This window comes from Thermobia domestica, chromosome 1 (assembly GCF_964235325.1).
Source record: "Thermobia domestica chromosome 1, izTheDome1.hap1.1, whole genome shotgun sequence".
NCBI lineage: Eukaryota > Metazoa > Arthropoda > Insecta > Zygentoma > Lepismatidae > Thermobia > Thermobia domestica.
In genome coordinates this window covers 340,928,230-341,000,318 of record NC_137454.1, presented here as the reverse complement: position 1 = coordinate 341,000,318, position 72,089 = coordinate 340,928,230, and the positions used below count along the sequence as shown (strand labels likewise).

Sequence of the window (72,089 nt, the reverse complement as noted above, 5' to 3'; positions counted from 1 at the left end):
ATTGGATCTCTGTTTAGCTTTAATTTTAGCAATCAACTGACTCAAATATAGTAATATTATCAAACTTACTTTTTAATGATAATACTTTAAATCTAATTCACCGTTCACTTACTTCTTTCCAATTGAATCCTATATATTTCATTATTTGTAATTTCGACCAGAGTTTGGAAAGAATTTCTCCCCGAAGAAAAAACATTCTCAATAAGAATAAATAATCCTTACATTTAAGTACGGAATTATTACTGCCATTTACATTCATTAGCATTAGATATTACCATTACATTAGGGTTAATATTATTCACTTCCTGACCTTTTTATTAAATATTTCCAATTCTTAGGATAATTAAATTTAGTAATCCACTTGCGAAGCATCATGCATGCTATATGTCAATTTAAAATGATAAAATCAACAAAGATATTTTTACTCGCTTTGCACTTGTTTCACCATGCTTTATTTCATAAAGATACAGACCTTTCCATTTCCCGATATCTTAACCTAATATCCGTCAATTTGCAGTACCTCTGTTTTGTTTAAAAAAAAAAAATCTACGACATAGCAATACAAACTAAGAGATCGAAAATCCTACCACTTGTGCAACTTTTTGAAGAAAGTTGAAAGCGTTCACGAAGCTTAATTTCAATAAAATAACATATTATTTAACATATGATTCACTCATAATCTTGTTTTCCCTGCTACTGTTGTAGAAAGAAATGCATGTTTCAATATATAATGTACAACTAAAACTAAAAATTATTTGTTAGTAAACGAATTGAAAATGAGGTTAATAACAAATTTTACCAGTGTTTACAATAGCTCTAGACAGGCTTGAGATGTCAGATTTCTGTAAACGGCATTTTCATCTTTAAATCTACGGAAAATCATATATTTGATTGGATAAGGCACAATAAAGGATTTCGAGAAAAGTAAATATTTTATTCCCTCGTTACTTTGTTCCTATTCATTCGAAATACGTCACATCATGATCACAGTATTCGACATGCACTGTCATGTTCATCTCAGTTCCATTATTTCTGCCACAGAGGCCTCCAAAAATTTGAATCTTTGTCATACTGAAGGGTCCTTAGTTTGCAATTCTGAAAAATAAATTTAATATTGTAAATTTTCGGTTAAAATGTAGATTTCGAATATATAATAATTTGACTAGAGTCATTTGAAAAATATAACTTTATGTTGATATTACAACGCTGTTAGCCTGGTGGTATCGCAGAATGTGCTGTCAATGTTTGCATGGCACCAAAATTTTAGTGTTATTTTGTCTGTTAATTTAAAAGTTATCGTATCAAGATAAATGCTCCATCCTTGTATGCTATGTATGAAGTTTAATGGACTGAATTGTGATTTTGTTTTTAAATGTTGTAATGGTAAAGGTTGGAGTATGTAAGAGAAATCCAATTTAAGAACAGCAAAATACACAGGAAATAAACGAAAAATGAGACAGAAATAAGGGAAAACATGAAATGAAATGTTTCAGTTTAACGTCCCATGATTCTATCCTTTAGGCTAAGGGAGATAGAAATAAGGAATGCAAGTGTAGGGTTCGAATTATCGTTATTATTAGACTAAAGATCAGAAAAATAAACGAAATAAGTGATTTCAAAGAGAGACCATGAAAGAAGTGACAATACAAGAAATTGAAAATAAAAAAGCTACAAAGAAACAATAAAAATAAATAAGAAAATAAATTTACAATTCTAGAAATTGCAAAGAGAGAAGGCCAAAGAAATTAGGAGAACGAAATGATATTAAGGAAGCGAAAAATGAAAATTGAAAGCTATAAAAGATTCGATGGATACAATCAGTTAAGTAAAACACGAAATTCTTATGGTTGGTACAATATCTTCAAAGTTTGAGTTTTGGTTAAAATATATCGTGGTTTTGTGGTATTTTGTAGATGGAATGAAGAAGTTTTATGCAATCAGTTCTTGTAAGTACGGTACCGTATATAAATAAAGTGATATACTGAAGGTTTTATTTTCTACAACGTTCAGATGTTATTGTGAACAATTGGGATACTATTTGGGAAAACAGGAAATTAAATATTTCTTTAGAGATTTTGTTATATCGAATAGAGCTACTTGTGAATAAGATGGAAATGAAATCAATATTGACAAGGGGCTACTAAGGTGTTATGATTGAAAAGAAAGAAAGAAAGAAAATAAAAGAAAGAAAGAAAGAAAGCTCCCAGAATGATTTGTTCTGAACGAACGGAATTCAATATAAAATTCTGACTAAATTGTGCTGCTTAATTAGATGAATATTTTGCTCGATACTAACTACGTTCCATATAAATACCGGGTGTTGGAGATGAAAATGTGTAGTGCTTATAAATCAAAAACGGGTGGAGATAAAAGAATGAACCAAAACGTGATATAGGAAAATGCCATATGGGCTTTGCATTGAGTGCTCTATTTGAACCACAGAACATAGCAAAATTGTAAATGGTAAGGTACGAATTTTTAAACATCATTCAAAATATCATGGAAAAACAAATAGTTTTTGTAGAGCAAAGTTCTTCCTGTAAAGCACTCTTTATACGAATCCACCATTTCATTGTATGTTTAAATGGTCTCCGTTTCACAGACGGTGCCATTCACGAAAATCTTTTTTCTACAGAAACTGTTTATTTATCTATGATCTCTTCAACGATGTACCAAATTACGTATCTTACTATATGCAATCTTCAAGGAATCCTCTCCGATATTGGAAAGTGTTTTTCTGTATTAGTGAACGTCAGCAAGTATAGCTGTTGAGGAATGATGTTAGGGGTATTGGGTATTTTTTACAATGCACAGGAAGGGGTGATTTGTACGTGAAACTGAAACTTCATACATATGGATGAATGTGTGTATGCGTGTGTCTGTGTATATTCGTCTGGGTAAGCTTGTTGTGCGATAGTATTTATGTGCGTGTGTTCAGAGTTGGCTACTCCGACTGCATTATTGGCTGACCTATACGCTGTAAGACATCCCATCCACCCAGTTCAACGCCACCCAAAGAAAAAAAGTCAAGTATGTAAATCCAAGTAAAAAAAAAAAAAAAAAAAATGTAGCTACATCCGACCGTCTGCCCAGCGACCCCAACGCCCCTCCTTCTACTTCCTGCTCCCCTGTCTGTCAATCCTGTCACCACCAACCTCCATCCTTTGAAGTCTATGTAGATTGGTGGTAGATTAACCCCACCCACCCATTGATCCAACCACCCCTTTTAACCAAAGCTATCAACCTCAAGAATCCACGCGAAACCATCTGAAAATTAAAAACAATAATATTAACTTGCTGAACTTGAACATACGTATAAATTGTATATACGATAAATAAATAAATAAATAAAAAGACAAGTAAGACAATTTGTTAATTTAACCTATACACTATATTACTTTAGTATATGCTAATTCTTTAATAAGTACTTGTAAAAGTAAATGAACATTTGTATTCCTATTGAATTTGCTATAAGCCCTATAATACAAGAAACAGGACATTAAATCGTATCAATTAAACACAAAGGTTCTATGTTAAACATAGACGAAACGAAAGAATGTTCATCATGTACGGGAAATTCATTTGAACCAAATTTCGTTCTGATTTTCAGACTGTTTTCTCCGCTGTTTTTATGCTTTCTTAGTAGAAGGCGAAAAATACATTATACACATCATATATATGAAAAAGAAAGAAAGAAAGTGGACAATATGTTTAAAAGAAAGAAAAAAGATGTTACGAAATATGTCGTATTGAGAGTTCTGTAGTTTATTTATAGTATGCCCCTCGTATTTATAGTATATCCATCTGTTTGTCCAAGTGTATGTACGCCTGCCTAGAGGTCATTTTGTTCAGTGTATCTGAATCAAATTTTAAACTCAAGATTTCTATAGGACTCTTCTGAATTTTTTCTCGAGTTTTCTTTGTACCTCAAAACATAAAGATGGAGAGAAAAAATCAATAATTGTGATTTTCGCGAAAATATCTCTAATGATTTTGTTTGTATTTCATACAATATTTAATTAAAAACTTATAACATGGTACGCCGTGTACTGGAGAAGATCCGGAAGAAGTAATTTAATCTTGAGGTAAGTTCTTTCTGAAAGATTTTCGAATAATTTTCTGAAAAATGAGTCGCGCATTTTGTTCATATTTCATGAAAAATGTGTTATTAATAACTCGATAATAAAGCATAAATGACTTCTTATGAAAAGATCTAAAAGTAGTAGTTTCTTTTTGGAGATAAGTTTTTCTTTTCGGGTGATTTTATCAAAAACAACTCAGGCGATTTTAGCATATAACATGCAATTTCTCATTAAAAGGAGATTGCAGCTGGTGGTTTATTCTTGGAAGTGTTCATTTTGTACACTTTTTTTTTTTTTTTAATGTCAGGCGATTTGTTCATATTTCGTAAATAAATATTTCATTAATAGCCCTGCAATATGACATAACATATTCCTCTAGAAAGAAGAGAAAGAAAGGTCCACAAAATGTTGTTTATATTTGAGGATGACTTTTCTTCAGACGAAGTTTTCTGGAAACGTCTATTTTTTTCAAATTTTCATAAATAAATGTTTAAGTTACAACTGCGACATGACATGACTTAATTAAGAAATGAGATTGGTAAAGTTTACGTACTACGGTGGCCTGTATTTTTCCTTGTGCTAAGCACCAAGAAGGAGAAAATAAAAAGAAAATAAGGAAGATCATTCGTTTCTAACCATTACTACTCTTTCCCTATTGAAACTTGGGACATCATTTATTTTGCACACTTTTTAGCCCTTCTGTTATGTTCCCAGCTGAGTGCAAGATAAAACTCGATCGATACACTAATTAGGATGTAAACAATCAACTATTCCTTAAATTGACACCTCTCCCCCGAAAAAAGAACCCAAAGTCCAGTTCACATCACAAACAAAACTTTTAAATGTTTAATTAACACTTATGCTTAATGCATATTAATGCTTAATAAATAAATTTATGAACTAAACCATATAGTTGTACAACAATAACTTCAGGAGGTGCTCCAGTGACTGAATAATTGAATTCACATTTACTTACGACAAATTCAAATCTAGGAGGCTCAGATGGGCAGGTCATGTAGCCAGAACGGAAGAAAGTAGGAACACTTTCAAAGTTTTAACTGGAAGTCCAATCGGAAAACGACTATTAAAAAGACCTAGGTGCAGATGGGAGGATAATATTAAGATGGATCTCGCAGAAATAGAAATACAAAGTAGAAACTAGATTCATTTGGTGAAGGATAGAAGTCAGTGGAGAGGTTTTGAACCTCCGGATTCCATAGGCCATAGAGTTAGTTAGTTATTTAGTTAGCGTTTGAGTTCGAATTTTTGTGTTGTACAACATTCTTGTAACATTGAAGGACAAGACCTATCATTAAAGTAGGCTTCGAATCATGAAAGGGTCTTGAATTCGGAGCAGTTGGTGAGTACACAGGCCGTCATAGATTATCATATAAGATTAATTCTCACAGTATAGGCTATTTTCTATCACAGTTACTAAACCGCGTCCTTGAGCACATAGTTCAAAACTCAAAATCTTTTTATTAACAAGCAAGATAGATTTTGTATTTCCCACCATATTATCTCACTTTCAGGTCCATTACAGGACTGTGGTAGCAGTTCTGGCTAAAGAGAATTGCGTTCATAAATGTAGGAAGGTGATCATTAAAACAACGGGAGTTCTAGCTTCCCAAAATATTTATGATTTATTTACTTATTTGAACTTTATGTTCCATGTTAATTGTGTATATACCAAAGGAAACGACCAAAAATTGTTTATGATAATGGCAAAGTAAATAGTAATTATAACAAACCAACACCAAAGTAACATTTTAACGCCATAAAAAATAGTATCTCTCGATTTTCTCAAAAAGTAGCACGAATGAAATGATTTTTTTTTAGTTCAATGTCCCAAAATTATGTCCTTTAGGCTAAAGAGAACGGATGATTAATGAAAGTGATTGATTGTGAAATTATTATTATTATTATTATTATTATTATTATTATTATTATTATTATTATTATTATTATTATTATTATTATTATTATTATTATTATTATTATTATTATTTTAAGGTTACTGATTGTCATTTCGAGAGATGGAAGTTCATGCTGAGTGGATAATGGAAAAAATCTCCAAAAGAGGGTTAACGAAGAAATCTCCCCTCCAAACCAAAACTAGCGTTGTTCTTATTTGCTGCTATAAATGTAAAAGCTGGAAGATCAGTGTAGAGGAAGTCGGTTCCTCATAGTGTGCCCTAAGGCGCTATTAGTGCCAACACGCACAGTCCTGAAAAGAAAATTTTAAAATATAGAGTAGGAAAAGAAAATTAATATATAGTGTAGTTATGAAACCTATATATTAGAGTAGAGAATTAGAAAATACAGAGACTGTTCAGCCTACGTTTGGCCGATTTCGTTCCTTCCCCCTCCCGGCCAGAATGGACTCACACGACCTGGCTCGTGGCGTCCTGCAGTATTGTGCAGTGGCTTCCTGGGAACGGAGTTGTTTTTCGGCGCGGACGACAATAACGCACAAAACAGGACCATTGTTCTGAGTGTTGTGTTAAATTTGTTTCCAAGTGTGTGGGTTTCTGCTCTGTGATCAAAATGCCGCCCAAACTAAGCCGGTTTTGTGAAGGCTATGTTGCGGCTTTTTATGACGCCCACTTTAGTGTTTCTGTCATTAGAAAACAGTGCAAGAAGAATGGTTGCAACATCAGTTTAAGTGGAATAAAAATGTTATTAAAAAGTACAAGGACAACGAAGCTCCATCATTTGGATCACCAACGAAGTTGCCTAGGAAGCGTGAATGCACCAAGACCACCTCCATCATGCAGATGAAACTTCGCAAAATGGCAATGCAAGAAAATCCGCCAACACAAAGGTATATGGTTAATCGTCTTGACGTGTCTTTGGGGACTGTGAGCCGGACCTTGCATCATCAACTCAAGCTGGAAAAAGTCATGAAAGCTCGCGGTCATCTTCTCACGGATGCCTACCAAAAGGAACGAAAGTGTAACGCCCGGAAGTTGCACGAACGGCATCTGGCAAAAAAAAGGTGGATGTATGTACGTCATAACGCTCGAAGAAGCATGGATTTACCTTTCCGACTGCGGCAAACCAAGAGCCATCATGTACCGAAAGAAAGGCGTCAAGAACTTCAGAAGGTGGGCCCGTGTCTGTAAAAAGTCCTTTCCAAAAGGGTTCATGGTCGTTACTGGCTACTTTTACCAAGGTAAACTGAAGATTCGTAGAGTGGCGAAGAACTGCAAAATAAATTCGCAGTATTTTCAGGAGCAGATCATGCGGCCGATCTACAAGGATGAGATTCCAACAATGTACAGAAATGACGCCAATCTGGTGCACATTCACATGGACAAGGCCTCATCACATACCTCACGATCGTCCCTCGCATTCTACAGGGAGATGGAGGAGGCAAGTGCTATACAGGTGATATCTTTCAATGAGGTACATGCAGTGGCGTATTTACGATTTTGTTTCGGGAGGGGCTTTGCTAACTTTCGGGGGGGGGGCTTTGCCTGAAAATGTGAAAATTCTGCAAGATATTTTATATACTTTACTATAGTAAGTAAGATTTCGGGGGGCTTAAGCCCGGAAGCCCCCCTAAATACGCCACTGAGTACCTGTTAAATCTCCAGGTGCAAGTCCTATGGACTATTGTGGATTTGGATTGCTGAAGCGGGCTTTGGGAAAACGGCGTGTGACAACTGTGGAAGGACTTTGGAAAGCTGTGCAAAGGGAATGGGACAAGATTCCCCTCCCAGTTCTTCAGAGAAGCCTATTACAGTGGAAATTATGCTGTCGGGCTATTGTTAGGAACAAAGGGAAACACATCGAGCACTTAAGGACCTGGCGCCGTAGATTCTTCTAAATTTTTAGGTAAGTCGAAATTGGCCAAATGTAGACTGAACAACCTCTGTATGCTACAAATCGAGTTTTAGCAATCAAATGCAGTTTTGCAAACACATGATGAATTAATTATAGTAAAAGAAATTACTAACCCGTTTATAATTTTAAATTGTCAGAAATGTTTTTCTAACCCTTGAATAATAATTCAATACTAATAATTGGTGAATAATGCATTTATTTATTTAGAAGTAAGCGTGGAAATTACAGTATAAAATTGAAAATTATTTAGGATGCAAATTTTCTTCAGATGAAATAAATTTGATAAACACATTTATTTATGCGAGGCATGATTCTTTAGAGGTGTTATGAAGAGGTTAAAGAAAAGTAGAAGTTCATCTAGGAAATTAGTAAAATTAATTTTCAAAGTTCGTTTGAAGATTATCTATTTTGCTGTTTCGTAAATTGGAATTCAGGGCTAACAGATGTAATCTGTAAAATTTGCAACTAGTAAACTGATGCGTTGTAATACCTCTACTTATCTTATGACTATCATCAATCTTTTTGTTACACAAAACTAAAACTATCAACTTTCTTCTAAAACAATTTATTGAAAATTCTTCTCAGTTTAAGTTTTAAATAGAAGGAAGGGTATTTATTCTTGCGCTTCAACAGCTAAAACGAATTATTATTTCATGCTATAGTTTATAGAACTTTATACTATTTCGTTCAACAAATATATATATGAACAGTGAATAACTACGAAAAACTATTTCGTTGAACCAATATACGTATTAAGAGTGAATAATTACGAAAATTGGACAGAATAATTGGAACATCCTCGAACAGTTAGCTTATTTGTTCAGTATAAAGGGGTTCTTCACCTGGTACGCAAATCGAAGTTCACACGATGCATAGGAATTCTGACTGTCCTAAGAAGGATCCAGAGGAATTCTTCCTGCAAAGCACTCTGGTGCTCCTTCAGTGGCGATGATGGTGGAAAACAACTCCGTGTATGAGACTTTACAATATCCACAAGTGGATTAGTGGCCTTGAAGTTTGGTGACTAGGTGGACCATAGAAATTTCAAACTTCACTCTCATACTCTATAAATCATGATGTGATAGATGTGGGCGTGAGCACAGATAATTTATCATTCTGAAACACTGCGTCATCAATTGAACACAAAAGTTTGAATCATTGTCATATTTCATAGCAGGTTTTAAACAGAATTGTATTTCCGTGTGTGTTCTTCACAACCAAAATTTTGAATGATGGAAAATGTGCAGATCGACTCACTACAGAAATTACACTTCCATTTCTTAATCATCTACCGTCCATGTATTAACATCAGTGAAGATGGCACCACAAACTTTACGGTTGTGATCTATGAGTTGGGTATAGCTGCTCTACAGTTAATATTCATTTTATGCAAGTCCATGCACTTTGTACTCACAGACACTGCACTGGCAAGATAGGAATTAAAGTTTGCAATCTTTTTGTAGAAATTTTTGGATTTACTTTTCTCACAATAAGTTTCAGTGTCCTGTTATTCTTGTGTGAAGACGCGGCTTAGCTCTACAATAGTTCTTTGTTGATCTGGTTCTGTTCTCCTTCAGATATTCCGTTATAAATCTAGGTACTGTATACTGATTTAGGAAAAAAAAAAAAAAAGTTCGGACCACTAATGTACTAGCTAAACAGACCTCATCTCCTTTTGGCCTTTTCTGTACTCCGACGTAACTGACATTGCGGCATGTCCCTGCCACGCCATTAAGTACAGCCAGACAGAGTTTACAAAAGACCTAGGGATATTTTCCAAAGATTACCTTTAGCAAAAACATCCCCTGCAAGCCGCGCTTCTGGGTATGGTTTGCTTGAAATTAAACTCCTCTGAGATAAATTGTTCCAGAAATTTTGTTCTCTATTCTACTTGTACTTTTAAAATACACATACACATAACTTAATGGAAAATAATAAACACCCTATCACCACATACTAAACAAGGAAACTGTAATCTTTCGCTAAATACTTTATCAGATAGGAGAAAAAGTAGGAATAAAAGAAAAGTTAACACTTTCGATCCTGAGCTAATCTGACCTTGTTTATTCCAGTATCCTTGGTTTTTAGGCCTCTTTAAGAAATTTATAGCACATTGCTGAATAATGATAGACGCATTAAAAACATTGTAAACAAATATTTGGATTTTAGATTTTATTACGAATATATCATTTGATGATGTAACAAGGGGTAGTTAGCTACGCTGCTGTTTGAAATACTGTATATGCTTTTTGTAAAAAAAAAAAAAAAAAAAAAAAAAAAAAAAAAAAGTTACAATAGAAAAATAATACTAAAATTTACTGATAGTGTTTATATTCTGGATATTTTTGTACTATTTTCAAATATATATGCTTTTTTGATTAACACTAGAACGGCGGTGTTTTTGGTACACTCTAGAACGGCGGGAGTGGGTAAAAAATGACCCATTCCATTTTTATTGAATATTTGTATTCTAAACCACTAATATTTATTGCATAATAAAACGTGACTTTCATTCACTAAAATAATAAAAAAAAAAAAAACTTCTTTGAACTCTAGCTTAATATTTATTGATCAATGTGTTTTTTGCCAATAATACAAATTTAAGAAACATGCTATTTTTTATGAATATAATATTATTACAAAGATATTATTGAATGTATTATATACAATATCAGTTTATTATATAGTGATGTTATATATCACTCTAATTCCTAGATAGGTATTATTCTTACAAGTTAGATAGATTGTTCAAGCGCATGACCTAACTGAACTAAACTAACCTAATCTACACACATCTAAACTTGCAGTCTTACACAGAACAAAGTTCAGTCACTCCTCTACAAGGAGAAGGGTCATACAAAAACATTGTTCACAAATAAAAACGTGACTTATTATACAAAAAATATTTTACTAATATGGTTGTAATACGGATCTGTGCATTTCTATAACTTTCCTCTCCCTATTTAGAACTGATGGAAACACATAACCTGACATAACATAAAATAGCATACACAATCGTAAACTTGTAGTAGTTCAAACCAGAAAAGTCAGTATAGAGTGATTGTTTTATAAATAAGATTTGCTAGGTTCTAATCATGAAAGCTCTGACATGAAAAGAATTGTAAACTGTTCTTTGGAAAAACTCCTTTAGAGATTCTACTTCTTTGATTGAAATATAATTTATACAAACATAAGAGAAAGTAAGTTGTCTCCCATTTAGACCTCTAAACTTTTTGATCCGGTAGCTTTGAAATTTCTGGTTACGGCACAGGCTAGTAGTCAAAGAATTCTTGGTAGCGCCGGAAATTGAACTCGGGATTTCCTCAATCCGTACTCAGGCACATTCACCACTAGACAGCGTGGTGGTCATATAGTGGAGATCACAATGAGATCTTCGGATTTATTCTTCCAACCCGTCTGGTCAGTGTGGGAGCAGTAGACCAAGTCCTCCCTCCGGGTATAGGCCTCATCTCATATTGGATCGAATATAGCTGTGGTTTATTTATTATTATTTATTTGTGTTATAAACGTCTTCTCATGAAACATTTCAACATAGTGATACCAACACAAAAACACACTAGCTATATATTTTCACAATAGCATGCAAATTGTTTGCAAATTTTTTTGTTAAAATTATTGAAATTATTATGAATATTTTGTTACGATGTAAGACATATATTTGTGTTCAATAATAATAATAATAATAATAATAATAATAATAATAATAATAATAATAATAATAATAATAATAATAATAATTATTATTATTATTATTATTATTATTATTATTATTATTATTATTATTATTATTATTATTATTATTATTATTATTATTATTATTATTATTATTATTATTATTATATAGTCTTGCATATTTTACGACGCTTATTTGCAGAAGTATCGTTTTCTGTGCTTATCTCTTCCTCTTTCAATATTTCATCCGAATCATCATGTCCGTTGTTATTCGGCAGGTACTCTTCATCTGAAGAAATATCAAGGCATTCAGCGTCAGACTCGGCCTCACTTATGTCATTGAAATTTGCAAGTATTTCATCCAGTGTCATCAGTTTCTTGCTCAGAATGAGTGTTTGAAATAGCACACCAGTCCGAAAATAATGAGATTCTCCTAATCAACAGACTTTCTAAAGTGTTACTAACTCCAACTAAACTAACAAAATTGCTGAGAAGCTGCTCTTGAAAACGAGGTGGAATGGGAGATTGTTAGAAGAAAGAACGGTCGCAAGATAAAAACGCTAGCCAGCAGTGTTGCTACAATGCAACAAAATATCACTAACAAAAGAGTTGGGTCAAAATTGACCCACGCCGCCGTTCTAGTATAATTGTTTGTTATTTCAAAAAGCAAAGTGTGGATAAGACTGATACTTAGTACAAATATTTCTTCAAGAGAACGAGTAAAAGTCACAAAAATTCGATCCGATTCGTAAGAAAATAAAAAAGTTGTTAAAACGTAAAGTTTGAAATGGGTCAAAAATGACCCAGCCGCCGTTCTAGTGTTAATACGTGATTTACACGGGAATAGCGTGCGATACGGATACACTGTTTTTACAAATACATATATTTCCCAGCAGGAGTGAAAATGTTTACAACGTTCTTTACTTTTTTTCACCGGTACAGGTAGTTAGCTTTAGTATGGTGGAGTTTGAGACACTCTTGAACACAAACAACAACTCCATAGTCCTTGCACCGCCAAGAAGTTTCTTCCTTGTTTACCAATATCCTTCACCTTCTCACTGCACACCTTGCAGTTTTTTGTTGGGTGTGAATTCTTTACAATAGGTGGATTTTTTCTTTTTTTTTCTGGAGGTTGTCGTCCGTGTAACGTAGAGCCGGAAGTTATAGTTTGCTCAAGCGAAGCACCTCCTTTCTTTGCAAAATATTCAGTAAGATCGACGATAAAGTTCTTCAGCGTCCACTTCCTTTCGCTTTTAATACGTGTATACCTATACACGTGTATACCTATACCTACACACATTGCGGAAATGTGAATTACTCTTCGCTAGATGTCAGGCGAATAGAATTTCTTCAAGAACTGTCTCAATAAGTATTTAACACGACCGACAACCGACAGCAACCCATAATAAGTTACATAGAGGCTATTATGTACAAAACGAGTTAAACTCGGGCTCCGGCGTTTTGGAATAAACATACAATCCAAGTCTGACTCGGGCTTAGGATCGAAAGTGTTAACAAACGGGCAAGTAATGGAATCCAGTCATATGACAATGTTGTAAGGTTTTAAGTAAAGTGGAGAGATGCATAACTCGTCTGCAATTGCATGAACATTTCTCCAAAGGTACGATTTTAAGATGTTCCTGAGCTGCTCATCCAAAGATTCGCTATTGGTCAGTGGCCGCGGGGCTCATTTTTCAATATTGTGTCACCGGCATGAAATTTTACAAACGAACAGCGTATGATAGATTGATTCACGTTTCCTAGCCCAAATGCACTATTGATATTTTTAGCGATTATATGTGCAGTCTTCCAGTTTAAACATATATAGGAATCATAGTTGGTTGTATGTTCTTCATAGTGAACTTTCACATTACCATGTTCAACAAGTCACTGCATCGTGGCTGACTGGATCCCTTTTCTAAACATGTACGGAGTTTGTAACGTCCTAGGCGTTATCTCAGTTTATCGATTATTTACATTACAGAAAGTGGTTCCCAATTATTTACAGACATTTCAATCGCACTAAAATAATAATAAGTAGTAGAAATAATAACGAGATAATATAGAAATAAAATTATACAAAATAATAATAATAATAATAATAATAATGTTAAAACAATAAATAGAAAATAGCAATACAAAATTATAAAGTAAAAATTAAGACAGGATGCTCAAGTATATAGATCGTGTTTTCTAAGACAGTATAGGTAGACCAGTGGTGCCCAGCCCCCTCATGTCCATAACGCACCCCCCTCAACTGTCTATCCGTAGGTGTTCTTCCATGAAAAAAAATCTTTTCGATTAATTTTTACACCCCCTCAAACATATTTATATAGATTTTCAATGACGCAGTTTGTGTCATAGCCCCCCTTTGTAGGCACCCCTGGGTAGACAAGTGAATCAGCATAGATAGGTAGATATTAAATGGGATAAAACTGAGAAGCGTAAATAAGTAGCATTAAAGATATCTACCTAGGTATTTGTTGTACAATTGATACTTGTAACTCTATCCATCACGACTCTAGAACTCACTAAAGAAATAATTAACACTTCTGACCATTCCAGTGTTCTTCATATACACTTATTTATTAAAACTAAAATAAAGTGTAACGGTTTCAACAACTTAACGTTATTTTCATCAGACATTAACTGCCATAGGAATGTTGAACTTCACTCTCATACTCTATAAATCATGACGTGAAAGAAGAATGCAGTTAGTGTCTGCTGAAGGTAACGTTAAGTTGTCGAAACCGTCACACTGTATTTTTTAGTTTTAATAAATAAGTGTATATACTCTCGTTAGAAGTGTTAGTTATTACTTGATACTTATTAATGAGCAGTCCGTAATAGGGAAATAATTTGACGACTACGAGTTACATCTTACAAAAAGTTATATATAACAAATACGAAAGATATATAATAAAGAAGTACATTGAAAAGTAAATAATTAAGTGCTAAAGATCGCTGTCGTATAATGCTAAAGAAATAAATATAAGTCAAAAGATAATAATAAAATAATGAATAAGTAGCCTACGGTATAAATATTAAAAATGAGAAGCTATTAAAATGAAAATACGTCGGTCAATAATTACGTTACGATCTATATATTAAAATGCTAAGTTTATATGTTTGTGGCCAAGAAAAGTTTATATGTTTGTGGCCAATTATTTGACAATGATATCTCGGAAATCACAAGCTCTAGAAAGATGTCGTTTTCACTGATCGATTGGAAATTTTGTGAAAAACTGAAATGAAATCTTTGAGTTTTACGTCCCACGGTTATGCCGGCAAAGCTAAGGAAGACGGTGATGATGAGAAACGAATGAAATGGTGGAATGAAGAAAATGGGAGAATCCCGAGGAAACCCACGCACTGCAAATTTTGTGTAGATTGTTCTGTTCTAATTGAATATTTAAGAAACGTGGCCGTTATTTCTTTATTGCGTTTTTTAGGGGTACACTGGAAGTGTTGATATTTTTTTAAAAAGCATCATATTCTACGACTTATACATTCCAGCACCACACAGTTGTATACGCGGGTAGTATATCTCTCAGCCGTTTATTTCATAGCCAAATGATAATGAAAAACGAAGAATAATCATTTGTCCAGTCTAAGATGAATCTTTATTGTTTAGAGTGTTTTGCCCAATAAATACCATATGTCACTGACATTATAATTAATTGTCCTATAATGTATTTGCTTATTACATATTGCATGCAAGAAAGCACTGATCATACATGAATTAGAAACTCCAATCGGAAGTAGGCTCAAATCTTACAAACGGTGCGAGATATTGAAAAAAATAATAGAAAAAAATCTCTCCTTTATGATATCCCTTGCCGATTTTATCAAGACGTCTTTCACTTGTGTCTGTAAAGGGACATGTACAGATGTGAGGTATAACAAGGAGATTCATGCTCATGTGTGAATGACGCGCTGTGTAGAGAGAGCAGGTTCAGCTAGTACTATTATAATTAGCTACGAATAACTGTCTAATCGTCATACATCACATTTTGCTATCTATACGTATTATTGGATTACGTTTTGATCCCTTATGTTACGACCTACTGATATTTTAATTATTTATACATATTTGTAGCACTTCCACAATGACCGTAAAGAACTATGTTGCCTAATAAAATTAGATTATGTTAATAGGATATTTAAACAGAAAGTATACTTACCCCTATCAAATTCAAACATTACTAAATCTGACATGTCTGTTCATATATTCACGATCTTACCTGCATGATGTGCCAATACTTGTCTGAATTTTATAGTTAGAAACCTGAGTATTGTTATATTTAGTTACCTGCTTTCTGTTTTCCGTAGTTATCTATCTAAATTATGTATCTTATGTGTTTTTGTGTGTTATGTCTGAACGTCTTTATATTGTAATGTATAAAATGTACTTAACTGTTGCTTTGTTTTCAGCATTGGTTTAATTCAATTCAGATTCGAATATCATACTTCGCGTGATACTATATGTTCCGCTTGTTTGTTTGTTATTCCAGATTATAACGAATTCTCGAAATGATTCTCATGTGCCTTTCTTAAATTTAGCTCATTGAGTGTACCACATTTCTTGATGATCGAACTTGTTTATCAGAAATACTTCTGGGAATTGATTCCAATAGTGTCGGAGATAACCTGTGCCATATCATCTCTTCATTGTTGACGCCACTGGATGTCCTTCGAAGATCTGTAATAATCTAATGATCAACTCATTTTCTACCTGCTATCTTCACACCAAGAACGAAGCACGCATTTTGCGAAGGAACAGATAAGGCATTTCCAATTCCGAAGTCGGGATCGAAACAGATGTGACCGATGTCATAGATAGTAGGATGGAGGGGGGGGGGGGAATCATGCTAAGTCCCAATGGCAGCGTTCTTGACTTGTAGATAGTTGTTACTCATGGTTAGAACTAAATAGTGTAGTAGAATTAAAAATTATACTGAATTGAATTTACGGATTCAGGGCTTGTATTGATAGATTTTACAAGGCTGCTGACTTCAGAGACTATTCAGATATAATGGTCTTAATATCTATGGAAGAATATTTATTTTTTGGAGTTCGGTGATGGAGCAAGTAATGAATAAAGGGCGGTTTGTCTTTAACAGATGATGGGAGAGCCTGGATGTGAAATCATGTGATAATCAATTAGATCGTAAGTACTTTGGTGGGACTACCAATATTGAGAACATGGGTTTTCTTAGGTAATACCGGGTTTGTTGACTTAAAATAGAAGATAAACTTTAGAAGTTTCTATGTTTTTGGATTAAAGATTAGGATAGTAGTTTGACAAACAGTAGGTCCTCATGTAGACCACTTTTGGATCAAGATTAGACTTTAGTGAGAAGTTATAGCACCAAATTGACGCTTTACAGTTACATCTGTACATTTATGCAGCGTTTAACGAAAGCGCTTATAATTAATTTCTCTATGCTATGTAATCGTGTTGTTAATATTTTCTAGTAAGTAATATGCTTTCTGCACCCTCTTGTGGATTCTGCTGTTCCATTTGCAAATCCATAGTGGCTGGTGTAAGTATGCAGAGATCATTTTACTCTACTGTCTGAAATTTAAGGTTGAGGTTTTATTTCAGTGACGTAGATGCATTGTTGTAAGATTACAACAAGAAAACATGCAACATTTAAGAATAAGATACCACTCAAGTTCAGGAAAACAAATATTTCTTTGGTTATCTTGTACAATAATTTTACCCTTTTACATGTCAATGTTCCATATTTTGATTTTTTTTTTAAACTTTTCAATGTGTAGCTGCCATATTTTTTTCAAAGTGGAATAGGCATATGCTAAGTACACGGAATAGGTATATGTTAAGAACACACCAGTTAAGGCAACTATCTTTAAAATTATCGCTTGTCATCATTTGTGGACGGACTACGCAATTTGAAACTGAGGGAAATTTTAGTTTTCTATTCTTCTTCTTTTCTTTCATTTAAATGTACAGTTTCTGTTCTTTCAAAAAAAGCTGAAATTTACGTATTTGTGAAAACAAAGGAGAACATTTTTCTCGTTTTTAATTTACATCGTAACTAGCTGGGTTTCCTTTTCTCAGTGTTCCAGGTTTTGGAACATTGGCCTGTAACCATATATCTTCCAACGCGCGGTTTGTCAAAAGAATTTTCCCAATTGTCTGTTTTCTTCTGTCTTTTGTTGAACGTCACAATTTGTGTGTATCTTGATACAAGTTGGACATCATAATACTTTTATTTCATAATATTCATACTTGATGAAGCACTAAAATTTCTCTAAATGAAGTTGAGCATTTTAAATTTTCAGAGGACATTCGACGCATAGACTTAGTTTCACTTTCTTAATTATAGAAAATTCATGTTTTTGGAAGCTTTTGTTATTCTCACGTAATTGCACTTCATATTTTATCCAGGAATATAATACTTTAACCACCTTAATCTAAATTCAAAACAAATATGACACAAATATAATCCACTGATATTCATACATTATCAGTCTTATATGTAATAGTGATTTGTACGTAGATGTTTGCCAGATGTCGAAGTTCCTTAATTAAGTAGAAGGGACGGTTAGTTATTTGGGAACTCCTTTATGTGACAATCAGTGACGGTGCCAGCTTTCATTTCTTGGGAATGGGGAGCGGAATAGCAGAGAAATATTATGGGGTAGCTATTATTTTGAATACCGAAAATAATACTTTTACATTACTTGACCTCCAGTACAATACCTGTCTGAGAGGACATTTGGGGGGACAGGTGTATCTACTGGGGATTCTCGCTCTCTTGCCTCCATCTAGCGTTTTATTTAGTTAGAAACATTATCTATTTGTTTATATACTGTATATGTAAAAATAGACTGTTGACTAACAGATTGAACTTATTTTTTGGGTCCTAACGGTCACACGTACTTACAATTTACATACATAGCTTCAAATATTATTTTAACGGTTTAATATGTAGATATTATAGTGATAATTAGGGCCCGGAAGTTGAGGAAAAATCCTCTTTTTAACGAGTGCCCGAAGACGACGCGTAACATAATATTTGTTCATTTTGAATCATTGTAGGCCAAAAAATGGTGGATTTTATTTGTTCTTTTTTGTCGTTTTTTGTTTATTGGTCTTTTTTTTAAAGCTTTTCATGGGTCTTAACGTTTTTTTTTTTTTTTTTTTTTACTTTATCTTTCGACAATAAATTTACTGGCCATTAACTCGAATCACCACCACCTCTTAAACATCTTTAATTTAGTAAAGAAAATTCCAATTATAAGACATTCTTCAACGACTGGACTGATAAGACCAGATCTATAACAATCACAATCAGATAAAGAGGCGCAACAATATCCTGCAGCAAAGGGGTAGATGAGGAGGGAACTTTTCTTATTTTAGTTTGTATTTCAGTTTGTGGAAGAAGGACAGACTTTAACCTACCAGAAGCTTGCATTCCTTGAGCATTATATTCATTAAATACGTAATTCTAATTAAATTGGGTCTTATTTTTACGTTTTTTTATTTTTATTATATTTTTAAACACATTTTTAGGTCTTTTTATAGGTCATTTCTAGGCAATTTTTAGGTCTTCAACTTCCGAGCCCTGGTGATAATACTCAAATATAGTAGTAGTAGTAATTTTTGTTACTGTTGTATAATCAATGGTTATAATTTGTTTTAGATAATTTGTTACTACAAGTATTTAAAACTCAACAAACGAACATTTAATACCTGTACTACGAAATAGTCGTAAGTTGGACAAATATATATATATATATATATATATATATATATATATATATATATATATATATACCGTAATATTATAGGAATATTCACAGAAATCATAAAAACTCATTAATATGAAGTCCATAAGTATATAGGTTTTATTATTGAAACTATTTACAAATAACACTTTAAATAATCGAAACAAAAGATACAAAAAGTATACATAGTTTACGAAACTAATTTACAGAATAAAAAATACATCCATTGTAAAAAAAAAATGTTTACAACTATGAAGACTTCAAGTTTCGTAGTCAAGTCGTAAAATTAAGATTATTTCAAGCCTCTCAATATATTCTTCGTCATTACGATCTTCCTCTTCTTCTTCTATGGGAGTCCTAAAATGGTCTGATGTTCTCTATTAATAGTTTTTATCAAATCTTGAAAGTCGTTTAGGATTAATGTTAAGAATTCATGATTCACATATCTGTGTGTATATACTGGTATTATTTATATAAATTGTTGACCGTACTAGCTGCGAGGTATGCCATAGAGAGTTTTCTAATCGTTCTTGATTTTAAGGCTTTCACTTCATTTACAATAATCATGCTTCGTTCACATCTCTCACTCATCGTTCTGAAAAAATAATAATAATAATAATAATAATAATAATAAAATAAAAATAAATTTCAATTCCAATTAAACAGAATTTAAAGAGCTTTTCTACAGGTATACAGAAAAGTGCTAATTTTCCATAAGATATGAACGTTTACATAAGAACAAAATGCGCTCACGTCTCGTGACAGTATAAAATTCGATTTAAGATCATTGAAGTTCCTGCTAAAACATCTTATTTGTAATGTGGTTTTTAGCTTCCGTTTATTCTAATGAAACCTTTCCATAAACGGTTTTCACATTACGAAATCCGATCTTTTAAATACACGTAATATACAACTTTCAGTTTATCCAGTGGTAAAGCATTCAGCACCACAGTGTGTGTTTGTTGAGGGTGTCCATGGTTCAATCCCAGCGTGCGTGGGTTTTCTCAATTTCTAATTTGATCATCTCTGATGAGATTTATTCATTAATAATTAATCATGGATCTTATCCGTGCAACGTTAGTTAGTTACATTAAACTTCTAAGAATTCTGTGCTCATGCACCCAAGTTTTCTAATTAAAGCTAAAGTCTTTGACAATGATCAGTTATAGTTTAATACTTTAACCCTTCTGTGGTCCTTTAGGTCTGCACACACTCCCGTCCATGGGATCTATTTGACTCCAATTATTAGTTAACATCGAAAAAGATTACGAAAGTATAAAGGATAGGCCGTATTTTTAATAGTCTAATCCAGGAGTGTAGCCAGCAGGTTTGTGTAGGGGGGCCCGTCGTTTTTGAGGGGGGAGCCAGCTACAATGTACAAAGCCAAGAAAAAAGTGTTGCTGCTAGTGTTTTTGAGGCCTGAAAGAAAGAAAAATTTTGGTTTCCTTCTGAAAGACTAAAACACTATTTTAGCTTCTTCTTCTTCTTCTTTTTCTTCAGCTTCTTCTTCTTCTTCTTCTTCTTCTTATTATTATTATTATTAATGTTATTATTATTATTATCCATAAATTATATTCAAGATAGTTTTTATTATGCTTAATCAAGAACTACTGCCCGGGACCAAACGCTATACTTTTGTGCATAACTATAAAGGTAACCAAGAAAGTTCTGCCCCTTTTCGTGGAGGTCTGTGTTCAATTGGACCTCACACTGAGAGTTGAATGCGAGTGGAGATAAGGCGAACGTCAGTTGTTGGTGTGGGTATATCCAACATACTACCTGGTTGTGGCAATTCAGACACACCGTGAACTTGGTTAAAGACAGAGGGAACATGGGACATCCACAGAGCGTCATAAGAGCATGTATGCTGAACGAGTTCAAATGGAGGTCAAACGCCGCTGTAGGGGGACAGACGATATGCCAGGCCTTTGGTGAGGGTGTCATAATGACGCGGACATTGCAGCGATGGTTTAACAAGTTTAAGGACGATGACCAAACACCCGAAAACATCACGTGCCAGAAGACCAACACATGAACAAAGAGGAACTGGAACTACAATTCAGTGTGTGGAGAAACCATTCGGCAGCACATCCATCAACTTGTGAAGCACTACAAGTTGGGTCGATGGGTCTCTCATATTTTGACTCCGGGCCAGAAGGCAACGCGGCAGTCGCATGTGTTTATTTACTGTTTCGGAGCCATTTCTGGACAGGGCGTTGACATGTGATAAAAAGTGGGTCCTATACGAAGCTCCACGGTGCCGTCATCATTGGTTAGCATCCCATGAACCGATTTCAAAACAGCCGAAACCAGCACTGTACCAGAAGAAGGTCCTTATGTGTGTTTGGTGCACCGTGCATCGGGAACTGCTACCAGCTGGTCAGAGTATTAATGCAACTGTGTAGTGTCAGCAGTTGAGCTGTGCTCAACAAAAACTCAAACCTCTGGAGCCATCACTTCTGAATTGCAAATGGGTTCTCGTTTACGGGACAACGCTAAGTCCCACGTGGCTAGGATGACTCAGGACAACATTTTCCGCCTTGGATGGGAAACAATATTGCAACCACTATATTCCCCGGGTATTGCACCGTCCGATTATCACCTGTTCCATTCCTTGGGCAATCACCTTAGAGGACGCCAATTCAAATCCCCAGTAAAAGTCCAAAATGCACCTGATACTTTCTTCGTTTCACGGTCCACCAAGTTCTACCGCGATGAATTGCATGGCCTTCCAGAACGTTTTCAGAAGGTCGTCGATGCTGATGGGGACTATTTTTGATCTTCCAGGTTAGGTGACATATCGATGTTCGAAGGTGGTGGGTGAAAAAGCAAGAAAACTTTTCTTGGTTACCTTTATATTTAAATTTAAGACCTTGTATACAGAATCTATCTACACAAGATTGCTTTTCTTTGAAATTTCACTTAATTTCTTTATGGTTTCCTGACAAAAATATTTATTTATTATTCGTGACTTAAAAAAAAAAAATTATTACACTGAGTAGAAATAAAAGAGAGCGAATGAAATCCAAATTGAAAATGGTTTCTCACCAAATTTTCAATCCTCTGTATCTTTTAAAACACTTGTTAAAGCATATAAAATATACTGTACTTACAAATCAGTTTAGTACCTTTGTTTTATGGCTGTATTTGTAGTACTTTGTTAAAACATTTGTCTTCAAACTATCAAATATAAATCGCAGTAAATTGTGTAATCTGCTGTCACAAAAAAGTATCCTATTTTTTGATCGGTATAAGGAAGAGATAATATACTATTTTTCGATTGGTATGAAAAAACAATATTTCTCCATACTATTTTGTCAATAAACTTTGTTACTTTTAAATGAATGAAGCGAGATAATTTTACTATGATGTTTAAAAAGCTGGTCATTTGGTGGGGCTTGGCCCCGATGGGTCCCCCCCCTGGTCTAATCCCTTTTAAATTATTTTAATATATTATTATTATTATTAAATTATCTAAATGTTTGAAAAGCAATCGACAGCTCCATTTAATGTTATACCACAATGCGACCAGTAAAAAAGCTGTTGCAGGTTATGTTTTGTTCAGTTCCACGTACAAGCTTCCTCAACCTCAAAACAACATTGCGGGCCTGATTTACGTCTCTCTGGTCATCTTTCCCACATATACACCTTCCTATTCAGAATATAAGCATTCAGCAACTATCGTAGAAGTCGTATTCTGATCCTGTATTTTCCCATGGGCTTCATTAACATGAATTGCTGGAATGAGCATCGCTCTCTGAACTAATGAATTCCTCACCTACTGTAAAATCTGTATGGAACGGAACATTTTCATGCTTTATCAATATACATTTCTCAGACATCACGAAAAGCAGTCAGTTTGTCAACCTTTCTCCTCATTGGCCTGTTTGCCTGGTTATCGAATCTCAAGAATCTGCTGAGTTTCTTGAATTACTTGAGCGATTTTGTCGCACGGAAAATCGGATGTCCATCTTCTCTACTCCAGAGTTCTTACAAGGCCTCATCACTAGAGCAATAAATATCTTCACGGAACAGCACTCCAATGTTCGTTTTCATTTCCTTATATGCAATATTTGTCCATTCCTTTTTTTTTCTCTCTCTCTCTCTTTGTTTGATAAGAGAGAAACTGAAGCATTTCGTTTGTGAAACGTAATTAGAAAGCAGACAGCTTAGTATCATGCATTCGCTAGAAAGCAAAACGAACTAGTCCAGGACAAAATGATGCTTTGTCTTTTCTTGAGATGACAGCTCAATTTTCCACTCGATTCCATCCTTGCTACTACACTGATTTCCATTATTCTCATTAGTGCAATAATCACCTTCTTCTGAATATGTAACATTGAATTTCGACCCTGTTCTTATTCTTCTCACTGAATGAAATCTGCATATAAGGTTAGGTAGACCCCCAAAATCTGATATATTATCTTTTCATTTAAAAACTTTATTTACAATAATTAATTTCTCATTTATGGAACATATATTGTATTAAACTAAGGTAAAAAACACTAAAATAATCAATGAACGAACATATTCCAAAAATAAATTACTTATGGAAGTTATATTCAGTGGGGTGATATTGACCTCAAGGCCACAGGAGGGTTAACCTTAAAATCCATTTTCTACAAATATTTTCGGTTTCCCAATTAATTAATAATTTATCCCTCTCTGTTCGGGACACTTCAAGTCTTTTCATCACTATTCGTTACAATAATAATAATAATAATAATAATAATAATAATAATAATAATAATAATCTGTTATACACTGTTTGTAACAAATATTACGTACTCTAGAACTGCATACAAACAGTGTATCTAATAATAATAATATGACAGAGTTACATATCTTGTTTGTTTGTTAACAAACACTTTTCGAGTATAAACTCAAAGTTTATTTATGTATACTGCATATATTAATACTTTAAATATAAAGAAACCAAATGTAGATATATATTTAAACATCTTTTTCAAGCTGGACATAAGCAATATTTCAAGACGTTCATTAGAGTCGATCAATTCCCTTTTTTATTTTCATTAAATTTAACTATTGTCTACAGTAATGCAAGCTGTTTCTCTTTCCTTTTCCATCGTATATTAACAATGCGATAAAAATTCATCCATTGACAAGTCTTGTTTTCAGTGTTAATTCCTCTGAAACAGTTCAATATTTCGTACTAACAACAACAACAACAACAACAACAACAACAAAAAAAAAAAAAAAAAAATACCAGCACCATTATTATCTTCACTGCTTCTTCTTTCGTGCCCACTACTCAGTGTTTAAAAGAAAATGTGTGACAAAATCATCAATTTTTCCCCCCTCTGACAAAATACCATTTTTTTCCCTCTGACAAAATACTATCTCACTCGAAATTCGAAAAACCTGTCCCTGACCGGCCCTCTTCTTTCACCTCTGTTATAACATTTCCTTCCCTTTTCCAACCACATACATTCTAATATTAGGTTTGCTTTATAGAATATATATTCGTCCGCAAGAAATTAATTTTCTAAAGATTTCTGTCGTTTAAATATGTACAAATACAAGAAACAAAAAGAGAAAAAAATGCAGCTATATTACCTTGTTTTAATCTGCAATTTTCGCTTCTAGCGTTTTAACACGCTCCAGACAGGCGACTACATTTTTGTTTTATTGAGAGACTCTTCTTTTTTCCCCTCCTGCTTTAATTGTTTTACATCTCCACTTCTTCTCACTGTATTTACGTTTCCTTCTAGGTATCATTTCCATCTTCTCTTTGTCCTGTTTTTCGTCTTCCTTACATTTCTCTGCAGTTATTCGTCTAATGTGTCTACTTCATGTATCCATGGAACTGGGTTTTGTGAAGTATATAGATCATCCATATTAATCTGTAATAACAGTAAGTACCAAATCAGTGAAACAATAATTCGTTGTATTATACAACAACACTATTTCTCATGTTCGGTACAATTTTACATTTACTTTGTAAACAATTCAAACTCACATATTACGGGTTCTTTATTCGATCTCCTTTGTAGTAAATGTGTATTTTTTTCCTACTTCTGTTTGTAATGTATAATCTTGCCGGCCGGGACAATCCTTTTTCCATCCGTACGAATTCTTAATTACATTTGAACATTCTACTATTTGTTCCTACATACGTCCATCACAATAATAAAATATTTCATTAAACTTACAATTGTCCCTCTTATACGTACAATTGTGAAAATCATATTTTTAGACAATTTTATGGTTTCTACAAATGTTAAAAAACAGCTATCTACAATTGCTCAGCACGTTACCAAGTAACTTCAAAAATTCTTTTAACAATGACATGTTCCCAGTGTACAATCAATTTCCATAAAAACGAATAATCATACCTATTCCTCCTATTAGCTTAGTGACTAGCACAGCACATGGTTTCGTGCACGTAATACTGAGATCGATTCGCAGCGACGGTCCGAGTTTCATTTCTGGTGGAGGTTCATGTGGTTGTAATCCCATCTTAGTATGTAGGTTCACGTCTCATACGCCATCATTCCTCAAACGAGATAACCTCGATATAAAGAGGTAAGTAGTTGAGTAAGTAGTATAACCTCGAGATAACAAACGAGATAAGTATTATGAGTAGTATGATAAGGTAAGTATTATGAAGATGATGATGATGATGATAATAATAAAGCCTTTTTGTAACAAAATGATGAGGTGAGTACATTGAACTCAACTTGTTTTTCCTGACTATTTTGAATTTTAGGCATGTTTTTACGTAATAAACTTTCTACATGCATCAAAGATGCTTGTTTATTCTGCGATGATAGTAAACAAAGGGATCATATATTGATCATGGCATCTATAGTGTTTATAGTAAACTACTAAAATTGATGTATTTTCCGAGATGTGTCCAATGGACTCACCCTATCATTTTAAGGGTTAATAATAATAATCGTCGTTCGTTGTAGTTACCCTCTACCTGTTTTCCATAAGATATTATAATTTATGTCGCACTCACTTCAGTCTTCCGACAGTTGTATCCTAACAATACTATACAATATATCTTTTTAGATTTCGGTTAATAAACAAATAAAACATTGATTTATCGCAATTCTTTCACAACAGGGAGTGTGTGTATAACATAAATCAATATTGGGTTGTATAGATCTCTCACAAAATACATGATAATATCTCGGTGTTTACCGATTATACGGGTCCATACCTACATTATAGTTTTCATACTATACAATCTGGACTACAGTCTCTATATACATACTATAGTCTCTAGTGTCCATACACCCTTATACACGAATAAAAAAAAATGATGAAAATATAAATCTATTATTATAAAGTGAAATGTTTTACTCTATGTGTAACACTTCTAATACTTTAAAACTGTGTTAATAGATATCCGTACCTGCACTATGATTTCACAATTTATAAACGCTTTAATAGTTTCAAGAAGCTATTTTATCAAAATTACCACATAATAGCTATCGCTCTCATATGTATATAATGTTCCAATTTGCAATTATTCCTGTTGTAACATCCCAGTTGGATGTTCCAATCTGGAATATACATGGAGCATTTGGAATATTTCGAAAAAAAAATCCAACTGCTGAGAAAAAAGAAGTGGGTAATGTCAAGCATGGCGCATGAGAATATGCTCATGTAATAGATATTGATTACGCAGTTGATTTTATATCTTCATATTAGCATTTTTTAATTATTATTTGTCATTTCAATATTTTGTTTGTAGAGGAAAGGTAGTGTAGGATTTGTTGTAATAGTTTATTATTTCATACAGTTTGTAGTAAGGAAATTCGTTTCAAGGATGGTACTTTTTTTTATTATTATTTTATTTGCTAGGGTTTTCGAAATGACTAAGAGGGAAGTAGGAAATGGATTGAACTAGGTAATAACCGAATTTATTTTAATCTTCAAAATTTCTTGTTCGGTCATATTTAACATTTTACGTTCTTCGGAAACATATTTCTTTTCTAATCCAGGTATCCAATAATCAATTAGACTCTAGAGGGAGAAAAAAAAAGGTGTAGATTTAATTGGTTTTCAATTACGTCATCATGAAAACAATTCTATGATTCGCTTTTAATTACCCATAGTTCTGTTGTAAGAGGCTTCTAGACGCTTGTATGGCGGGATGCTGTATCATAGGAGGGACCCGTATTGAATGGTTCCTGGGAAACTTTCAAGAAAACAATGCAATCAGTGATTCAACCCTCAAGATAACTAAAATTATGCTTTCAAGATGTTAGGGGAATGTCTACATTTGAATGTAAACTGATTTGTCAGTGAGGGTTGTATAAAACAGTTCTGTCATCTGTTTGAACGTGGTGTTCGAGGTTCACGGCTTGGCGGATTCATGTTAATGTGGACAGTTGGAACAATCGCTATTGTTCATGATAACCTTGGAGTTTCTTTTGGAGAGGTAAAGAGTGGTAGACTACATCCAGATAAAACATGGCTTTTGAACAGTTCAGTTGGACTTGTTATTTATCTTGTAGCAACGAAGTAACCAGGAGGCTGGATTACTGTTTTCTTGGAGTGATGAAGTGTCAGTATCCTAGTTATTCCAACTAGGACAGCAAGTAAGTCTCATTTAGATTAATACGTGTCTTGTGAACTACGGAAACCTTCGTCAGTGGAAACTACAAGAATTAGTGGATTGTTTATGTGTTTTTTTTTTTTTTTTTTTTACGGAATCTTCAAAAGTAATAACCTTAACTAACTAAAATTTCGTATGTGCAAGAATCATAATGGCAATGATGGTGTAGTAAGCTAAAGTTCCCTCGGATACCTTCGATGATATATTCCACATGTAGTTCGGAAGTATACCTTTTGGGGTTAGGGGGAAATTTGTATCATAACTTCAAAATGTGATCATAGTTTGGCTATATTGATATAGATAGTCTTAATTCGGAAATAAGAACCTTCCAAATTAATATCTTAAATAATTGGCTCTTAAAATAACCGTTGACATTATTTTGTGGTATGATGTTTCGATATTTCAATATAAAGTAAAGAAAGAAATCAGAATCTTGTACAACAATGAAATTGGGTACTAGAAATTAACGAGGTTCGATCGTCATTTGTCTGCTTCCGTCTTCAGTATGAGCTTTCGCTATATAGTATTCATTTGTTTATGATGACATTTTCTTGAATTAAAAGAAAACAGTTTTGTTTACACTGATGGATTATTTGGAATGTTGATCAAAGAGTTCGTCGGAGGAATTCATACTTCATATTAGTTCCTATTGAAAGAAGGGTAAGTAAATTATTAAGTAGAACAAATATTTTCTCTCTGCCCGATATGAAGGATGTAACAGTTGCGTTGTATGTTTATGTGCTATTTGATCGTGTTGTTTGTGCTCGAGGCGCATATATATATATTTAATACGGGGTATATTTGGGAGAAGCGCTTGAGAACAGGGAATCTAGATTAAAATTTTGTGCATAATATTTACATTGAAGGTCAGTGCCTGTAATATTTTTTTCGTGTGTATCTTATATGTGTATTTAGAATAGGTCTTGTAGTAGTAGGTTAGATTAGGTACAGGTATTGAATAAAATAAATATTGTGTCCCTTGATATTGTTGAATAAAACGTAAGAATGCGGAAAGGGGCAGAAAGTAGCACTGACGTTTACCCTGATTCTCTATAAGCCAAGTAACCCATACTGTATAGAGCTGTTCCGAGAGCGTAGTATGCGATCCACAGGTTGTACAATGCAGAGCAGAGGTACTTAATGTTTTAAATTCTTAATGTGCATTTTACAAGCTTTGAATTCCTTCTACATTATTGTCAAGAAAATATGTAAACAAGTTCAGAATTATTTCGAAAGGAGGACATTCCAAATTAAATTCTGTTTTATTTGAAGTACATGAAACTATTTGGATAAACCTGTTTTGGAAGTTGAAAAAAAATGTAACGTTACTGTGTATATTATTATTATTATTATTTGGAGTTTATAATAAATAATTCAGTGGAAGAAACTTTTCATTTCACAAGCAGAACTGTATTCGTATTGCTAGGTAGAGATTTGCTGGTATTTTAATATATTTTCATTAAGAAGCGGAAGCTAGTGCAAGGGTTATTTCGAATGTAAACAAACCTCATATTTGCGTTGTATGAGAATGAAACCGTGCTTGGAAAAACAGTTTGTGGAATCTTCTTCATGTTAGACAACTTTTGGCTTCAAAATCAATATTTTATTGAATAATTAATTTTATTTTCGAGCTTACTTTTTTTTTTTCTTTCTTCCTGTGAGCGCTTGCTTAATCTGGAAAGTTGAAGTACTCGCGTTTTGTATCCATGCCTGGCAATTGATTGGGTTCTCAAATCACAGTCAAAGGTCGGAGGTATGCATACGAGCCGTGAGAGTCAACGACCAAGATTAAGTCAAGGCTTTGTCCCAAGTTCGAATCCAGGCTTGTATTTGAGTCTTCCATTCCATATTGCACTGAAGTAGCATACACACGAAGGGCTTGTTCTCTGAACGGGTGTAGGCCTAACCTAGTACAGAGGACTGACCCCTTCGGGTAACTGCTCGTCCATGGTAATGTGGAAAGGTGACATCATCATCCTTATTATCATCAAGTTGCGCAATACAGTAAACAAGTAGTAGTAGTAGTAACAAAAGTCAGAGCATAGACAGCCCATAGAGAGTAGTTCGTAATTCACTCGTTTACAAACGAGTGTCGATCTAAAAAGCTAATTATTAATAAGAACTCAATCAATCATTAATTATTTTTTTTATTTATTGTTCTTTTTATGAAAGTTAAACTGTTATTAGCTCTTCCCAATAATAACCGAAAATAATAATAATAGTTCGTAATTCATTATCCATTCCCAAGTATACTTAAACAAAATATTTGGTACTCACATTTCTCTCAACGATAGCACTCTGTTGATTTCTTAGTGCTGCCCTTAATCGTTTCTTTGTCGCCAAGACAAGGATAGTCTTCTCAAGGTTGTTTCTGCTTTTCCTGCAATGACAATTATCTACATCAATTGACAATTCTACACTTTTTTCCCCTCAATATTCTAATTAAAAGTGTTCTCATCTATCGTTAGAAGATACAAATTTTGATTCCTGTTGTGCTTTCCAACGTTACGTTACAATTTTCACCTGTTTCCCTATACATTTTTTTCTTCCTTCACACGCAAACTCGTAAACATGAACAAACAAACTGAATTCCAATTTCTCTAATATTTCTTTTACAAACAAATATTTATTCGTTAAATACAACTTTCTATACGTATCATCTTTAAACACTTCTGGACGATATATGTCACATTTTTCTTCTAACACATGTTTTATAATCTTGTAGATTCCAAAGTATTGTTTTAATAAATAGAAAAACCGAGAATACAAAACATATTTAAGAATCAGTAGATTCTAATAAACTGATTTCATGAAACAGAACAATATCATTACAAGCACTACTATATTATATATATATATATATATATATATATATATATATATATATATATATATATATATATATATATATATATATATATATAATCTTTCTCTATTTCACAGATGAATATGTTAAGTAAACAGGTGTGGGAGCGTCTAATGACACTGAAGAAAGCTACCTTGAAGACTGATCATGTAAAAGACTTTATAGACTAATTAATTTCTGATAAGATACTTCACAAATTAACTCTCAGCCATTCAGAATTTTAAAAATGAAACAAGTTTTTGAATTTTATTAAAATGATTTACCGCTAACAAGATACGAGTTAAGACCAGAAACAAAAGAAATACATTTGCATATTTTCCAATGTTTGACAAATAATTAAATGTTGTTTATCATTTTTAAACATTTTGTACAGAAAGTTGAATGATAACTCAATTGCACAGTCTTCAGCTACACAAAACTTTTATTTCTGGTCCTAGATGGGAACTGAATTTTCTCATATATATGTATTTACACTATATGTAATTAGAAACACATCTCTGAAACATAATATAAATACATCATCTGTAATTAGACACACATCTCAGAAACGTAAAAAAAATAAAACAGAAAAAGCATTTTCATTTGAGGAAATTTCATTTTCTTTTTTATTTGTATTGAAATTTCTTTTTCATTTGCATTACAGAACAATGTCATGAGAGTATATATCTCTTCTTTTCAACAGTTTTTTGAAAAGCCTGTGCTTTTAGTAGTCGTGTCTTTGTGCTTTTAGTAGTCCTTTTCTTTCAAAGATACTTTGTACCTCCATCAAGTCTCCCTTTTCAAGAGCCTTCGAAGTTGATTTGTGGCTTCACCAAGCAGAGAATCTGCAAGGTTTTATGTGTCACTGTACTTCCTTCTCTTTTCATTAAGCTTACTTTCTATCTCTTCTATATTCTTCTTAGCACTTTTAGCATTTCCCAAATCTCGTCTGCTTTTCTCAACTTCAATTCCTCTTCAATACTTTCTTACTGCGCTAGTCGCTGTTCCTCCAGAAACTGTTGGTAATGCTTGTAAGCACTATAACCCGAGGAAGTCATTTTCTTAGAAATTGGAACAAGATGAGGATACAAAACTTCAAAGAATTTATCACCATCAAGAATTTATCATCATAATTTACTGTTTAAGATTCTGCATCTGTCTTTTCCACTGTAAGAACATTTTTTTGATTGAAAATCTTCTTTCTATGTCAGTATTGCCATGAGACAGAGGACAGCTTTTATCACTTTAACGATCAAAGGATTCTTTGGTGAACCATTCTCCCTCTTCAATCTCATGAAAGTGCTCGTTTAATGTGAACAGAACGAGTCTTTGCATTTTGCACCAAAAGTTTACAACCTGAAATATAATGTGATTGTATATTCTTCAAGAATTGTAGAACATCTATTTGTGGTAACTTAGACAGTTCATATTTTGTTTGCTCTGAATTGATAACATTGAAAAGGAAGTAAATTATCAGATTCAAATAACTTGCTATTTGTCAAGTTATATGAAAATTACCTTAATTCACTAGCAACAGTACTTTTAGACACTCTGCCTGCGATAATTATACTGACTTCTAATAACTCTGCACATAAAACATGAATTAATGAAATTTCATTCTGGAAACGATGTGTGAATTTCTAAAAGAATTTGGCAGAAGACAGTGTGAAATGCAGATGAGCTAATGTCTCAGACTTATTAAGTAGATCTACAATTTTCCTCAGATTGCTTGTCCAAAACACCACTTTCTTCATAGATGGTATAGAGCTCCTTCGTGGCTAAGCGGTTAGCGTACGCGCCTTTGGCGTGGGAGACCCGGGTTCGATTCCCAGCGGGAGCTCATGTGGTTCGGATTCCACGTTAATCAGTAGGTTCACGTCTCATATAGCCTCGCTGCTGAACGGGACGTAAAACTCAAAATCAACTCAACTCAACTCATAGATGGTATACACTTCAAGAAGTACCGTCGTACACCAGTCCACTGTTCAAGCAATTTTTCATATATATGATAAACATTTGGTAGTGGTGAGTTTCAGAGACCTGTGCGACGGTAGTTCCTGCTCGTGTTGAATAGTCATGTATTCTTCCTAACGAGAAGGCCATCCACGGAAGTAATGATAAACGCCAATCACTAGTGTCATTACATCTTCTCCAAATGACTGAATATATTTTAGGAAAGGATTGTGGACTATTGAATAGGACATGTGTCAATATCTATCAAACTTTTTTGACCGAGTCCTCATTAAAACTTTTATTTTAACATTGAGGTCATCAGAGCCAATCATCGACATATTGGTCAAGGACGAACTGGCATTGTTGATAGCCTTGTTTATCAAACTATGGAAAGTAAATGCATCAGTTTTCCCAGTGAAGTCTCAAGATATCTTCTAACAATTTGGTCCCTGAGATCTGACGAATATGTAATGGTAACTTGTACCAACTCCTTGTCTCAACATTTGTATTAATCATAAGATATAGTGCATGGCGATGAGCCAAAATCTTCCAACATTTCTTCATAGAAATATATACCAAAAGTATCAGTGGTCAAATAGAGCATTTTTGGTGGCTAATGAAAAAGCCATCACGCAATCATCCTGAGAACATTCTTTCAACTGTATCTTTCATATCTACACACGAGTTGGCTGAATAATTGTTACAAATGCTTTTCTATGTCTATATCAATTCTGGTTCACTTCAAGTACAAAAAAAAAAAAAAAAAAGTCTCGTGGCTTTAACTATGTCTTCACTGCGCTTCAGTACAAGATTGAAACACCAGCACCATCTAGCGGATATAAGAGTCTGTTGAGATTACCGGAGGAAGGAGCGAGCAACCATCTACTCGTCAACATACATTTGACTAAGTAGCATGGTGCATGGAAAACAACACCCATACGCACGGGGCGCGAAGTTAACCGCTGAAATTTGCGAGAAACTAAGCTTCTGCTACAATCCTTGCAGAGGGGGAAGCGCTTTCCGTGATTGTCGCGACATCTCATGAAAACATTTGTACTCACCAGCAGACAACGAGAAATCTGTTCCTTCCTCCACAAAATAAATAATAATTATATGAGTATTTGGCACATTTTATTGTATTAATTAAAATTTGTTTTCTGTAATACCTATTTTGAAATCTGCGAAATACAAAATTAAAATGAAAAATAAATAATAAAAAAGGATAAGAAAACTACCAACTAAACTGTTTATTATACTAAAACTCACTCTCGTATTGTTTCTATACTCCTCTGGGTTTCTTCTTTGATATTGAGTTCCTCCAAAATACTCATAGAACAGCTGGGGGCGGAAGGGTCAAGGGGCGAAATGAAGAAAAAACAACAAACTACAGGAGAGTAATATTTGCGATTGTAAGCTTGTGTTATAACAGCGCGGTGAGGTACTGATTTTTTTTTTTTTTTTTTTTTTTTTTTTTTTTTTTTTTAACTTTGGTTTGTTTTCTCCGTGTAGAAGCAATAATGTTGAATTTAAGTAGGCCTGTTTGTCCTAAAGAAAAGTTATCTTCGAAGTGCATCACAGATTGTGATTGTGATTCACGACAGCCTTGGTAGAGCACTCCTTCTCCTCCCTAAAAAGAATCAAGACTTACTGTCGATCCGTAAAAGGAAGGGAAAGATTTAACTCTTTAGCTTTCATTTCTATCGAAAAACAAATACTGTGTGAAATGAGACAAAATGTACGCTTCGAATTTTATGATCGTGTTATATGAACTTAACAATGGGAGACTCGGGTTCGATTCATGGCAGGAGCTCATGTGGTTCGGATCCCACGTAAGCTGTACGTCTACGTCTCATATAACCTCGCTGCTGAAAGGGACACTAAAGGGACACACATTATATTTAATAACTTAGCATTGAGAATTCTCAAAGCCATGAAATATTCAAATTCATTACCTACTCTTAAGAAGAACATACAAGAAGCATATCACAAGACGAACATGATGAACCACACACACACAAACAACGCTGAGCGGAGCGTTAACTATTACGAGAGAAAACTAAAAGACTATTATGATAGAAGAGAGAATAGACTCAGAAGGGTTCTCAACCACACCTTGAGAGCTTAAGCATCCACCAACCATTCACTGTGCTTTAGAAAGAATAAAAGCTGAAGTGAGAATAAAGCTGACTGTTTTACATGTGGCAGCAAGTACTGAAGCTTTCAGAAGAGTAATGAGTAACAAGCTTCTGCCTTTTACCATTTATTTTAAATCACACGAAAAAGTCACCTTACCTCCTAAAAAAGTAACTTTTAGTTAAAAAAGTGACTCGCTATGAGCCCTGCAGTAAGAAAGTTGTGGCTTGATCCCAATGACAACTGTGTAAAACAATTAAAGCTATTGAATATTTTCAATAAAGAAAAGTTTTCCGATCCATCTTCATGTAGGTTTGGTTTTAATATTTGGTTAGGAGACACATGACCGTACAATATTTGATGCACATTCACATGTATCATGTATCACTTATAGAAATTCAGTTAAGTTTTTTTTTTATTTCGTTTTTTACTAAGCAAAATAATAATTTTCTCCTGGTAACTTAAAAAAAAAATATTTGATTAGCAGAGACTTTACGGAATACATTTCCTCCTTAATTAATAGAACTTCAATGCCAAAAATTCACTACTTCAGAAGGAATAATTTATAAGATTTCTCTTTCGGCGTTCGATCTCAAACATACGATGTATACAAAAAGGAATAATTTTACCAACTAGCATCATTAATTCATTAAAATTAAAAAAAAAAAAAGAAAAAAAAAAGACACTCTTAAGATGAGTCATGCCGTCCGGCAGATAGGTAATAAATATTGTTTGGTCTCAACATGTGATTTACGCACTCTTTCCCTCAACTTACAAAATACTGGATATTCTACATGAAATTTTAATTGATAAAGAACTATTTAAACTTTTGAATGAGATCATCATCTCGAAGTTCTACTTTCCAATTTTTTTTTTTTAAAAAAGGAAGCTAACTTAAGAATTTTATGTATTATGCATTTATATGCAATGTGGAGTAGAAATATGCACTAACCACTCAAACATGCATTATATGCATTATAGAACTTCATTATTTCAGCCACAAGTAATTTATGTGGATATGTATTAACACAACATATCGATATTACATTAGAGAGAGAATGAAAATATGCAAAAATCCGAAGTTTAATATGACATATGTTATGGGTACACCACTTACAATTAATATCGAAGTTACGCATCATATACTTAGCGATGTTTTGTCCTCCTCCTGACATTCTTGCCACTCTGTGATCCACATGTTCTCTATCCGCACATCCAGAGTTTACACCTATCATGATGCTGCATAGCATCCTTCATGCCTCATGCTTTCAAGGGTATTTGCGGTCTCGTCAATTCCTTAGCGGGTTAGTACATTCACTAAGTCCCTAGTGCTCATTCGCTACATTTTTGTCTGGATAATTGTTCGCCTAGGGAGGTTATGCCTCTGTCTGATGACAGGCATACGCCACTAATATCTAACAATCCATATAATTGTACCACGCAGAATAAATGGTCTCTATCCATGAGATTCGTTGTATGTCTACACTCTACAGTCACATCCCTGTGGTTATACAACCACACGTAACATTTAAAACTCTTTCGAAGTCACTTTCTCAGAGACGGTTTAATCTATAAATTTTGCACGCTGATACAGGTTCTTTACGAATAGTAGCCGAAAACTATTGCAAATATTATTACTGATTTCTCCAAGAATATTTAAGCCAGAGCACGGATAAAAATAGTCATGTATAGATGGTGTAGAGCAACAAAGATCATGTCCCTGACGAATAGTGACCGAAAACTGTTCAATACATTAGCACTAATTTCTTGAAGACTAGTTGAGGCAGAATTGCCAAACTTTGAAACTTTGCTCGGTTGATGGTGATCACAATATGCATGGTTGTGCTATGTCTTATTCTTGAGGCACGATAACAAAACTCTTCCATACACTTAGCTCTAGCAAAAGAAACATATTTCGATTCTTTCTGACTGTACTAAACAGGAACGAAACTGTGAACTATATTGACTTAACTTCAGACAGTGATAGCGGTAAGCAGGTTTCGGCCGAACAACTCAATCCTGGATTCCGAATGTGTTTGTTCCTTGTAATATAGAGTTAGTTATAGTAATAAGAGCAAAATCAAGAAAAAAATAAAAAGTAAAGTTAATTTCAGGAAATATGTGTTACTTTTCCAAACAAACTAATATTAAAGAAATTAAATTAAAAATCTATAAGAGTATAATTCTGCTAGTAGTACTGTATGAATGTCAAAGATACTCACTCGCGCTCACAAAAAAGTAAATAGTTTTCAGAAAATATTTATTGCAAGAAAAGATACAAAGAAAAGAAAAAAAAAACGGCTAACTGGCAGAAAACAGCATATTTACCAAAGTCCCTATGAAAATTGAGAATTTTGGCGTTTATTCTTCCAACAGGATCATGTCTATTTCCAAACTTCAAGCCAACAGTTGAGTTTCTACAGGCTGATTATTCCAAACAATTGGTCATCTATTATATTCAACTGATTTGGTTCTATGTGACTTATTTTCTAGCATTAAAAACCGCTCGAGAGAGGGAGAGTTTCATTCAGAAGACAAAACTGTAATTGCAATTATTTCATTTCCAATATAATTTTTTAGGGACGGGGAAGGGTAAGAAAATGGGTGTTGATTTTTGACCAGCGGGATATAACTTTGAAAATTACAGGATGTAAAGGTACTTTTATTTGGTGTCTGCAGTTTTCTTGCAACAAAAATATGAATAATGGATTCACACTCACAAATTTTTGAAATCCTACTCCGAATGGGGGAAGGAGCTTATTGTTTTAGAGAATACAAATCTATTAGTTAAACAAATTCAGTACGGTTAACGAATTAAGTAGAAGCGAAGGAGTGACGCTTTTTTTATTAATCTCCGAGAAACGCCTTTCGAACCGCCGATTCAACGGTACAGTTAGCATCTGAGATGCTTTTGTTTGAGATAATATCAGTTACAATAATTCAATAAGATCAACTGGCAGATACTTTAAGTTGATCATAGGTACGATTCTCGCTCATTTTGATTCGAAACAGTAAAGCCCTTCCTGAGAAATAAAAGTCCACAAGCAAGAAGTTTACAGACGGGCTGACATGATAAAAGACTTTAAAGGCTGGCCGCTGAAGACAATAATAGCACTATGAGAATAACTTCCTATATTCCGAATACAATGGATCTCTAATCAAATATAAAAACTAAACAAAACCAAAAGGAATATACTTAATCTTTTTTTTTTTTTTTTTTTTTTGTTTATTGAAAAAATTCTGTTGATATAGAATTTTATTACTAGATTTAGCAGTACGCAAATGATAAATAGAAAGAGCAAAGTAGTAATAAATAGAGCGAGAGACAACGGAAAGGCAAACGGAGAAACAGAGAAAAGAATCAATGCTCGGCATCAAGGATCATTGACAATTCTACAGCAATTCTTAAAAACTAACAGTCACAATTTTCTAGGCTTCCGACTACCCAAATAGTAGGCATTCAGCGACTGTTTCCGCGTTCACTACATCTGAGAATCAAACGCATAACCAAAGAAATGTACCTTCTTTGGGGGGGAACAATTATAAGAACGAAGGTTTAATTTAATTTAAGATATAAGCTTTCAACGTGCGTGGTATCTAATTCAATTCAGTAATGTGCTTCACGTATCACGCTAAATAATGAACTGTTTCATACAGCTTCGAAGCAGAATCATTATAATCAAATTAATATAACAGAAAGAAGTCCGCATCTTCAAGAAATATACATAGACCAGTACCAAACACAGGCGTTCATTTGTGTATCAATTTCCACCATGCAATCCTAACCTAAATACAACATACATATAATTGTGATTAAGTAGCTTTACAAAAGTGACATTGATAAGGAAAGAATTATATGTTAGAATAAAGGAAGTATTGACAAAATAAAAATAAGAATTACCTTTAAAGTTCAGTTGTACGTAAGTACTTCCTTTATCTTCTTCCAACACAGTAGCAGATGTCTCTTTAATTATATCATTTCCTAATTACTATTAAATGTCAAGGTTTCTTCCGTTACAGGTTCTGATTTTAACGCATGAACTTCTTTTTTGACGTCAGAGGAAGAAATGGTGATTTCACTCTCAGCCTGGTGTTTTTCTTCTAACATTAAGGATATAAATTCCTTATTGGCTGTTGTCGCGGGATATATCCACCCCTTTCCTTCCAGTGGATCTTCATCAGAATGACAATCCTCTTTTTCACAGATATCTTCTTCATACGTAACTTCAGATTTCACGAATACTTCATTTGATATTATGCATCCACCTATCAATACGAAATGCTATTAGCGTCATAGATAAGTATGTACTGTAAGTATCTAACATTATGGGCCCATTTACAACTTTTTAAAATATCTATTGTATTCGCATATACAATTTTATTCAAAAAAACTTGGACGTCCACTTCCTTGTAAACGCAGATATACTTAGAACCATGTGCACATTTTACAGTTTGATTCAATATAAAATTTTTAAATAACCAAAAATGATTTACGTTGATTGTACTTCGTTTATGAACAGAATTCAATGAATTATTAAACTAAAATGACTGGCAAGGATTTTTTTGAACAAGACTGTGTATGCGCAACATTGATTTTACTCTAGTCATATTAGTAGAGTGGCTTTCACATATTCAAAAGAAAATATTTAGTTCAGAAAAAGGAGGGTAAGAAAGAAACCACACATAACCTTATATCAAATTCAAAATTATTATCATCATCGGTATTATGCATGTAAACAAACAGCATGAACTGTTTCGCTGCATATCGCAATCATTCTCAGGATCTCATTTACCTTAGACTAGTGAAAAATACTTGTATACGCAAAATAAAAAAAAACCCGCAAAATCACTAAATTATATAAAACAGTTCTAAAATTTTTTATTGATTTTGTTCATTTATTTAAACGTAGGTATTTTTAGAAAACTAGTTACAAACATTAAGGATAGAAACAAAAAACAATTCCGGGCCAATTCCATTACTATAAACAGCCCAGTAAAAAAAAAAAAAAAAAAAAAAAAAAAAAAAAAAAAAAAAAAAAAAATTCAAGTTTTGAAAATTCGGATATTCGATACCATTTGATTAAGAGTTCATTAGTTTTATGTATGCCTGGTCCGTTAATTAATAATTAAAAAAATACACATAAAGCCTGTTACTTCCTATACGTTGTTGAAGTTCAATTTGCTGTGCGAGGTGCGTACCAAAAGTATCTGCCGTTTACGTATTACTCGGTTATGTTCAGTATTTGGGCGAGACCTTTCTGTCAGTTTGCAACGTATTATCCGTTTACTTTCAGTCTGCCGCAGTCTGGTATCCACCTTTCAAAACGATCTGCGAAGTCATTTCTGGATGTGTTTGAAACACTTTGAAACACTGGTATACGGTACTTTCACGAGAACTTCTGGATTAAAAAAAAAAGTTAGCCCCGCAAACAATCCTTGAGCTTAGATTAATTTCATTTGATTTTAATTAAGCGTCTCTTTCAGCAGCAAGGTTATATGAGACGTGGACTTACAGTTTAACGTGGGATCCAAACCGCATAAACTCCCGCCAGGAATCGGACCTGGGTCTCCCATACCAAAGGTGCGTACGCTAACCGCTTAGCCAAGAGGGAGCTTTCCCTGAGCTTAAAAGAAAAATCACTGGGAGGAAGATCTGGGGAATAGGATGAGTATTAGAGAGGTTTGATGTATTTGTGCTGTGATGATTGTGAATATGTAGGATACTCGATTGAATTGATGCTGCCCTTCAGATACCAGCTACACAGACAAAATAGCATGTGTTCACAATGAAATTCGTTCATAACGATAATCTCTAGAGTTAAAGCAAACAAAAGCTGTCAACTTTATTATGCGGTTGCAAAGTCTTTGAATTCTATCGTGCTGCTACAATATCTCTTAAGCAAAGAATTTAACAGTGTACAAATATATCTAGTCATGTTTTAATCACGTAAAATGAATTATTTGTTACTTAAAAAAAAAAAAAAAAAAAAAAAAACTTTTATCATTTACAGATTAGTCGCGGACATCAGTCAGACAGCGCAGGCTTTAGCGGATTCGTCACTAAACAAACGAAGTGTATGTATTCTATCTCTATTGCAGACTGGAAAGTTGGCTATAAAATTCACTTTTTACAACTGAATTTGATTTAAGCTCAGTATTCCTGAAAAATCGGTGACTTGCATAACCGATCTACATATGTTGTTTATGTTTATATACCATTAGTTCTTATATATTGCGACTTCACTTAAACCCATAATCCATGTTAATGCTCTAGTGTATTCCTAAAATGTACACAGTAGGTGTAACAAATTAAATATAGTTCAGCATTACATATTCATAAATTTCAGTTTATTATAATTGTACTAGCTGAACCTGCGCTGTCTAGTCAGCGCATCGTTCTGTTATAACCATGAATCTCCTTTCCACTGTGCATGTCTCCTTACTCACACAAGTAAAGGATAGGAGACTCACAAAGGAAGTGAATTGCTGTGTATAGATGTTCGAGTGACTTCGTAGCAAATTTGTACAAGTAACACAATATCAAATGAAAATATTTTCCTCCTTAATAAATCCATATCTGTTCGATACGCCTCATTGCGTCTCTTGAAGCCTTTGAAGTTGCCAGCATGCAATCGACTTTGCCATTCAGATTTAAGCAAAGCGCCTGCAATGTCCGTCAATCCGCCATACGTAACGACTCTACTGGTTGCCTAGCACCGTAGTTTCGGCCTGCAACAATGTTAATCTTGTTGGCTCTAAACGGCTCCTAGATGTTGAATAGAACAATAACGACACAGTTTTTGAAAATTTGAGTGAGTATTGGACAATCTACGTAAAATTTGGAATCGACTAGCGAAAAGGCACGTTTCTTGCACGTGTGGTTTTCGAGATCTCATTGTTGAAAGGATTGGGACAAACATATAAAACTAGTATTTTAATATATAGACTAGCAGCTGGTAAATGACTAAGTCTGGTCAGAGTTGCCAACCTCAGAGAACAAAATTATCAATTTTAGTTTTTAAAATTATCGTATATTACAAAAAAATCGTATATTCGTTGTGCACGTGATAAGTGTAGAAACAAGTATAATACTACTAATAATATATAATAAAATTATTTAGCAATCTTCAGTTTCCAACTTCAAATCGGCGTCACTGTCCTCAATTTTTCTTTTTTGATCCTTATTAATACTACTGTACTTTGAACAACAACAATATTTCCATCTCTCCTAAACAAAGTTGAATTTAAAGAATGGATGCAGGGTTGCCTTTTGCCAATTCGCAAATCGTTATCGATTTGTTTGATCGGAAATGATTGTTAAAAACCTTAGTGTGTGTATTTTATTATTATTTAGTGAACATCTGCAATTTATTTGCTCATTCAAAGACTACAAAAACGTGTGCGTTCTAAAATTATCGTACAGTCACCTATTATTATACGGGCATTATCTTTTATATCATTAAGGCTTAAATGACTATATATCTCGATAAATTATCGTATGGTTGGCAAGCCTGGGTGTGGCCCACTGCGACTCATATACTTTGAGATTTTGTACACATTGCAAAAGGCTCAACATTTTAGACTACCTGATATAGTGTTTTAATGAATATGTCATTTTATAAATACAATAGCAATACATTTATTTATAAGCACGCGTAAACTAGTTGTCATAAATGCAGAAATACCACCATTTACAACCTACGTGAGATTTAAGAGATCAATTACGAACCTCGTAAGAATGTGTATTTTTATGTTAGAAAACACGAGAAGAACCGACACATGTTTATTGCTCTAATCGTTAAATAAATTAACAACAATAGTGATAAAACAATAATTACAAAAAAAAAAAAAAAAAAAAAAAAAAAAAAAATGTCGATTTAAGAGCAAAAAATAAAATAAAAAATACAACAATGTTCCTTTATAACCATAGCAGTATTTTATTCATTTATTTTCATTTTCCCTCATTGCTTACACTAACACTTTCTTTCAAATTTTCTTATTTTCTCATCTTCAACAATCCTCTACACATACACCTTAACATTCTTCTACTTCATCATTCTCTATCCCCCTTCTTTTCTGATAATAACAAATTCTTTGGTAAAGTATTGCAGCAAAATCTTTGGGATTCAAAGAAAGAATACAAAAGGGTTTGCGTCGTAAAATAGCAAGGAATTTGTTAGAATTCCCCCACCCTTCATCTCATCATCATCCACTAGCAAGTTACTTGATAAAGTATCACAGCTAAACCTTTGGCATTAAAGGAATTCCAAAGGGTTTGCTAAGTGAAATATCAAGGAATTTGCTAGAATCTGGTTCTCCGGCGTAAGATCGTATGGTGCATATGATCTTACGTCCCTCTCCAGTCAAAAGTAGGCCCTCACAGAGGCAGAGACCTTGACGAGGTTGTGGGGCTTTCAACCAACATCTGCCTGCACCAACCTTTCTACTTTGCTTTGGATGAAAAATAATATCTTGTTCTTTTCTTTGCAGAAGAAGAGAAGTCCATAGATATTTTAAAGATCATTACACGTGGAAGACACACGCAAAATATAGAACAGACCTGTGCTAAATAGAAGGAATATTACCTGCTTGAAAGTTATGGAATAAGAACAACATCGTAAGGTATCTCTGAAGACATCGTGGTAATAAAAATCAGACATCTAAAACTCCAGAAGATTGAAAAATGAATACATTAACAATTTGGGACGACAGTAAAATAGAGGTGCTTGAAAGGCGTTTAGAAGTGTTCAGCTCATTAGTTTGGAGCTATGATGTAGTGCAGCCCTAATCTATGGAATGGTACAACTTAGCCAGTTAGTGGATGGAAACTTAAGTGCTTGAAGAAGACCGACTTATTCATCAATCTGATAGTTGAATTATATTCATGAGTGGTTGATTTTAAGATGTAAAAGGAAAATGTGCTCAAGAATCGATAGTTGTCGAGAGACTGGAGCTTAATCCTCTAATGATACCGTCGACTGCCGTCATTGCAAGTAAAATCAGAGTGGTCTTCAGGTTGCCGCAGAAAGTATTTTGCTCCTTCCTTTCAAAACCAAGAATAGTTGATATAGGAGGGAAATTTGATTCAGCACTACGAAGGAATTCGAAACCAGGAAGGATCATTTTTCCCATTCTAAAGAATAAGGAAAAACATACGTTCTCACTCCAGCAGAAGTGTTGAGTACAAGGAAAAACAAAGAACTTTCATGGAAATCAAAATTCTTACATTCAGCGAATTAATCGTATTAACGAGTTATTTGAGCAGTGATTTTCAAAATTTAACAAAATTCCTCCCCGAGACACAATACATTATAAAGGAAACCAAGAAAATTCTGTGGCTTTATCACCCACCACATTTGAACATCGATATGTCACCTTAAGATGTACCTGAAAGATCAAAAATGGTCCCTACCAGCATCGACGACCTTCTGCCAAGGTTCTGTAAGGCCATGGATTCCATCGTGGTAGAACTTGGTGGGCCGTGAAGCGCAGAAGATATCAAGTGCATTTTGCATCTCTACTAGGGATATGAACTGGCGTTCTCTAAGGTGATTCTCCAAGGAATGGAACAGGTGTTAATCGGACGGTAGTGTCTGAGGAGTATGACGAATGAAATTGTATTTCCCATCCAAGGGATAGAATGGTGTCCCGGACCATGCTAGTCACGTGAGGTTTAGCGCTGTCCTGTAACAGAAGGACCTCTTTGCGGTTCAGAAGTGCTAACTCCAGAATTTTGAGTTTTTCTTGGACACGGCTCAACTGCTTACAGTATACAGTTGCATTGATGCTCTGACCAGCTGGTAGCAGTTCCCGATGCATGATGTCGCGAGCAGTCTACCAAAACCACAGAAGGACCTTCTTCTGGTGCAGTGCTGTTTCGAAACCGGTTCATGGGATGCTAACCAATGATGATGGCGCCGTGGAGCTTCGTACAGGACCCACTTTTCATCACATGTCAGCATCCTGTCCAGAAATGGCTGCTTTCTTAGACGAGACAGCAAAATCTAACTGATCATTCTCCCAGTAGAATCCTTGGAAAGCACCTTACCCAACAAATAAGTAGTTCTCAGCGAATTCCATCAATATGATCTCTTCACTGCAAGATTAAGCTGTTTAAAGTAAATTTTTTGTGTTTTGACACAAAGTGATGGCTTGTCTAACTGACAATTTTTAAAACCAGTTCTTCTTGCAGTCAGTTCCTACTACCTGTATTCTATCATTTCGTCTAGACCACAGTCTTTGAAAACGTCTCCTATATTGATTTTAGCATACAGTATTTTGCTTCCAAACAATACACAGTTTTCTTGAACAGTTCCTTGTAGCCAGAAAACGTTCTATACTATACTAGAGTATTCTATAATATTCTACAATATTTCAAAATGTTCTAATGACTTTCCAAATCTTCTAAGAGTTTATTATTATTATTATTATTATTATTATTATTATTATAATTATTATTTCTTTACTTCTGAAGACACACGGTTCTAAAATTAAACTATACAACTTCTAAAGCTTGAAGCATACTCTTTCCAGCCGTGGCAAAAAAAATTAGATTTGAGAAGGTACTGCTGAGATACCCCCCCCCCCCCTAAGATACCCCAAACTTGTATCTACGAGATTTCTTTTACCAACTTTGCAAGTGCACATCTTTGGATTTAGCTTGATAGTGGGAACTGAATTTAATCCACACAACGGCTAATTTGTGCCATATTCTAAATCAGCGTCAAAAGTTGTTTAAGTGTGCAAAAGGCTAAGTCTTTATTACAACCTTCAAAAACGCTGAATTGCACCTTCGCACGCGGAACGAAGGTGAGTGGCCTCTCTATGAAAGGCCATATTAATGAAAGCAAAGAAGATATTCAACTAATAATTGGCACATAACCATCATAGACAATATAAAACCTTCCCATCAAATGTCATGAACTTCGGCAATGGTCGAGCTGGGATCATCTTTAAAATCGGTCTCATTTACATGGAATGACCTCAGTAAAATTAATTGAGCATATGTACGAATACCTGAATGCTTTCCAACAATCGAACCATGATCAACAAATTCAGAATGATATGTTACTACATCGTGGGAATAGGAATTAGATTTCTGGGCTTTCGGTATCTATGATCATGTAGCCCGTCACGTTTAAGGGATGACGTCCCTCAGCGAGCACACTATCCTGAGAAAGGGAAGGAAGGAAGCGGCCTGGGACCTATAACTTAGGTACCACCCCGGCATTTGCCTGGTGTGAATGAGGAAAATCCAGGAAAACCTCATTCAAGGTGGCTGGCCTGAAAAAGCGTTTCACACTTTTTCGAGCGAGTGCTCCCACCGGGAATCGAACCCGGGACCGCTCACATCGAAGGCGAGAGCGTTAGCGACTACACTACGCGGGGCCACGTTACCACATCGTATGGACATAAAGCATACGAAATACTGTATACTGTTGGTTGGTTAACTTTTGGGTATGAGCCAGGAGAAGGATTCTTATAAAACCATTGCCCATCACATAAAAAACGCACAAATGATGAGGGATAAATAATTGAATATCAGCAAGGGTTTGAGACGGGAAAGGATTAAGTGGGAACGGGCGGTGAGATATTAATCAACAATATATTAGTAAAGAAAACAAGTCACGAGAAAGAATAAACGCAGTACAGAAATTACGGTAAAATTATTTTGAAAATTAGTATGATATCCTTGCAATTACAGTGGAACAAGAATGGCAGCATTGCATACCAAATAAAATAGATATATTGTAAATGTGCGTACACGCCAATTAGATCAATAAATGAACTACTGTCATTAAAAGAGGAAAAAAAAACATTCACTCTGGGATAATAACGTAATAGAAAAAAAAAAAAAAAGAAATAAATATTATATATTAGGAAGCAATAAAGCTCTATGACTAGTATGAATTTAAAGCATACAGTAACGGTAATCTACACATACAGTTTACACATGAAACCTCTTCATTTTAGTTATTTACAGATAAATATTAGTGGTATTATCCTTGAACGAAATGAAAATTCAAATAATAATCCTTCTTTCAATTCGTAATACGTGATAAATCCTATTTTTCTAATGCTATACACTAACGCAGAAAGTTATTATTAACGAATCATATTTCCAGAGGCACAAAAAAAGCGGTTTCATTGGTAGTATTCAGATTGCGAAAAAAGCACTGGATGTAGTCCAATGTATGATGCTACGTGACACATATAGTAAACTTATTGGATTTCTATCTGTCTGTACTCAAGTATAAGCAATAATAAGAATGGATATATACAATTTGCATATTCTTAACTCAATAAACAGGGACAGTCAACTTGAAAATTTTTGTTTTATGCAAAGAAAATTAATTCTATGTACAGTATTGAAAACAAGATTCCAACTGATCCTAATTCATTCTAAAGTTAGATATTGTAGATATAGTTATATACCAAAAGAGTTCATTTTCTCCTTTGCAAAGGGAGTGGTTACACTGTCACGTTGAGTTGTTGAGTGGAGTTGATTGTAGTATAGCGTCCCTTTCAGCAGCGAGGCTATATGAGACGTGGACCTACTGATTAACGTGGAATCCGAACCACATGAGCTCCTGCCGGGAATCGAACCCGGGTCTCCCACGCCAAAGGCGCGTACGCTAACCGCTTAGCCACGGAGGAGCTCTGGTTACACTGTCGCCTATCCACCCCTACAATAAGAATGTTTTCAACTAATTCGCTTGTACAAGTATTTTAGAATACCACTATGACCTACAGATACAGAATGGCAATCATACAGTACTATAAAACATTGCAATTGAGTATTGTTCTTCTTTGGAGGTACGGCTAGTTGTTATCCGCATGTAACAAATGATTATTTATAAAAGTTAAACTGACAATTTTCTGTTAACTGATTAATGGCCCTTGTCCCAATTTTGGGACATTCAAAGAAAATAACTATAGCTTATCAAAAAATAAAGTATGTGATCCTCTATGTTTCGTATCACTCAGTGGTAATAAGACTAGATACCAATGAGTGACATGAGGCACAGAGATCATAAATTTTATTTTTTGTATAAGTCAGTGACCTTTTTTTGTGTCCCAAAATTGGGACAGTGGCGGGTAATGAGTTAAGCGAACACATACACACACTACGCACATAGGTATATATAACTGGTTTTGGGGACTCCAGCTACTTTAGATATATTTATAGATTTATCAGCATTAAAAACAAACAAACAAACAAACAAACAAACAAACAAAAAAAAAAAACATCTAACTCTTTGCTCGGAAGATTTAAAACAAATTTTCATTTACTACAAAGATAAGTAAGGCATTTCTCTAATGCACACCAAGCGAACAGCTGGATGGTAAAGCGAATTAAGGTAAGGACTTATGTGTTCAAACACGGTACAACATTCTACAGGGCCAATATGTATTATCCGCAAAGATACAGAATGTTCAAAATTACGTAAATTTATAATACATTCTTTTAAACCTTTATGCATATATTAGTTTCCGTTCTACGGAAGAGGTGAAGGAACGAAGATGGAGAGCTGATATCTACATTACTATCATTCAAGAAATTCACATCGTTTTCATTAAACTCATTATCTATTCCTTCATTTAAATAATCAGCTCCTGAACTATTATTGGCTTCACTATCATTCTTAACACCAAGTTCAATTATGATTTGCTCCAGCTCCTTTTCATCTATATGTCTAGAGCCTTTATTGTTCATTAACTTCCAGAACGTGGCGGAAGCATTCTATCCAGATCGACGTGGCGAATTTCGAAGTATACTTTGATGCTATACTTAATCGAAGTATACTTAATCGTTTAATTACGCACCATACGGTGGAAGGCGTATAACATTGTGTCCAGCTCCTTGAAAATTATTTCCTACATTCTTTCTGTTTCTTTATGGAGCTTGAGAATCTGCAAAAGTTGTGACTTAAGCATCGTTCTTTTTTTGAGAAATATTGGGCACCTTTTCCAAGCTGAGCATTGTGGTTTGGGACATTGCCCATTACGTCGTATATTCAAAATAACGAATCCTCCGAATACCGTTTCTGAAGTTATCAGCATTCATTTCATTATGATAATCTCTTTTTGTACTGTTTGCACAGTACGCGAGAGCACCATTAGGGATGAAATCGTTTTCATTTTCACAACTTACAATTGCTAGTCTCCTACACTTGCCGCTTGGTGGAAGGAGTATACCAGGTTCACTAGCGTGTTGGCACGATTTCGTTTACGTAAGTTTCGAGACGAGATAATAAATATTTCTGTGTTTCACGACACTTTTGGATTAAGTTCAAATACTTTTCTCGCAACACAAAAACATCCGGCTTCCTTATCAGTTTTTTTTTTCATTAGTTTGTTTGCCTTCATAAACCTGTAACCAAATTCGCGTAAATCCTGATTATTCTTTAAATTATTCTTTTGTTGTAGCCATCGATCGCTTTTTGTCTCTTCCTTCTCTCCCCACTCGTCGTTAACAGATTGGAAGTTTTGATAAACTCTTGTTTCACACCCTTGACTGTTGCTACAGATACCTGATTAGCTGCAGTAACCCCTTAAAACACTTATTTAAGCGGAATTATATGTGATCCATATATAATTTAGTCTTTCGTAAATCCAAATACACTGTAAGTAAGAGCTTCGTAAAACAGATCCTTTCTTCCTTGAACTTTGTCTAGAAGTTATTGCACGCAACAAGTATACCACTGTCTGTCACCAACAAAATTAACACAACTATTAGAATGACATGAAAATGGTAATATTGTTTGGCCACCGGCAAAACTTATCCACTCCCTTTTGTCACATTCTTGGTTCAGTAACGGTCAGAGATAAATTTATCATGCGATGGCTGTATTTTTAAGTGCGAAATATAATGGATCATGTTATCAGACTTTTCATACCAAATTTTCGTGCTGTGGGAAACAAATTAGAAATACTATTAAATACATCCTCATTTGCCCGAAGTATCAACTTCATTACAACCAACATAGATGAGAACTGTTTTAAAAGTTAACTTTAAATACTATCATATGTATAATACAAACTGAACACAACACGTAAGTTTTCAAAGTACCTGCGCATTGTTCTAAGTCAGTTGCATTCTCCGATAAGCCATAATCGTTGGAAGCCGACAAGCTTGCACGTTTCGCAGGACTCTTTCTCGAGTATGTTCGTATAATAACCGTATTGAACTTTGGGCTGTCCGGACCCAAACTAGTTGGCTGATTTTCTTCTGTTTCAGGAAAATCTGGAACGTTAATTGGTTCTTGTGGTACGTCACTTGGTTCCCCTTTAAGTAAAGTTGGAACAGCATGTGGAGCGAGTGATTTCCTTGTAAAAGCTGTTATAATATACTGTGAACTAAAGTGATCACTGCATAATTTTGCTCTTCTATGCAAAACAATAGGATCCAGACCAGCTAATTTCTCATTCTTTGCGAACTGCAACCAAGCTTCGCACCTAAAATAAACACACAAATTAATATTTGCATTGCAAGAGCTCAAAGGTGGTCATGATACAAAATGTGGCCTTGAAATTTTTAAAATTGAGAAAAATTAGTGCCAATAATTAACTCAGTTACAACTAAACATTTGTAAAGAAAAGTTTACACTTTATATATTGGATATTTCATTTGAAGGTAAGCTCCACCCCCCTTCCTTCCTACATTTGGTAATATTCAATGGATCATGCTTATATTTTGATACTATGTTCTGTAGTCCAAGAAAAAGTACAAAGGACGGAAACACTCAAAGAGATAGTAGTGCAGAGTAACTAATGTCACACTGGCTGAATGTACGTTGTCAACTGTCAGGAATGAGCATTGAACATGTTTCAGTATTCAGTGAAAGACCTATTTATTGGATTAGAAATTTCATAAAATATATCAGAGAAAGTACGTTGAAATATTCGATGGGCGTGACTCTCCATTGAAAAAATGCTTTCAAAAGTAACATGTTAGAAACACAGGAAAATTGTTCGATGAACATTATAAACGGCAAATAATGTCTCAAGTACCGGCACGTGAAGTTGCAGACAGTTATTGCAGACAAGGATTTGGGGAACACTAGAAACTAGAAACTAAAAAAAGATAAACATTCTTTTTTCAGGTGTAAGTCGCGCTTTAACATGACTTTTCCTGAGTGCTATGTTCAAATACGAAAATTGCAGTGACGATTTTTAAAAAAAATAAAGGTCATTTCATTTCTAACAATAAAGTTAGATACTTTCACATTGGGCAAAAAATAGCAAGGCGCATCCCACTGATTAGGGTGCTAGTTCTACTCGAAGCTTTTACATTGACTCGGAAGATTTCCTCATGTAAGTATCGGATTGCCACAATTCACATTGAGGAAAGGAATGGTTTATCAGAAGGTCGGCCAAGACTCTTCTGTACTTAGCCTGTAGACTGCTCTGGTCTTAATTATTCCCATATAACAAGACTAGCCATATATACGCCGTATAGTTGGTTCGAAATGAGTTAAAATATCACTAATTAACCTTAAGGGGCTTATCGTGATTTAAATGTTCATAAAGCAGAAGAGAAGTAAAAGTTAAAGGTTAAAATAAATACGATAATTCCAGGATGAAGAGATTTATATGCAACCTAAAGATAACAATGAAACTCCTTATATAACATTTTCAAAGCTAAGATTAACAGTTAATCTTCTTCTTCATAAGTGGGCAATTCACTTACTCACGATGACCTTTCAGCCGTTCCAATGATATCTCAGTAAGAAGGAAAAACGAAGCACCTGGATGGAGCCAGGATTCGATCCCAGGAATTTCAATACTGGGGTCTAGTTCACTTCATTTTAATGCTCGGCAATCCAACAATCCGATCACTGCAGAGAAGTCCTATAGATATTATGGTTATTTTGTTTGTGTGAACTAGATCCGAAATAAACTTCCTTGTCTTTTTATACTGTATTATTGTACAGCAACACAAGAAAATTTATTCAGAAGGTTTACTTTGTGTTCTATCAATGTAGAAAGTTTGGATTAAATAAGAATATTAAGCATTTGAAAGTTAAATGCATTCTAAAATCCAATAAATAAATAAATAAATAAATAAAAAGAGCTAAATAAGATTTTGATGTGTGTAATGTATTGTAAAATGTCTGAACGTATGTACTTTACGTACTTTGCGAATGTGAATTTATTTGTGGCTAATATACTTAGGAATATCGAGCACTAATTTTTATTATGCATTTGACTGCACATAATTATTTTCAAGAAAATATTAATATATATTTACTGTTATGTATTATTTAAAAATAATTGAATGCCTGATACCTACAGGTAAAAGGGGTGCTCTGTTCCTCTCTCCTTTCTCTACATTTACATATTTTAGACAAATCAACGATTAAGTTATAAAGACTGCATAATTTTCTATTACTTGAAGTATTTTATTAATCTTCTCTAAATACACCTGCAAATTACGACGTCATAGAACAAACAGCATGTCGGAAACAATAATTAGTATTCTGTAAATGACAGAAAATAATGCAAATAAATTTTTATGTTATTCTTTGATTTTTGCAATGTTGCGAAAAGTATAAGAAGATGGGGATAGGATAGTGAATGCAATTCAGGAAGAAAGGCACAAAATGGGACTTATTGCATCCTGAATTTTAGTTACATGAATTTAAAAAAATGAAGCTATTGTAGAGCTATCATGAAAGTTATTTTCAGGAATGAAAAAGAAATTTCTTCTCGACTGACTGAAAGTAAAATACCATAAAACTTCATAAATACAAGTCATGAAATCTCTATTTCAAATAAATATGTACTATTGTTATATGTCCAGAAATGAAATAATATGAAATCTTCGGTGCAAAAAATGAAATCTTTGAGTTTCACGTCCCACGGTTATGCCGGTTAGGCTAAAGGAGACGGTGATGATGAGAGATGAATGAAAATGGTGGAATGAAGAAAGTGGGAGGAAACGGGAGAGCCCCGAGAAAACCCACGCACACGGTGTTTATCCACCACAAAGTTTACTTGGCGGGGGCTAGGATCGAATCCGGGACCCCAAGCACCAGAAGTGAATGCTCTACCACTGAGCCACCGCGGTCCCTCAAAAATTTTTAGTGTAACGTTCCATGGTTGTGTTCTGAGGGCTAAAGGAGACGAATGAAATTGCAAATGAATGATGATGAAAGAATTAGTGTAACTAGGAAGTATGAGGAAACGGGAGAACTCCGAGAAAACTCACGAACACGATGTCGTCCACCACAAACTCACTTCGCCTGAGATAGAACCAGTGGGCGCTCTATCACTGAGCCACCGTGCCCCTATATCAGAAAAGTAGGTTATGTTCTCTAACTAATGCATTAGAAAGTTAACTTTCAGACATATTATATCAAGGTAAACAATGACAGTCCCAAGGCCAAGCAGAATGCTCACCTTTGCAGTTGACATAAAAGGTCTTGCTCGCTGTTTAAGGTTCCACGCCATGACTATCTGGCCACAATCGCACAAAGAGCAGCACTCGCATTACACGAAATGCTGGTGGGCCCGAAGTGTTGACATTTGAAACAGTGCAGAGGACTGGGAATATAAGGACGGACCTCAAGTTGATAATAACCAGCCTTCATGTAGTTCGGAAGTGTACGGAAATGGATACTAAGAATTAGTGACTGAATAGCAATGAGTTCACCTGAATTCTCACTTTTGATGCGAATTACCTCTACAACATGTTGATCAGCCAGATTCAATTTAATCTCCTCCTCAGTGGCATTAAGCAGATCCCAACATGATATTACTCCGCGAAAGACATTCAGCACACGATGAGGTTCTACCAACACGTCAGCTGATCCGATGGTAGTCAGTTTAAGTAACTTCGCTGTTTGCTTCTCGTCGACCGTTTCCACCAATAAACATAATCTCTTGATATCTTTAACCTATCAGGCGTTATAGTTAATAACTTTATTATTGAGAAAAGGGGACAAGCTCTTAATAGCACTCGGACGAGTTGTTTCAGCATTGGCATAATTAGCATCTTTATCCTTACTTACAAGATACTGGACAACAGGCATCACGATACCTGTCTTTTCCACACTATCTGGGGCCGCGGGGGCTTACTGGTAGAGCGTTCACCTCTGATGCTTGGGGTCCTTGGTTTGATCCCAGCTCGAGCCAAGTGGACTTTGTGGTGGACAAACACCATGTGCGTGAGTTTCCTCGGGGTTCTCCCGTTTCCTCCCACTTTCTTCATTCCACCATTTCATTCCTTTCTCATCTTCTTCGTCTCCTTTAGCCTAGCCGGCATAACCAGAGGCGGATCCAGGATATTGCTGTTTTATCCAGAGCAAAATAGAATTGAAGCCCATTTTATCCAGTGTATACCTGAGCGTCAAGGGGGGGAGGCTGTAGTCCCTATTGCTTCCCCTTGGACCCGCCACTGGGCATAACCATGGGACGTCAATCTCAAAAATTTAATTTCATTTTCTTCCACACTACCTGGAACTTAGAATACAGTACGTCACATTTTCGTTTGGTTTGGGCTTTTTCCGAGAGGGTAACCCGGATCGCATTTTAAAGATTTTTTAGTAGCCATATAAAGTTGGTGTTAAATAAACATTTATAAAGAAAAAAACGTGTGAAAGCCTCAACTTGACACCAGGCTGCTTGCGAGAACTTACGCTACTCCCTGGCATTCTCATAAGCACGCCCTCACAGTGGAATCGGTGTGGGGCCGACACGATCAAGGGGAACAGGGGTGGAAGAAAACCATTCCCGTGGACAGAACGCATGGCCCCGTAAAAAGAAAAATTGAAACTAAAAGAAATGACCAATCGAAAAAAAAGCCCGCGAGAGAAGAAAAGTACAGATTTTTTGTGTTTTTATTATTTTTAAAACATCTTTGTTCTAATAGTTTTTTGTAATGTTTTAAATTATTTTTAAAGACCTGAATACCGGATAACACAAACACTGAACACACGCAACAGGCAGGGATGGATGCACGTCCACCTCAGATGGGGGAAAACGTACACAGACTATCCACTTCTCCAAGACTTCCATCAACAATTCAGGACACCACTCTATGCAATCCTACTGGACGCGCATGCGCTTCCTTCCTCCCTTCCATGGCTGAAATCCATGCGTCTTAAAATCCGCAGATTAATTTATCAGATGCAAGGTATAGTGAGGTTGACATCCAGAGGAAGCAGTCCACATCCGAGGCTTATCTTTGTAATTTGCTTGATCGCAGGTTTAAAATGCCGGGGGGGGGGGGGGGCGACACAACCACCAACCTGAAGGACTAGTGGCTGATTGCACTTTCGAAGAATTGGGCGATGGGAGTGCCACATCCCGACGCATTTCTGAATATGAGAGTTTGCAACACTGAACTGTTGAGCTATACTACTTTCAGATTAAATCAGAAAGTTGGTCGTCCATTTTTAGCAAAATTTTGGATAATTTGTCAGTTTGTGTGCTTAATGATATGTAAGAGAGCGAAGTTGCGTTTATCTTTTTTTATAAGTACTTATAAACATGGAACAATTTGACAAGCGGAGGGAACTACTTTGCGCAAGTTTGGATTATGGCTCACTGTCATGAGAAAAAACGCGTACATTTTGAAGGTCATCTTGCGGAATACCTTTTTAAGGAAAGAAGACCAATAAAGCCTTTCTAATTCAAGTGTTCTCTCGGAAAATATGTGAAACATACTTCCGTCCCATCCCCGCCGCCCTGACAGAGGAAACTCTGAATGACCTCGGCTCTGTTGCCAATTTGTCATTCAGTTGTTTGTTCTTGACAAGTGAAGTTCGTAGGCTAAGCCTACTTAGAGTGGCTAACAAGACAGTGCACAGCGAAGTCTGTGAAATCATTCATTGTGGCAAAGCTTCCGCATACAACAACTGAAAGACCTTGGCTGCAGCAACTTGGCCCTCCTCTTTCGAGGGAGGCACGGGAAGTCACACATCGACAGCAGCACCAGCAGGGATACACTTGAAATAGAAAGGCTCTAACAACAATCGTTTAAAGTGGGAAGTGAACCTAAAACCCTCGCTTGTGTAGTGAACATGTGAAGACGTTACATTAACGTAACCTAACATGGTCCCTTCCCCATACCTTCACCCCGCGAGGTAACGGAAGGAAATAGAAAATCAGTGAACTTAAAATAGAAATTGATGATTTTTAAATTTTCGTAGCTTTTATTACGCTTTTTGTCGAAAACCAGGTGGATGACCAACTTCGGAATAAATGCCTCACGTTTGCGCAGTAAGTTAATACAATATGGATGCATAGTTAGGCAGTAAAGAGTAAGTTTTTAGTATAGGCATTTCATTCATCTGACTTGGTGATTTGGTTCTTTTGATTCTGATAATCTTGTTCCTTTCATTCCGGTTGTAGGAACTTATCTCTTCCGTTCGCTTCGTGACGAGTAGTCTGGTATTTGCGGGCGAGTATGAATGACAGATTGTACGTCAGCTGTTCTCTTGCTGGTTCATACGCGTGGTAGTGATGGGTGTGTCTTTATAGTATGGTGGCACGATATGTCAAATGGTGTCAATGTGTTATTTAATGAAGATGAAATGAGCAATTTAAATTTATCTCAATTATCGACATTAATCTGTAATAATGAATTAAAACAGCTACAGATTTTTACTGTGGGTTAATTGCAAATCAATAGAAAGTGTAATGTTTGTGAAAAACAGTATGATCTGTTGTCCACTATACGTCGTAATAGTATGAAGGTTAATAATTTAAATTACAAATACTGGAAATTCTTTTAATATGTTACACGTTCGTGTCCGATGTGACGAAGTATGAAAATATGACACGAATGTTCACTTACTGACGCATTAAGTAATGCCATTATATGTGATTAGTTAAACTTCTGCCGAAAAGTGTGCCTGAGGCTATAGCTAGACACTCTGCTTCTCTTATTGGTGGAGCTGATAAGATAGTTGAAACAGACGACGCTCTTTTTGTGCGACGTAAATACAAGGTGGGGAGGTTAAAGAAATAAGTATGGATTGTTGGTGGTATTTGAAGAGATACTGGATAAATATATTTTTCAGTGTATGCCCCGATAATGAAAGAAGTATGAAGAATTTACTGGACATCATTTCAAGACATGTGGACGCGAATTCTACTATTATGACTGACTGTTGGAAAGGTTATGCTCGTTTAGATAGTGGTGAATGGAATCATCTAACCGTAAATCACTCTCATAATTTTGTCGATTCTACTACAGGCGCATATACGCAAAACATCGAGAACCTTTGATACCATTTAATGAGAAGTCTGTTATACACATGGCTCGGAAGGGATGATGCTTCAGTTTGTCTTTTATATGCAAAACTACAACCATTATATAAAAATGGCGACGAATCAGTGCTTGAAAATTATAGGTCTATTTCATTTAATTCAACTTCCTCAAAAAAAGCTAGAAACCACATTGAATGTCCGAGTAGCATCCTTTTTACTTAAAACAGAGAGCGACATGGTATCTTAAAAGGGGAAATCAACGAAAACTGCAATAAATAATTTCTAAACAGTTTAGATAATAAGGAGAAATGTATAGGTGTTTTCCTTGATATTTCCAAAGCATTTGACTTAGTGTCACATAGAAATCTTTCTTCAAAGCTACATGATTATGGAATAAGAGGTATCGCGTACAAATATTTTAAACCGTATCTGGAAACTGGGCAGCAAGTAGTAAAAATTACATACAGTAAGAGAGAAACAAACCAAACTACATACCACATATCGGGGAAACAAGAAACATCATATGCAGTGCCACAAGGATCCGTATTAGGGCCGTTATTATTTCTGATATACATTAACGACTTACCAAGTAATATTGTTCCAGTAGAACTATTCCTTTATGCAGATGACGCTAATAAACTAAAAGGGAAAACAAATGAGGATGTAGAAGGGAGAGCAAATGAGATTCTTTTTAAAGTATTTCATTGGATTCACGAAAATAAGCTTGAATTAAACATTGAGAACACACGTGCAATCAACTTCCATCACCTGCTCAACAAACATACACAGCCTATGAATATTTTAATTGAACATGTCAAATCAACCAAGTTCTTAGGAATTTGCATAGATAAAAATCTCTCCTGAGATGTTTATATAACTTAGCATAGTGAAATATTAAAACAGATTTATTTCGCAATAAAAAGTACTTAAAAACATGTTAAAAGATTCCACTTTAAAATAATTTACTTCGGATTATTTCAGTCGAATTTAACATATGGCATTACATGTTGGGAAAATACATACAAAGCCAAAGTAATTTTTACAATACAGAAACGAATAGTAAGAATGATGACAACTGCTAAACCCAAAAGATCACAACAAACCAATATTTTAAAAACTTCGTATACTTTCAGTAGCCTGTTTATATATCTACATTTACTGATATTTGTAAAGAGACGTCACGAGAGTGTCCCTATGAGAGTAGAACAACAACATAATCATGAAACACGAAACAAACAAAACTTTTCTATTTTAGAACACAGAACTGTTATATATGAGAAAAATTGTAAATATCTGGCTATTAAGCCTTACAATAAACTTTCCAAAAATATAAAAGTCAGGATCAAATTTAAAAAGAACTCTAGAAATGTTCCTTACAACACTGCTTTTACTCGGTGGAGGAATACATGAATTGCTAAGTGGATAAAATTTTACATGATTAAACTAAATCAGTGCCATTATTGTTATTAGTATTAAATATAAGTGCAAGGATTTCTACATACACTGCAAGTAATAGTTACTTACGTACTCTAACTTTATTTTTAATAATGATTTCACGCAAAATATAAGGCATAACTGATAACCTAGTGTATGTAATTTACATTATTAGTCTTTCTTTAACCTTTGTGTTTATATATAAATGACGTGTCCATTTCAGATGCATTGTAATACTGTGATAAATATATGAAAAAAAGAACGAAAATAAATACATGTAAAAAAAAAAAAAATAGGAAATTTCGTGGTGATTATACGGGTTAAGTGCTGTATCACCCGACCAATTTTAGGAAATTTATCGGCTTAATTGTAACATGTTTGAGTTTACAGAATTATACAAAAATAACGAGAGTGTAACCTAACCGACCAAACCTGCTACGTGGCCACTACGAACGGGAAGTGTACAGAACAGTGTACAGAAGCTGTATTTTAAGTTTGTAAGTGGAATGTTACTAGTATGAAACCAGGCAAGTGCTATGGAAACTCGTATCATTGACAAAACCCATTGCTTTCACTACCCTCGCCTACGCGCGTATCCACCGTTGCTGACGAGCCTGCTTCCTTCGGACGCACCACCATGTTAACTATGCCCTGTCCTAACTCCCTTGGGTAGTATCGTGCTTTTTAGAGTCTTTCCAGAACAGTTGGTTCCTATTTTTTGTGCTCTAGCTTTTTGCAATACATCCGGACGCAGTATTTATGTGCAAATAGTAATTTTCTGTTCAAAATCGTAGAAGTTTACATGCCTTGATCTTATGGTAACTGATCTGTAACTCAACGTAAGCTAACCGTAACGTCAACGTAATGTGACGTAATCTAATCCAACCAAATGTAGTACGTTTTGGAACTTTTTTTTTTTTCAATTTTTACGTGGTCCGGCGATACAGCATAAATTAGGGTAGGGTTGGTTAGTTTAAGTTAGGTTAGGCTAGTTTAGGTTACGTTAGATTAGTTTAGTTTATGTTGTATTAGTGTAGGGGTCCCCCATAATTTTCCAAAAAATGATAGAATTTCACTCATTTCTACTAATATTACGTTAGTTTAGGTTAGTTCAGGTTAGCTTACGTTAGTTTATGTTAGATTTGGTTACGTTATGTTACGTCTAAGTACTTGCATCACTCATTTCTACTGTAAATTTTGTGTTTTTTACGTGCTTCTGGACCCCTTGTACTAACATACCCCGCCGATTATACTATCGGAGAAAGTACTTCCTATTCATGACGCATGCTGGCGACCTGTATTATCCATATTGAAACTTCAGATATTTCTCTTTTTTTCTGGGTGCACTATTTTTACTTTATTTTGACATACGGTATATATAGTTACTATTTAATAGTTATAATTTTGGATAATTGTGTAGTAATTTTTGTAAAGGGGTTAGTACGGCTTGGCTCTCCAAGTGGTTTATATATGGTGTACTGTAAATTTATTTTTTTATCTTCTGTTTTTCCTATTTGACTTTTCATGCCTTGATAATTATCGAAATATTCATTAGCTCGTAGGGAAATGACATTGCTGAAATTTGAACTATTATCTTTTTGAACTATGGAAAGAAAATTAGCCTAATTGTTGTAAATAGGAATTAGTGCAAGACGTATTTTGTTTTCGTAATTTGAAGGTAATATTTTTACCGATGACTTTCTACACGATCCTCCTCTTGATATGAGTTAGAAGTGCTATTTGTAACCGATTCCTGGTGAACTGGTTCTTAGCGATAGGAACTGTTACGAGAAACAAGATCATTATGAATTGATTCACTGAACGAATAAATGAATGAAATGTACACTTACCAGGAATAAAGAAAGCAAGAAATTAATAAATAGGGCCTATTTGCGAAATGCAACTCCAACTGAAGTAGGAAATGAAAGAAATGATGTGAGGAAGATATATTAACAGAACTATAAGTAATTAGGTAAATAATGTTTAAAACAGTTTCATGCTTGTCCGATCACAGGAGACCATCAACAAAACTTGATCACGTTACGGTTTTATTTTTTTCCTGTGCCAGGAGTTGCTGTTTCCGTTAGAACACGCAGAAGTGTCATATCGCTTACCTGTTTCAGAATCAGTTAGGTTTTTACTAGAAGAGCTTCATTTTTCTTCCTTTAAGCAACTGCTTCTTGCTTTGTGTGTTACATTGGCCGAATCCGAGAATTGATAGGTGTTGAGTACTAATGGGGAACACCTGGGAAAATGCGGGGAGCTGCACATGGATTCAGTCTTCATCTTTGTCTCTCGGTAGTTCAACTTTCTTTCCATTCACACAAACGAAAACGAACTTTCACGGACAAAAGGTCAGAGATATGAGAATCACAAATTCTGCTCTTTCACGACAATAGCATGTCTTTCCTTGGAATAGCTCTCACCCTCTTACGTAATTCATCCTCGTGCTTTGGTGGAATAAAAAACGCTCACCAGCAAACCTTCCGTCGTATGCCGACTTTTGGGAAGCGGTAAAGACGGGGTGCGTCTGTAGGGAGCAGGCGTGTCAGCGACGGGAGGTATACGCATAAACGTGGAGAGTGGAAGAGCAGAGTAACACATACAATAGTTTCCCTATCACTCAAAATTCATTTCAATGCAGTGCACTAACAGTAATTACTTATATTCACACTCATTAAATCTCCCCACTCTTCTCTACGACCCTCACGGAAAATTCTTTTCTATCGACAGTGGCGCAGTATTCTGCAAGACCACGGCTCCCAATGGTAACAGAATACCAGTTTGAACACTTATTGTATCTACTATGCTTAACCTGTATATTATTATTATTATTATTTCGTCTACCTGTTTAACTCTGAGACACGGTGGAAAGTTGTGCTTACCACCTTTTATATTCATTTTTCGTTCAATTATTAACTGAAAAATTAAATTATTTGGTGTGTTTTGAGATTGGGTAATAGTATACATGAGAACCCCCTGTCTTTCGTGCGCGAGGATACTTCATATTATATATTTATACGTTACCAAATTAAATCACTGCGTTGTCTTCATTATATGTGCTTAACATTCTATTTTTACTTTCTAGAATAAATTTTGTTAATTTCGATTCGAAAAATGTTAAATATTTTTAAATTTATATCATGATGCAGACCAAAATCCTTGTTGCATATAATGTAATGCGCTATAGCACATAAAGTACAAGGGCAAATAGGTACATTCTTTTTTATTTTCGTATCAGTGGATAAGTAAATGAAAGTGGGTTTGTTACCCCCTTTCTAAGTTCGTAGATACTCAATGAATAATCCATAAAAGTATGAGCGTCCAGCTTCTTCTGGAACTGAGACGGTCTTACGTATACTATATCCTGAGATTGTTTACATGTATAATTTTAATGAAAATTTTAAAAAATTCAAAAGAAATTTTTTGGTGCAGCAAGGGGTACAAAATAACGCTGGCTCCCGTGCCTCAAAGAGTTAAGATTATAATCTGTCTTCGGGGAGCTTACCTGTTTTTATCCTTTGGGAAACGAAAGAATGAAACATTCTCAGTAGTGTTTTTGTTGGAACACCAGATTGCTGCGCAAGATACACCGTATTTCCTCTTAGGCATTTCGATTCGAGTGAAATAGAGCGTTTAAAATTTAATTTTTCGCTGTTGCTAGTTTGAAACAATGAGCATAGTATATAATCAAAATAAAGTACCAGAGCTGACATCTGTAGGAATGAAAACACAAGAGACGCTCCCTTGGTTAAGGGCAACGTTCACTAGATGACACTACTAGTGAATCGATATTCCACCATTCCACGACTCCTTCGGAGAAGTAATACTCGTGAAAGTCACACTGAAAGTAGGCACTAAATACATGATTCTAGTTGGTTGGCGTTATCCGTTTCTCGCTATATAGCATAAATGTAGCAGGAAGCAAACGTTAGATGCTGTTGACTCTCGTAGCCGAGCGTGCTATAATGAAAGTTGCCTTCGGCATGGGTTCAAACCCGGTTGAAGGAAACTTTTCTTCAACTTTCATCACACTTTTTTCATTAAAATAAGATGAAAACAATACTCAAAAAAGTGATTTACTTACGATACACTACATAGCAGCGAAGGGAGTAGAACCCCGCAGCAGTGTTGCCAACCAATTTTTCGAAAAATCAAGAAAATTCTTATCCAAAATCCAGGAAAAATCCAGGAGATACAACTTAATATCTAAAGATGTTAATTAGGATGATTTTTTTTTTTTTTGCAAGGCAAACAGTGGACCCATCAATGATTATACTTACCAATAAAACGCTAATCATCTTTATCTGCGTACATGTCAACATTGACTCTGGTGGTCAGAGAGCGATTCACAGGGGATCTTAGCATGAGTTGTTAGAAGTGAGCCTTCTTGTGTGCAAAAATTCTTCCAAAGTTTGGGTATCAAGTCTGTCTGTTTCGCCTTCATCAAATTTACGATCGCTTTCATCAAATTTACTTTTTCTACAGGGCCACTTGAGGAAGGCAGAACAAATGTGGATAAATTCGGAAATATTAACTGGTTAGGCTATTTACTTCTTTTTTTACTAACAAGCATCAGAGGCGTCATTTAGGGAGGGCGGGGAGGGGCAATTGCCCTCCCTGAGTTGGAGATTTATATTGATTTTATCAATAGAATAGTAATGAATCAATGAAATGTCCGAAATTTTACTTATATCAAAGGGTCTTATCCCCCTAAGCAAAATCTGAAATGACGCTCCTGACAAGCATCCAAAAATCTTAAGCAGACTTCATTTTCAGTTTACAAATCTGTGTTTCGCAATAACCGCCATTTTGTGTCTACTTGTTGCAATTTACTATATTCTATATCATTAGGAAAGTCAGCTACGAGAGGAGCAATTGATTGTGCCGATTTCTTTATCTCATTTGATAAGCTAATCATCTCTAAAGGTTTCATGACGGGATCATGAAGCCTCTCTCTCTCTCTCGAGTTGAGTTAAGTTTTACGTCCCGTTCAACAGCGAGACGATATGAGACATGGACCTACTGATTAACGTGGAATCCGAATCACATAAGGTCCCACAGGGAATTGAATCCAGTCCTTCCACGCCAAAATCGTGTACGCTAACGCTTAGCCACGGAGGAGTTAATATCTCTCTTGAATTTGATGTACTGCTTCAATATATAATTCAAGACACCTGAGTTTAAAATCTTCCAGTCCATAATTTGGGAGATTTCTTGATGCCATGGATAGGGAAACTTTTGTTGCAAAGTACATTTCATCTTAGATACGAATTCCTTTTGGTTTCTGAAGTCTACTTTTCTAAGAGCTTTTGGATGACGCGCAAAACCAGGAGTTTTTAACACTTTTTAAAGAAAAATCAGTAGACCAGGAGATAACTTGAAAAACCAGGAAATCTCCTGGAATATCAGGAGACCTGGCAACACTGCCCCGCAGGGGTCGTTTTGTTCCACCTTCATCCCCATATAATCGACGTAAATTTAACCTCAGCTGCCTTGACCAACTTAAATCAGCTGGCTATGGTAGCTAGCAATAAAATACTTCCTTGGGGAAAGAGTAGGGCAGACCGGGTATGGTTGTAACACGTCTTGGTTGTAACAGGTCTAATATTTTTTACTCTATTCGACTAGCAACCCTGATTTTTCAGACGCCTCACCCTCTTTGTATGTTCAGTACGTGGAGGACATTGCATGGTGATTGTGTCGTGCGTCTGTGTTTTCGAAGGAAAAATTTGTTTTTGAACTAGGTAAGTAAAATTTTGAGTCTTACGAAATATTGTATTAATTTATAATAATATTGGTGATAGGTACAATTTGTTAATGTTAGCTGATAAACATGAACCTTAAGTATCGTGGAGATCTTTTAAGCAGTAGGAATAGAAAGACATACAATGCCAGGATGGCGCCGTGTTGGTGCGGGTGTGTGGGGGTTGGTTGTAACAGAGAGGGGGGGGGGCTGGTTGTAACACTTGTTACAACCAACCACATGGGTACCGTTATCTCTTTCAAGACAGGAATCGTGTTCTTTCATATAATCGTTACTACCATTTTCTAGTATTATATGAACAATTTTGTTTCTGATTCCTTCGGTATATTGAATAGAAGGTATATCCAGTGTTTATGTAAGTTTGTTATGCATAAGGTGCTGATCTAACAGGCAAAATGTGGTCTCTTGACGAGAAATAATTTAAGTTCCGTTTAAACTGTTGAAGAAATGAAAAATGTTACCAAGAAAAAAAAAAAGTTCGATCTCAAACAAATTAAAAATATGAGCCATTTTGTCTATTGCATCTTTGATATTTTATACAATAATCGTTTTAACTTCTTGTCGAGTTGAGCAATATTATTTTTCTTTTTGGCAGAATTATTTATAATTCCATAGGTTACATCCATTTTGAAAACTAAATAAAAATAGTCACATGAGATCAATTTCCACTATGTGAACGGTGACACATTGATAACATTAACATTGAAATAAACCACTCGCAGAAGATCTATAGTTCCTATTTTTAAAAAGTGTACAACATAAATTTTAATTATTTAATTTAGGCATTCCGGGCACAGTTAAGGATAGAGTAGGGGAAAGCACGAGGAAGATAGCGTTAAGGGTCTATCCTGACATTTGCTTAAAACCAAATTCTTGTAAACCTCAGATAGTCGACCTCACGGTTCAAACCCCTGTGCTTACCCCTTGCTGAGCCGAAGTCCACGACGTTACCGCCTTTACCACGAGGACTGAGTAAAATAAGTTGCTTATCAGTTCAAGGATCTATTTATCGACTTTAAAAATGTGTAACATTAAAACTTATTAATTAACTGTTTTTCTATTTAATTTCAGAATGCCTCGCAATTACATCAGGAAGTCGACAAGAGGACAGACACCCCCTGACGTTATGCTGAAAGCTGCCAACCGAGTTATAGAGGGCAACTTCAGCATCCGTTCCGTAGCAGAAGAGTATGGTATTTGCCATGTCACTCTTTTTAGGTATGTAAAAAACTTTAAAAACAGCGAAGTGAAGAGGAACAAGAAACAGCTAAACCTGTTGTAGTGGGTTACATGAGAAACCGACAAGTGTTCAGTGATAGTGAGGAGAATGAACTAGAGAAATATATTAAAACTGCAGCTAGCATTTATTTCGGACTCACTCCAAAGAACGTGAGAAAGTTAGCTTATCAATGTGCTAGTGAATTCAATGTAGACATGCCATCTACCTGGAAAACAAATGAATGCGCTGGTCCCAAGTGGTTCAGTAAGTTTCTCCAGCGGCATCCTACACTATCCATTCGTGTTCCCGAAACAACAAGTCTAGCTAGAGCCTCAGCTTTTAATGAAGTAAATATAAAAATGTTTTTTAGTAAACTGTCCGAAGTATTCGACCGGTACAATTTTCAGCCACACATCTTTAATGCAGACGAAACAGGAATTACAACTGTCCAAAAGCCTAGGAACATTGTTGCCCCAAAAGGAATAAAACAAATAGGTTCAATCATGAGCGTGTGGGCCCCCTCACTCCCATTCCATTTTAAAATTCCCTATTCAATCTCATCTGAAGTGGAATTAGGCTCTGTACTCTGTACGTTGACGCAAACTTTATAAAATGGTACTATCTGTTTCAAGGTGTTGGCAATACTGCACTATGGTGACTTGCGTTACATGCTCGTGATACAGGGGCCGCGGTGGCTCAGTGGTAGAGCGTTCACCTCTGTTGCTAGGGGTCTCGGGTTCAAACCCTGCTCCCGCCAAGTGAACTTTGTGGTGGACAAACACCGTGTGCGTGGGTTTTCTCGGGGTTCTCCCGTTTCCTCCCACTTTCTTCATTCCACCATTTCATTCATTACTCATTATCACCGTCTCCTTTAGCCTAACCGGCATAACCGTGGGACGTAAAACTCAAAATTTCATTTCATTCGTGATACAATGGAGAGGGTGAAGTGTTTGTTCTTTAAAAGAAATAGTCCTGCGAACTCTAAAGTAATCGATATTTAATTTTGCCGTTCTTAGTACTTTGGTTTATTTGTATTAATGGCCAATGGATGCGGTAGCCTTTAATGCATATATTTAAGATATTGCATTAATTTCTTAAAGCGGGGGGATCCACTACGTAGTTTGTATCAGTGTCAACAGAGGTCACCTGCGTAGGTCGCTTCAAGCGCTTTTGTAGTGAGCTCAGTTGGAACTAGCTTCTCAATGTAAAGTAAGGTGTTTCCATCCCAACATACCAAATGGTTTCGTTTCGTTTCAGGAAAATACAGGGTAAATCAACCTGAAATTGGCACAGACCAGTTTTTTTTTTCACTTTGTAGATTTTTTTCAGATTTATTATATTAACTGGCAACATCGGCGTTATCTACTTTTTCCCCTGTCTTTCGTCGATGACATTTCCAAGTGGCGTCTGTTTATTTTTATTTTTTTAATTTATTGTAAAAAATTCGCGTTTAAGTCAAAGGCTTTCATGATATTCAAGTTTTCTGCTCGATTCTAGGCAATAGGTTAAGGAATATGCTTTCAGTGTTTTCGCGTTATTTATTGTTCTAAATACCGATAAAATCGGAGGAAGCCCCGATAATATCGGTGTCGGTGTCGGCGTACTTTGCACACGTCGCCGACAATATCGGTGGAAGCCCCGACAATATCGTTGCCGGTGATGAGCGAAGTAAGCGACACACAAAAAAATATTCTCCATATATGAAAACAATAATAATAATAATAATAATAATAATAATAATAATAATAATAATAATAATAATAATAATAATAATAAATAAATAAATAAATAAAATAAAATAATTGGGAATATTATTTTTTAAAACAAGGACTACAAAAACTGTTCTGAAGAGGTGTGGAGGACGGTACAAAACTTAGAAAAAATAGCCCTATGCCTAAACATGTTTAGATTTAACAGTGCCGTTTTAAATAGATGCTGTAAACATATTATTTTCGTTTCGATGAGAATTGATGCTGCTGTACATTGCAAACTATATTAGTTTTATTTTTTGTTGGAACACTGTTACATATTGTATGTATATTATTTTGTTTTCCATGCAATTAACATTAATGTCATAGTAGATTAAATGATAAGATTCGATTTGTTTTACATTGCTCCATACATACACTGGCGCAAATCCCGGGGGAATGAAAGGGACATGTCCCCTCCAATCTTGGAACTGGGGAGATTGTCCCCCCCAATAATCCGATTTGAAATGTGTTTTTTGGGAGAGAAATTTGATTGTGTCCGATCGCTAGAACGGAAAGTGAGATGAAATTAATGTCCACTCAGAATAAGCCTCAAATCTGCCCGCCTCCCAATGTTGAAGACAACTCTGCTCCCCTGATCCTCCACAGCATTGTTTCTCGACTACAGAAATAGTTTGAACATCGCTATATATATAATATGGGAACGATCTTACCCCCCACCCCCACCCCATGTTGAAGACAGATTTGCGCTGTTGCATACATACCTGTCGTTTCTCGTTTCTTTTTGTCCATGAACTTAAAATCTTGGGCAAGTCTTGCATAAACTTTTCGCCATGCTTTTTGCTTTTTAATTCTGTCCTTGAAAGAGCCTGTTATCTTATCCCATATGCAAGGTCTACATTCCACAAGTTCAATATGGGTTAAAATATCGAATGGAAAAATTCCTGCCATCTCTAAAAATCTAAGCAAAACTAGAAAGATACGAATGCAATAATACACAACCTTTTCATCTAGTCACTGTAGCTAAACTGCAGAACTCTATCAGGGGGTCGATCCCGGTACAAAGGGGAGAGGGAAAACTTGGATACATAGCTTTGGTCTTTGTTTTCAATTGCCATTCCACAAATTATTTTTAAAAAGGGCGGATTTGGGATAGTTTTGGAAATGAGAGAAAAAATCTGCAACAAGTGAAGCATGAAGTCACATCCCTATTATTGAGATCACAATCAAGAAAATGCCAAATGAGTAACTTGTCCTTGGAGCTTTGGAAAGAGTGTTTGATTGTGCTGGTTTCGTTTCAAAATAATAATAATTTACTTTGACTTGTCAACAAATATTCTATTCAATCATTGCTTATTGAGTGGAACCGGGAAAAGCGATTTGCACACAATTCTGATGAAAATAAAAGAAAGTAATAATAATCAGGATTTTTTCCATATGCTTATGTTCACAGTGTATCAAACTTTGAAAATGACGCTTAAATTAATTTCCAGAATGTATTAAAATTTAAAAGCATTAATAGATTAAAAAATATACCATCAAAGAGTGTGTGTGTGAGAGAGAGAGAAAGAACAAAAATAAAAAAAGGAGTGGAAAATAATCAAGAAATTGGTTATTTAAATTTCGTATATCCTATTTGGTAATAGCTATTTAGAGGGAAACCAGTACTCTTCAGACTTCCCACATTTTATATTTATTTAATAAAGGGAATTAGCTACTCCAAAACAGATACTGTAAAAAAATAATAAGCTGTTCCGAAGTTGTTTATAGGACAAGATAATAATAATAATATTATACAATTGTAATAGAAAAAATGGAAACAACAAAATTCCAAAGACAAGAAATGAAACAAAAATACACAGCGCCTTGACACTCACTCTCTTCATCTAACCCGCTGGCCGGCCGACATTATCGGTGGCGTGTGCATCCAATCATAAGAAAACATTGCCCCCGACAAAATCGGTGTCGGCGATACCGCCGACAGTATCGGGGGCTTGGCCGACAGCATCTGCGTGTCGGGGGATCGGCCGATAATATCGGTGGCGTGTGCAAGCTACGATTTGAATACATTGAAGTCGATTTCACCGCCGACATTATCGGTGGTTCCACCGATATTATCGTTGCCGTGTGCAAACGCACTAAAGAATGTGCATTTATGTCATACTGTTAAAAATTGTACATTCGTCGCATGCTTACAACGGTGCCAGGAACGTAGCTAGGAGAGGACATGGGGGCCCACGTACCCCCTAAAAGTTGACTTAGCCCTCCAAATATTTATTTAACGTTATTTATATGAAGGAGCCCATTTGCTAATATGGCTTCCCAAAATCAGAACTGTAGCTACGTTCCTGAACGGTATCAAAAATTAGAATTTCTAATGTACACTCATGTCCAAAACTATTGTCGTATGTCTATAAATATGTTGTTCTAGAAATAAAATTTGATAACGAATCCGCCCAGTATTTCTTACAATGTTAGTATGTGTGTATGTGGCAAATTTCAAATGACATGTGGCAAAGACATAGACTATATGTGGCAAATTTCATGTCAAAAGAGCAGTAAATAGGTACAATAAAACGAAAATAATATTGCCTTGTCCATTTAGCAACATTTTATTTTACTAATTATAATTTTCGTATTTATAATTCTTTTCCTTTGAAATTTACCACAAACATACATTTCCCGATTATACACATAGTATCAGTATTAAAAGTAACCTGCAAAATCATTATGAAATTATATTCTTACAAGAAGACAGTTATAGATATGCGACAATAATTTTGGGCATGAGTGTACATAGACCCCCTTTGCTTGACACAAGGATATAAAGCAGTTCTAGAGATATTAATTTGATACTATTCAAGGTAACAGTCTACTAGAGATTAATTTGATTTTAAGGTCTTCTACTTGGTCTAGTATCTAGCACACTTGCCTTCGGAGCTCGCTATCCAGGGTTCAATTCCGACAAGAGATAGGGTACAGTAGAACAATAAAAAAATGTTCAGATACCACTAAAGGTAGTAGATCTCCTGCAGCCACCATGGAATAAGAGTAAAGCGTTAAAATAAAAAAAAATACTGATTTTCTTGATTTTTAATTTAAAAAAGATTATCCCAACTGGTCACTAACTGCCTTGTAGAATTTTATGCCTTAGCCACTAAGCTTATTTCTGAGCACGAGCGCACCCACGGGTTACTCCGCTTACACCAGACCCTCAAAAACAATAATTCAAAAGATTCCGTACACTTCCATAATAAAACCACACTTCCTTAGCAGATAAATTGTTGGTGTATTCTCATAATTTGATTTTACACTTCATCTGTACTATAAATCCTAATTAAAAAAAAAAAAATCTAATTCTATCATAGGGAAGCTTGGTAAAATTTTAAATAAGTATATTTTTTTCAAGTGCAGAATCGTTTCAATATTACATACAAGCACTGTCTTGTAGTACTGGACACCTCTCAATACAAAAAATTCTGGCTGCGCGTCTGTGTCCGAGTAAGTGAAGGTAAATATTTTTTTAGATGTATATAGTACTATTTATAAATGAATTCAGGGAAATCCCACACCATGAACAGTGTACCTAAGTAGCAATTTGTACCAACTACAGATCGCCAGTGGAATATTTTACCGCCACAAACCCGACTGTTCCCCTCTCGCCACCCCCGTTAAAGTCCGTCCTGGTCCACCCCTGGCCCTATTTTACAGGATGTTTTAAAACAACACTGACAACGTTTCGGAGGTGACCAAAATAAAAATTATATACCAACCTACGGTCAAAAGTGCACAGTTTTGGAGTTACAAGTTGCCGAAAACGTGAAAAAATAAATTAAAAGTCAATCCCTCCACTACTATGGGACCGATTGGAGTCGGGCCAAAACATCACTTAGAAACTAACACGTGTTCTATCCAAATATCCATGTTTCAGAATCTCCCGGAATTTGCACAAGAATTTTTGGAGAAGCAGCTGAACAGTATTCAAAAGGTTTGAAGTACTTTCAAACTGCCCCTGTAAAAACTGTTGCGCAAGTACCGGGGAATTCTGAAACATAGATATTTAGATAGAACGCATATTAATTCCTAAAAGATGTATTGACCCAACTCCGATTAATTTTATCACGTTTTCAGCAGCCTGTAACTCCCAAACTATGCACTTTTGACCATAGGCTGATCAATACTTTTTTGTCTTATTTTGGTGTTAGGAATCAAATCTCAAACGTTGCCGGTCTTGTTCTAAAACACCATGTATAACAAAGTTACTCCTTACCAAAACATTTGATGAAATCTAAAAATTGGTTTATTTCTTGATGATCGTTAGAAAAAAAAAAAAAAAAAAAAAAGGGGAGAAATATCCATTTCATTCCGCACGCAAATGTGTACATTTGTAGGACTAACATATAAGTTAAATATAAAGTGCAAAATGACTATTTGGTAAGTACCAACAACTAGTCATTTTCGGGTTCTCATTAAAAGATAAATAAATAATACATTCTGATTTTACTATGTCTAAATAGACTTCCTTTCAGGAAAAATTTATTTGTTCATGAAATAAAGAAACTCAAAATTTAGTGATACAATGTGTAAAATATATAATTTTTTTAACTTCCTCCGGGTCCATAACTGGGTAATTTGCCCTAGCCATTTAAATACAGTGAGTCTTAAAACTTCCTTGACATAGCGTAACTCTGTTATTATCAACAAAATGTAAGAGGGGAACCGGTCTCCAAATATGTTTTCAATCTAAAGTGAAGGAATATTTTAAATCGGACTAGCCGTTTGGGCTGTAGTCTTTATGTGCATAATGTTAAATGAAAATGCAACGTTTCCATT

The 72,089-nt window shown here is 35.0% G+C and overlaps 1 protein-coding gene across 1 annotated transcript; it reads right to left on the bottom strand.

The window, feature by feature from the left end:
- Nucleotides 1–19,485: 19,485 nt before the first annotated feature.
- LOC145663691 (THAP domain-containing protein 5-like) lies at nt 19,486–62,256 on the bottom strand. The gene is made up of 6 exons (XM_081729790.1): nt 62,070–62,256; nt 49,980–50,365; nt 38,808–39,172; nt 30,253–30,355; nt 24,960–25,246; nt 19,486–19,977 (listed from the first exon to the last, which is right to left on the bottom strand). The coding sequence occupies exons 1-3, from the start codon at nt 62,171–62,173 to the stop codon at nt 38,889–38,891; spliced, it is 774 nt and encodes a 257-aa protein (XP_081585916.1). The 5' UTR covers nt 62,174–62,256; the 3' UTR covers nt 19,486–19,977; nt 24,960–25,246; nt 30,253–30,355; nt 38,808–38,888.
- Between the last annotated feature and the right edge of the window lie 9,833 nt (nt 62,257–72,089).

Bases quoted from the DNA above. Each gene is read 5' to 3' on its own strand.
- LOC145663691 (XM_081729790.1), bottom strand. From the start codon at position 62,173: ATGCCTAAGAGGAAATACGGTGTATCTTGCGCAGCAATCTGGTGTTCC. The intron at 50,366-62,069 runs GTAAGCTCCCCG...TGTTTATTTTAG, and splicing joins TTCCCAAAGGATAAAAACAG to GTGCGAAGCTTGGTTGCAGT. The intron at 39,173-49,979 runs GTACTTTGAAAA...TCGTATTGATAG, and splicing joins TGACTTAGAACAATGCGCAG to GTGGATGCATAATATCAAAT.